Source organism: Larimichthys crocea, chromosome III, assembly GCF_000972845.2.
Source record: "Larimichthys crocea isolate SSNF chromosome III, L_crocea_2.0, whole genome shotgun sequence".
NCBI lineage: Eukaryota > Metazoa > Chordata > Actinopteri > Sciaenidae > Larimichthys > Larimichthys crocea.
Window position 1 is genome coordinate 32878006 of NC_040013.1, and position 72089 is coordinate 32950094.

The following is a 72089-nucleotide window of genomic DNA, read 5'->3' on the forward strand; positions in this document are numbered from 1 at the left end:
GTGACTCATTGGCTTTTTAATAGAAAATAACGCAGAGCTTCAGGTCAAACACTGATGTCACAGCACCGATAAAACAAAACAGCTAAGAAATCAACTTTGTAAAGTCTGTGTGTGTGTGTGTGTGTGTGTGTGTGTGTGTGTGTGTGTGTGTGTGTGTGTGTGTGTTTACATCAGAACATAAATCAAGACTGCAGAGGCGTTTTTATTCATAACATGATTTTTATATAGCTTATTCTAAACACGCAGTGAAAGGGAAAGTTGATTTCATGGGGTTATGCCAGGGACGATTCAGTTTCCAGTTGACATTACAATGTGCAGTTCACACTGATAAAATGTGACAGTATGAAAAACATATGCTCATTCAGGTGGAAAACAGGGAGAGTGTGCATAATTTAACACTGAAACACAGGATCACTATTGCTATATGATCTTGTTATTGGGGATTTTTAAAAACAACAAAAGACATCTAGAGTCCATTGATAGATGCCTGACTGGCTTCTTATCCTCTTCCACTAGTCAATGCGTTATTATCCATACCATACATGTTAACATCCAACAAGGCCCAAATCACATTCTGTAAATCAAATAATTACCTTTTGTATAATTTATACAATGCAGATACATATTTACACCACAGTAATTACATATTCAAAATGGTTTTGCACAAGAACTTTACACTATGTAAACTTTACATTATGAGATGGGGACCATTGGTCGCCCGGGTGCCCATCTATAAAGTTTATCAACATGACTGCACAAATATTCCACTGGCACCTAGTCAGTGCTGGTTGACATAAGTCATTATCAGTTTAGGGTTTATGAATGACTTTTGTGCCAAGTTCCTTCATCTTCCAGCATCATATTTCCCTCATTCGTCCAATTTAGTTGACATTCAGGGAAATAGGCTGAGAGTATTGAGTGCATAGAAAGCAGTCTGTCAGGCCTGGAGCAGTTACACAGACAGGATGAGGGATTTGAAATTATCAACTGTCTTAATTATAGGGAGTTTCAAACTTTTGTTGCAGATATAACAGAATTCTAAGTAGCCTTGAAAATAATTACAATGGAATAGTTTGACATTTTGGAAAAATATGCTTCCAAGAGTCAGACATGAAGATTGACGCCATTCTCATGTCTGTATGATAAATATGAGATTATAATCAGCAGGGAGGTGGCTTATCTTAACATAACGGCTGGAAACAAGAGGAAACAGCTAGCTTGGTTCTGTTAAAAGGTAAAAAAAAAAATCCAGTTACCAGTCCAAAACTCACATATAAACATGTTAAATCATATTAATCTGTGCAAAAACCAAAATGTAGGAACAAAAAGTTCCCCATAACACCTACTGGATTCTGTTTCTTGACTGAATGCAGTGAGGTTTCCAGCCAAACATTGGAGATTTTAAGATTTTCTATCACATGGTTGAGTGTGGCAAATATATGGCTACTTGTAATTTTTACACTAAAGGTTTTGTCCAGATTTACACATAAGACATATTTTTAAAAGTAAACTTTAAAGGTGGACATACTTAACAGACAGATACAAGAGTTACAGTATAACAATCTTCTCAGCACTTTAAAACAAGGTCACAAAAACAAAAGGTCAGGCAGGAAGGGTTTTTTTTTGCCATTCCAGGTCCGATTCCTTTAAACATCTGCTTCTACTTTGAGGTTTTTGTTGAGCAAAACCCAAGAATAATTTACAACAAACCAAAAAATAAATTACAGCAGTGTCATATTAGCTCGAAACTGACAGTGTTGCATAGAAAGACAGACCACTACTGAGAGGGACAACAAACCAATAAATATTAAATAAGCAATAAATATGTATAATGCTGCACAGTTTAAAACTTGACCTTGCTCTGTAATATAAGAACAAAAACATGGTTGACAAACTGTATTATGTTTGGTTCCAGTGTTGTAGCAAGAAAACATCATTCAAGTAAATTGAGAATCAATGCTGTTCATATGTTCAGACTTATTTTCAACATGTGCAACCTAATGAGGTACAGCGTTTACTTTTTGTGCCATCTTTTGAAAAAGAAAATCACGTATGTAAGTAGAGGCAGTTTAAACACTAAAAGTCCATCATATTTCCATTAAAGTATTCTTCTCCCAAAACAAATTGATTACATTTTATTCGCTGTGAGTTATCAAGGAAAATGCCTCCTCTGACACCATGAGGATTTTGTCAAAAGAAATCCTCCTCCCTGTCCCAGTGTAATATTTCAATTGCTCTCTGTTGTATTACATGGACTGACATTTCAATTGTTTTCCACCTGATCAGAGGATAAATTAATTTGACATTTGAGCTGACAGGCAGTTTGCTCGCCGTCAGACCACCCTCACCGATTCATTTTTCAGAGGAAACACGCTTGTTCTCCATCTTGTGAAGTGCTGAGATCAGAACAATAAACCTTTTCCTTATTCCTGACAGCGATCCCTCTGAAGCCATTCATAAACACTCAGCTTAAACGGCTTGAATGTCATATCAATATTTCACTGTACAAGATCTACAACATAACAGCCTGACATGGGGCAGTAAACCTCTAATGTCCTAAGAAACTTTAGTGTTTATCTTTTAGATTAGCCAAGATGTACTGTATATTATGAAAACAAAATACAAGAATGAAATTAATCATTTCAACCCTTCTTGGTACTCTCAGATTTTATTATGCACCATTTAACCATCAAGTTTTAAAATAAATATTAGACAGTTAAACCATTTCAAAACATTCATTTAAAAGAATAATTTAAAGATAAACGTTGCGTAACTTTTCTACCATAAGATAACAGATTTTAAATCCATTTGAAGTGTAAGCGAGTGAAAGGTCAATCCCATTCTAGCCCCATACGTTTGTTCTTGCACTGTAACTTTGTGCTCTGGGTACTATCACCCGCAAGAAGCATGTAACGCTTACTGCTGTGAACTATAGCTGCTGTTAGTTCATGTCTGCTCAGTCAGGCTGCCCTGACTGTGAGCTCAGAGCACTGGGGGAGTGGTAGTGTTTGTACTACAGGTGGGAAGAGGTGGTTTTCAGCCGCTGGGTGTCAGCAAATGCAGACTGGGAGCAGAGCTGGTGTCTTGCCAGAATCGGAGCTAGGCAACCCGGCTTAGCAGGTGCAGCAGGACATAACGGCAAAGGGACAGAAGGGGATGCTGACGGAGGAAGCTAAGAAGATAAAAGAGCAAGAGGCTGCTAAACAAGTGTAAAGCTGGGCTGACTGGTGAAAGCTTCGTGAAATAAAAGGCTGAAAGACAGACGCTGAGCTGTTGGGTTAAGCTGGCTGTTATGTCTTGTGTTATTGCACAACTGATGTTTGGCCGTGTTAGCAAAATTAACTAGACTCGCTTGTTTTTGTTCATAAGTAATCCTAACAAATGCACGTGAATAAATGTGTACGTATGACAGTGGTATTGCAGTGCTGCTGAAACTAGGGCGTTGATGTTAGTTGACCAAATACAGGAATACTGTTTCTGTCATATGTGCAGTTTCTATTGTAAATATGTAAGAGATGAACAGCCTCAGGCCGTTGTGGGTGCTGATGCAAGACAATGCTGTACAAGAACAAAACAAACAAACAAAAAGACATTCAGTTTCCAGTCTCTGTGGGCAGACTCAACAAGACTACATCAATGAAAGATGTAGTCAGATCCCTGCTGGGACATTTCTACTCAAGCATCAAAGTGGAGCACGGAGACGTACACAGCTGATAGCTCCAACATGGCACTGTCCAACTCTCAACTGGAAACACGGCCAGCGCTTCAGTCCTTTAATGTTCTCTGAGAAACCTAATGCCTTGTTTTGTTGCGCTTGTTCAACGAACCGCGACTCCTGCTGCGACTCCGAGTCCCAAAAATTGAGTTCCAGGATGAACTGCGGCTGTAGCTTCTGTAGGAGGAGTAACTGTGGCTCCGGCTCCGGCTTCTGCTCCGGCTTATGCTGTGGATTGGGCTGCGACTACGGCTGCGGGTGAAGAGGCTGCTCCAGGACGACACACTGGTGGACCGACTGCTGGAAGAAGGACTGGGTCGGAAGTAAGGGATGGGTCGCTTCCTGGCACTGTGAATAACAAAAAAGGGAAGTGTTGTGAAACTGACAAATATGAGGAGAATTGGAGCTACAATGTGTACATTTTACTAAACATTAAAGCTGCACTAATAAATATTTTTATATGATAATGTGTCAAATGACCATGTGTAATGGGAAAGGGGTTGCTTGTAGTGACGATAGATGTTAAAACGCTCTGTAGAGCTGAGGGGAACAATAGAGTCAGGTGACGAGCAAGACATTTTACATTACACATTATCATTTGGCCTATGGTTAAAATACAAATATTATTATATAAAAATTATTGGATCAATAACTACATAAAATATATTATTTGTAATTTCTGGGTGTTCTTTTCTGCACATTTTTTCTGTCATTTGCAGTTGTTAAAGAGCAGTATGGAATGAAAGAAAAGTAACACTAACAGCTTGATTCCACTCTGCCGGCTGTGGCAGGGATGCAGCAAATTTAAAGCACAAAAAAATCAAAACAAAAATGACCAAAGCAACAAAATCTGAGCAAGTCAACATAATTAAGCAGGGCAAAAGACCCTCGTTACTGAAGCGCTCCTGATGGGGTATAAGGTTGTGCGGAGGACAGAACAAAACCACAATGGAGAAAACATCATCAAAGAGCCATGCCTGCTGAAATCGAGGTGTTGTTTGGGCAGAAAAAAGTGAAGATCAGACTTGCTTGTTCTGTTTTTTGTTTTTTTTAATATTTCAGATTGCCTGTGCTTGCCATCTGCTTCTTTAGCACCTGTGGTGGCTTTAGAGCTGACAGTTATCTCATCCTCTGGCTAAATGCCATTTTCATGGTACACAGCTCATCAACACGAGGGGAAAGACTTCAGGTTGGGGACTCGTCCAACTGAGGGGGTGGAGGGTGGGACCAGCAGTAAATTTTAGCTGCCTTTAGGCATAAAAATGTATATCATGTCTATAAATAACCAGGCTGGGAAAGATGTACCTTGTAATTCGGCGTGCTTCCAGGTGGCTTGGTGAGTCTCTCCTTCTTTTCTTCATAGGAGAGTAGGATTTGCGTCTTCGTCTCTTCCCACTAACCTTATGTGCATGCTTCACATCTGTCTCTCTGGAGCTTGGTGTTCTCTTTCTGTCTCGCAGTCTGGGAAACAAAAGGGCAATTTAATCACCAACAATAAATTAATAACATAAATAAACATAAATAAATATTCATTATAAGCTTCAGTCTCAGAAAAATGGCATTAATTATTGATACATTTATGATAGATATCCGATTAATCGCGATTAATTACAGAAATTTTGCGATTAATTCGTTAATTTTTTTTAATCGATTGACAATAATATAAATATATATAATATATATATAATATATATATTATATATATATAATATATATATATATATATGTGTTCTTTTACACAACTAATGAGGCGTCATTAGCACCTGAAAGACTTCATAAAGTTCACCTGTCAGCGCTGTATCTGGAGTAGCTTCCTCTGGAACTCAAGCTGGCCACGCTGCCTCGCCGCCTCAGATCAGCTGGATAACTCGGTGAGCGCGAGTACGAGCTGGCAACAGAAAAAATTGACAATTATCTTATTTTTCTAACAAAATAAAACATGAATTAACGTTTGTTTTAACTTCCTTTGGCAATTATATTATAAATATACAGTGCATTCGAACACAATGAAAATTGTTCTGTTGTTGGTGTAGCTTAGTTAACCCACCTGCAAGATGACAGTGACAGGCTTCGAGAGTATCGTCCGGAATATCTGGAACTCCCTGAGGACCTGCTCCTGCTCCTGCTGCTGGATGGCCGAGTTTTTGGTCGCCTTCGAGACGACCTGCTCATCCTCTTTGAACAGCTAGAGGTCTTTGGAGGTCTCACAACCTCAAACCGACACCCCAAGGTTATCTGCCCTCTGCAAAGAAAATACATTAAGATGTTTCATTGCTTTGAGTGATGAAGCCAAAACTGTATCCTCTGTTGTTTTTAAGAAATACTTTACTTTATCCTCACTCATACAAAAGAGCAAACAGCGTGGAAGCAGAAGATAAACAGCTTACAATTTTCTTGGGAAGCATTCACGCAGATGGATTATTTAGTATAACACAACATTACCTCTTGCCGTTTCCACTGAAAATGGCTGCAGACAAGCCGTCCTCCCCGTAAGGTTTGCACAAGGAAGCATAGCTAGTCACAGAGTTTCCTGAGTCAGAGACGTTGTCTCTGTCAGTGAACTTCAGCTTCTCTGGCGAGGCCAGACGTTTAGAGTGGTCCCTCTTGTTGTCAGTGACACTCGCCCGAGAAACGCCAGTTTTGCTTGATGGAGGTGAAGATGTGTCATTCCCAGAATCGTAATCATGTGGACCTTCGGTCTGGCTCGAAAAATGCTGAGATCCTTTTCTGTGCAAAAGCTCGCTTCCAGGTTTTGACGACAAAATCTGCAAACAGACAAATAGGCTGCAGGTTAAAATCAAGCGTGAGCTGATAAATGGAACCTGCTATCTGCTTTGATGCACTGTGAATACTCTAGTACAAAGGCACATATTCCCTCGAAAACACAGAGAAGAGATTTCTTTTCTTTTCTTTTTTTCAGAAAACTTTGAAAGATAAAGACATCATGCAAATTTGAAGCATGCGATTAACCTCAAAAGAAAGTCTGAACTCAACTAAAGTCAAAGAAATCAACAAGAAACAAATTTAGATAAAGTAAGTCTAAACTAAAACAATTATATGAAAGGAACAACAAAAGAGCAGAGAAGAAAGAAAAACTATGTGTGGATAAAATCTACCGACTCTAACTTGAGTGAAGAGAAAAAGAGTAAACAATAGCCCCATTGAAAAGCCTCATTTAAAGAACATTGAACAAACATCACAAAATGGGTATTATGTAGAAATGAAAAGGATTGCAGACAAAGAGAGATCCCATCAGTCTAACTAAGAAAGCCCTCAGAATAGGACAGATGACTGTGCTCTTTCTCCTGTAAGAAGTAAATAATTAGCCTGCACCGACCTACAAGTAAATCCCTAAATCTGCGGATAGCATCGACTTACCAATCAAGATTTCCTCCTTAAGTAGGTAAGGTGTAAGAAAAAGGGAAGAGCGGGCAACATAAGTGCATCATTAGAGTCGTAAATTGCAAGAAAAAGACAATAACCCTCTCTTCAAACCCAGAGCCAGTTAGACTTATATTGGCATGTTCCTTTTTCTTTCCTTAATGGTGCATTGTTTTGGAGTTTTTCGGGAGCGAATAGTCCCAGAATACTTTAAAAGTGTGCTTTCATATGAGTACAACTACTGCACACGCAAAAAAAGTATTTCTTTCTTATTAATTTCTTTTGTACTGCAGACATCCAGAGATGGATCATAAGATTCTGACTATCCAAGGATCATAGTCGACTAATCTCTTAAAATTATGATCTCTCTTATTGATTGCGAGACACTCAGAGCTTTATCCGGTCTGTCCTCCCAAAAGGTTTGCCATTATCTAGTCTAAAGTTGACACAACACACCAACCCTGAGGGAAATTTACCACTCGCATCTACTCACAATCTGTGCGTACCCAAGAGTCAAAGATTTCACTTACACAAAGACACATTTTAAACAGAGACATTCTTCAATGTCACCTGAAGAAATTTGGACAGGACTAACATTTCATCTCTGCTAAGGGTTTGTTTGCTTTCTATTTCCTATGTTTCTTTTGCTTCCAGCCCAAAAGAAATTCACTATTTATATTTACAATCAACCACATTCATGTTGATTATTCAGATTTTTGAGGGTTTGTCTGTCCCGTTATACCTACCTTTCCCTTTATGGCTTGCTTTTTTGGGAAAGAAATATCAAGCAAAGTTCATTCTGCATCACTTTTAACCACCAAATTAAAACCCATGATTAAATGCAAACACCACTGAATAATTTTGACACAGTAAGGCTACCCCTCAGTGACTAACTGTGAAGTCCTGAATGTCTTTGGGATATTGAATGCCAGGCAAGATTCAATATATGGATTAATTTATTGAATTTCAATTAAAACCCTGTGGTGTGTAATTAAAAACATTCGTCTCTGCAATTAGCATAATTTAATGATTGCTGCAGAGAAATTAAATATATTTCATGCTCCAATAAGCATGAGACAATGAGTTTAAGGACATAGCTGTATTTATGAGGCTCTTTGGGAAACATCATTAACAAAAAAAATTTAAATAATAAAAAAAAAAAATCAGTCACCTAGAAGTCATCAATCAAAGTTTAAAGATGTTTGTTTTGTTTTTTTTAAATTTAATTTTAGCTCCAAGTCAGATCTGCAGTCTGAACAAGTGTAACTGTGTGCCTGAAGTAAATACACACAACATAAACAGATGCAAACCAGAGGGGACTCAGAAGGGCTGAGAAGTGAAAAGGCAAAATTTTGTACTTTTCCACGCTTCTGTATCTGTATTATGTGAGTCCTGAAAGAAGCTCTTGAAAGAATGCTAAATGCAAAACAGGGCAGCAAGACAAGAGTCTCTGAGTCCTTTTTACTCTTATAACCACAAGGGTTTCAGTAGGTCAGTCCATGAAATTAAATAAAACATATTCTTTGATTTTCTGAGCTGCGTATCTGTTTTTCTTTGGTCCAAAGTGGCAAGAAAATGCTAATAATTCCAAAATTCATGACTATTCCTTATGTTAGTCTCCGGCTTCAGCCTGGTCTCCCTAATGTTTATGTTGACGTTAAATGAGCACGATGAACATTGGGTGCCAGTACAGTAAGCAGTGTGACATTTATGTAGTGTAGCAGAAACTAATGGTTCATGTCTTCTGTCAAACCATCCCTAACCTTAAAGCTGCTCACTAAGCTCAGTCTGCCACACTTTTGGTGGCAATAAACTTCCTGCCTGCTGCTTGCAGATCATGGTTTGACAGAACAAATGCAGAACGGTAACAACTGTTTTTTTATTTTTTATGTGTCTGTTCATTATAAGGAAAACATGCTCAACTTTCTGTGCAGCGCAGGTGTTTTGAACTCGGGAACTAGGCAGTGCAGCAAAGATAAAAACATGTAGTCAACAACAGACCTAGTAAACATTAAATGTTAAAGTTTTAAAGTGTTTTATTCCCCCAAATCTTGATTGGTTTTGTTTAAATATGTCATTTAAAACAATGGTCCTAAATATGCATTAACATCATCTCTGAACAAAATGTTCAGAACTTTTCAAACATACCTTAAATAAAGGAATACAAATGTGTACTGGCATTTGAATTTGACGCTCAACGGGAAGGACAATAAACTTGTGTAATGTGCTATAGCAATATCATCATGGAAAGTCTTGATGCTGTTTGTCTTGTTTGAAAAACAAGAGCTGATAAAATTACTGCAAAATAATAAATTCACAAAAAGAGCTCAGAATAAGGCCATGTACAGGATAAAAGATAAATTAAACAAGTTTTATACTGAAAAATATTGTATTTTGGTTAAATATTATTGGCAAGAACGCTTTTAAAAACACCATGATGTGAAATTCAAAATGATTTTCCAAACCAAACTGCCTCACTTTAGGCACTGACCATATGCTGTTTTACATGGCCATAACTGAGAAATCAAACTGAACAAGCGGCAGCACCGTTAAGAGTCCCAAAGTGTACTTACGGTAGCAGTTGAGAGGATGGCACGATATTTTGGAGCCGATTTACACACTGATTTGGTTGCAGGTCTCCACTTCAAGTCCGTGTGGTCAAGCACTCCATTGGTTTCCTCTACTACAGCTGCCAGGCCTCCTAATGCCTGATGCACCACCGATTTTTGCAGATGGTGTCTGCGGGAAAATGTTGGATTTAAGTTTTCATGACACAGCAGCACGACATAAATGCTTTCTTTCAGTCACGGCCAATTCTGCACTTTAGAAAATGCGCACTTGAGCACATTTGATGTCTGTGAAATATCACCAACATTATTTTTCTGGTGTTTTGTTCTGTCCATCTTGAAAAATGTATTGTATTCAGACGTGTAGTCAATGAAAAACTGTTAAGAAATGGTTTTTTGAATGTTATTCTATCTCTGAAGATTAGCTGATGAGGGATTGAGTTTCATCTGTATAAAAATGTTGGAAAATGTAGTTTAATCTCAATATTTCTTGATAATAATTGTGATTTCCTCTGATTAATATCCCAAAGAAACTCCTGAGAATGTCATTCTGACTGCATTATTCTGTATTCAGTGGTGATCAATGATTAGTCAATGATTAATTGTCACCAGTGGCTACAAAGAGATCATCATGCCATCAATGCTGCTCAGTATAATCCATAAATCGTGTGAAAAACAACATCTTTCACATTATTACACAGCCATGGTTTTGCAACATGTCATTTTAATGCATTGAGTGCATTGATCTGTGGACTGAATATGGGGCCATTTCCCGTGAAACTGTGATAAGGACTGGTCGTGTCTGAGATCAGGAAGTCACCTCTGCCTTATCAGTCATCGCAGCGGTGTGGCCAGGAACTCGGCAGACACCTCGGGCTTATAAGATAAAGTGAGGAAGTGAGAGCGGTGAGGAAGGGGAGGGATGGGTTCCTACCTGTCCTCTGCAGAAGATTGGCAGGAAGAAGTGTCTGACTCTGACCTCCGATAGCGTCGTCTCCGCCGTGAGTGAGTCCGTGAACTGAAGGAGGTGACGAGGGGAGCAGAGGAGAGAAGACACAAGTGGATAAGGTGCAAAGAGCACTGATCCCTCACTGCACAGGAAAACTGTGCAACTGCAGAAAATACAGTAGGTCAAAGCTGAACCAAGAAGTTCGTCTGTAAAAAGTTTACATCGTATAATTTTTGTTTTTGTGTTACAATTTAAAAAAACAAACATTTCCAATAGGTTTGCAGGTGTACATCAACAAGTAACCTCTGTCAATAAAAACATACAGACATTATACCAGGGCATTGATAGACAGGACAATAAATAAAGCAGATAATAAACTAAATACTTTGTCCCCATTCACCAGTCACGACACCATTATGACTTTAAACAGTAGACATCAGGAATGAGACAGTAGATCCAGAAGAGGTGGCAGAAAAGATACAGAAATGTAACAGAAAGCATAAACACTTTGTTTACTCCTTAACCCTGATCTACCCCTTCCCTGTGGGTCTTTCTCTAAAATGCACAATATTCCTTACCAGTGTGTTGCAAAGTAAGTGAGGAAGGAAAAATAAATAAATAATTAAAGAAGTTCACATTTTGGTTCTAGCTGCGTTGAATGCCTCCTTACTAGCCTCAATCATAACTTGGCCTATCCATCATCACTTTATGGTAGAGACAGAAAGTTTCACTGATAACATATAGTATAATCATATTCATGTATTCATAACATATTAGAGGGGCTCCACCAGTAGAAACGGTGTGTGGTCGTTGCTCGCCAGTGCAAGAATGCATGCTGATCTTTGAGTATGTTTACAATAAAAACATTCTGGAGTTGGACACATTTTATCTTGTTATCTTTATTTTATCACATTTTGTCTCCCTGCTGTTTCTGTTACCCATTGTACTGAAAAACTTTCAAATCAGTTAAAATAGGTGTGGGATTGTAGTTTAGTCCCTTGTTTTGAGAAACAATTGACCCTATTAAAGCTTAGTAGAAGGGATCAGTGATGCACTCCTCCTGCATAGATAGCTACCTGGGCAAGTGTGGATGAGATCTGCACAGCTGTACCAGTTGTTGTCAGTCAACTTAGAGAAATAACAACTTTTGAAATTGACACATGTCATTGACCAACGTGACAACTGCATCAGCAAGAGCTACAGAAGATTCTATGTCAAATTAAATTATGTTTTCGTGATTGGATGCTACTGAACATAAAGTCAGGCTGAATGAATGAAGTGAAACAAATGGAAGTTCAGTCATGCAAGGAAATAAGATCTAAAACTAAAATAAGATTTACAAAGAGTTACTAAACTGAAATGACCCTATATTATTCTGGATAGTGGATTTATTTATTTATTTATTTATTAGTCTTGGATAGATTGATTAATCAAACATTTAAATAATAATTATTAACCACATTAATTAATTTGTTGGCATTGTTAAATGCTTAGATCTTGTTTCCTGAGCTGCAATGTTCAAGTGTGCTTAAGGTACAAATCAAGGCTATAACTTCAAGAATGTATAATACAAATAGTGTCCACTTATCATGTGTTTGAACGGTGTAAAGATAGGAGTATAAAGGAATAGAAAAAGATTGAAGAGAACAAAACAGGCAAGAAGACAGAGTTGTAGTGAGCTGGGAAGCTGTCCTAGTAAACAGCAGCTGAACTTGGCTCTGTGCTTACAAACAACGGGCCGCTCATCCAAAGTCGAATTATAAAATGTTCAAAGATCACAGCATGAAATTGGTTTCTCTTAGCCTCTTTCACCCGCTTTTCCCCTCTCTTTGTGGCTCAAGCTTTCAATCAGTTTTCTTCTTTACAAGGCTTTTTTCACGCTTTGCTCAGAAAAATAGAAGCTGCACGTTCCTGTATTCACCCATCGTGCCCCTACATGAGAGCATTTTAGGGGATCCTCTCTCTTTCTACCTCAGCAAAGGGTGGATGGGCTTACCATGGTGGAGGAAGAGTACATGATTCTGATACAGCAATCACAGACTGACCTTTTCTTGTGCTTGCGCTCATCCTTTCTCTTATGTTTTAAACTTGAAGAGCTGGTGGGATAAAAGAGAATAGAGGCGTGAGCGGGGAGTATTAAGACTGTCAAAGCCTCCACAGACAGCCTGCTTTAATACTTCTACACATTGTAAAAAGAATTGGAAATCTTATAGAAAGCCGACACAAAATGCTACACTACATTTATGAAAGAAATGTATCCAGGTTCTGTTTTATTAATATACTTTAACCTTTAGAAATTACAGACACACACAGCCACAAGCTGTGTGCTAAAATTATACACACAACTCTTGCAATAACCATATACGTACCTGTGTTTTGACTTTTTGGAGGTATACCTGAAATAGGAAAAAAAATAAATTACTTAGGTCACCTAAAAATAAATGTCATACCATTTTGCCAATATTGTCATAGTAAGCCAGAAGATCTACCTATGCCGCTTGCTTTTCTTGGAGCTCTTCTTCTTCTTCTTTTTCTTTTTCCTCAGTGGCGACAAGCTGTGGGAAGGAGACCTAAAGCACAAGAACAAATAAACCTGAACTCTAGAGACACAAAAAAAGGTGTCCAACAATATACTTCCACTGCAGAGTCATCTCATTTTGGGGGACTGACCTTTTCCTTTTCCTCTTCCGTTCAGACTTTCTTTTCTTCTTCTTCCCCTTGGGCCGGGGGGAGAGCTCTTCATCAAAGGAGGGGCTGCAAACAGAGACAGAGCAGAGGGGGACACCTCTGTGTTCATTCAAGTGATGGGAAGTGAAATGTGAAGTCTCAGCTGGAAGAATTCAGCGGGGTAAAGAGCACATTGCTGGGATGTAAGTTACAGCTTGGACTCTGCTGAGTGCTGAAGAGCCTTAAAAAAGTTATTGTCTCATTTATTTTCAGCACCATGTTAACTATGCAGATAGTTCTAGTTTTATTTGCATAGTTTTGATGTCTGTCCCTGAGATTTCTACTTCCACTGAAATAGGTGAACAAAACCCAGGCAAATAAAACCCATATATGTACATTAAATAAAGTCTATACATAATGTATTTTTAGGGATTATTATCTCTGCCCATTGCACATTTGTATTTCATAACATTTTTCAATTCTTTATCTTTTGTATTCCTTCAGTCAATATTTTAAACCCACTGTACAGCTCTTTTCATTTATTTATTAATTTTTTCATTCAAACAGATGAAAAAAAAATGTTTTGAATATATTTTTTTACATTTTATTGTAATTGTTTCTATTTTATTTCTTTGTTTCTTTTGCAGGACTTTCTTTTCTTTTCATATTTTCTTACTATGTTTATTGGTATGAAACAAAATACCAAGCCATGTTCCTTGTATGTTCACTACTTGACAATAAACCCACCTCAGCTTCTAATAACTACATGCCACTAAAAGAAAATAAGAAAATATGTTGGTCAACCCATGCTTACAGTTTCAAAGTACTGATGTGAGGTAAAACAGAGTGGAGCAGCAATATTAATATATTATTCTAATGTGTGAGAATTTACAGTATTTTTTGTCGCCTAGTTTTATTTATCTGCTCTCACAGAAGTGTTTATTACACTTCTCTCTGTGCAAAAGTGTGAAATTCCCTCTTTTTTCTCTCTCCATAAAATCTTTGCAAACAAATAATCCTAACAGAAGGGGTGGGGTGAAATAATCCACATGACTCATCATTGGCATTACATAACCGCACATGCATTGCATCCCGATTGATCCTGACACACATAAACAAGATTATCTGTGAGCCAAATGTCCTGTATGAGATGATCCCATCACAACAGGATGATGAAATCCTATCCAGACTGGTACAAAGCACAACACAGATCGCATGCCAGTGAGCTTCACTGAAGTCAAGACTGACGACGACATGAAATAGATCTGGGAAAAATCCCATTCACTGCCAATGCACATGGCTCACTTCACAGTACTTGTATCAGGGCATCCCATATACTTAGTTTCCTATTTAAACTACACACTGTACAGTGGGATACACACTATTATACAACTATATATACAGTAGGATTTCATAACCTCTGGGAAAAACCTCTGGGAATGTGGCTTGAAATGTGGCTTGAAATTGTAAAACTGCATATATGATATCAAAGATGAGTATGTCCTTAATCATCTACAAAAATCCCAGTGAAAATAAACATTCATAAATATTAAAAAACCCAGTTTAAAAACAGCTAGTTTTGCTGTTTAGACGATTTCTCAGAACTCTGTAGGCGTGGCAGATCACATTTGCTGGACAGCTCCCTGCCAGCATATCACCAAAACTAGTTTAACCACTTTTGAAAAAAAAATCAATAACATTTCAAATATTTTCACCGCTTTGTTTTGCCATCACAGTCATTTCAGACGGAGAACTGGAGCCATTATCTACGCTCTCTTCAAAAGCCACCAGACCAGACTGCTTTTTCAAGAACAGTAATTTTACCAGAATTATTTCACATCTCACTTGAACTGAGGATTTATATCAACCGAACCAGACAACCAAGACATTTTGGCAAGTTTTATTTTGTTTCTGTCACATTTGAATGAAGTGTGTTTTATGATTATAAGCTAATCTTAGTTTGGTAAAAGAGATAAACGTGAATTCAGAAGGTGTATGGTTGTATTTTTCTGTTTAGTAAGGAAGTGTACTTGGGAAATACTGACATCTTTCAAACTGTATGTAAAGCAGGAATTCTGTTAAAACTCTGTAGCCCAACGTCAGATGTGATTTCATTTGAGTAATTTTCTCACTTTCAAAGCTCTGCCACAACCGCAGAAGACATCAGACAATTGTTTTTATAAGCTGAGATTGAACACACTGATTTATATTCCACTTCATACAGACAGCACTGCCACTGAACCTATATGGACCAAAACACCAGCCAACTCAAAGAAAAAAAAAATACTAATTGCACCAACTCAGGTGTAGATTATGGGGGAAAAAAGACAAAGCTTTTTCAGGAGGAGGACCAAGAACCTCCATTATTTTCTGTCTTTACGCTGTAGTAGAAGGACATCTGATGCTTTACTGACAGTTGCTTTTTGTTGATTCAGACTCTCTTTGTTTTAAAATTGACCTCAGTGAACGTGTCACTTCATTAAGGTGGATTTGAGATATTTATGGTGCATTTGAAACCCCTCAAGCCTGTGATATTTTTGTCCTCTATCCATTCTCCAAGTCAAGTGTGAATTCATCGTTATAAAGAAGTAACTTGTCAGATTCCATCTGTTGACCAGCTTGATTACTGTCCAGAGGTCCACATAATTTGCTCTCTGAAAATGACAGATGTGTAAAGGGAGATGAAAGCCTTTGAAGCGCCATAGGCTCACCGAATGAGCCTTTCATGTCCACACAGATTGAAATTCATAAGAAGCAAAGGAGGAGTGGAACGCGAGCGTGTAGGCTGATACACAGTAAAAGAGAGATGCTTTTGACTGCTGCTCACTTGGCTTTATTTGGAAAACTAGAAAAGAGTATCTATCTGCAGGTTAAATCAGAACTGATGTGATATTTCATGCATGAGTGATGGAGTGTTTACATCTTTAATGATGGCTGGTAGAATGAAACATAAGTGTACATAAACATGCTATTGATGTGAACAACATCTGTCCACTCTTCGGATTCATCACAACAATCGAAGCGACATGTCATTTTGTAAAATGTCAAGCAATGTTTCTTTAACTATTTACGATTTCATTGTTATTGGTCACTCCAAACTGTCCTCAAGGAAACAACTATGGTAAGCTTTGAATCTTCCCAAACCATTTCCCCAAGTACAGACATATCAAATCTTTTCAAAACTCTTTGGGAAAAACAGCAAAAACATTCTGGTAGAAATTACTTCAATGCTGAGAGCTGACCTGAAGCCACTTGTCCAAAGAAGTAATGAATGAAAATAAAAGAAATGGACTGTTTATGTTGCTTTGGGTCTGTGCCTTGAGATTCTGGAGAATGTGGGTATTTTACGAACAGTGTCTATTATGACCTTCTCCATTTGTTGTCTCTCTGGACATTGAGTATTAAACCTAAAAATACATCTGGTGCTGTTTGCTGTGACAACCATTCATGTCTGTCGTTTACTTCTTCACTAAATAATGAAAAAATAAAAAATAAAAATAAAATAACCTTCAACCTAAACTAAATCGAGGAAAACCTGACAGTTGAGACCGATGGCTTCCTAATTCAATTTCCTACCATATAACTTTTTCTTATTCAAGTTTTTCAACTTGAATAAGAAAAATGATGCATGGAGACTAAATTATCTGCTCAATGCAATCATGCTGGCAAGCTTCAGGCTCATGAGAGCTACTTTGAATTTAGATGTGTGAATGAAGGGTGAAGCTACAAAAATGTGCTTTGAAATTTAACTATTAAAAAATGAATTTTCTCCTTGTTAGTGACAAAACTCTGTGACTCAGCAGTCCCATTTGTGATTAGATATTAAGTGTGTATATACCATATACAATAAAAGATAACAGGTTTTGTTCTTTTATTGGTTTTACTCCGAATGAAAGCATTAAAGATAAAGTACATTTCTGAATAAGATTATCAGTATAAAGATAATATTTTTATATTTTCGCCTCGCTTAGCTCTAGGCAGAATATATTCAAATGACACAGTCAGGGTAATTTTTGGACATACATGTCAGAATTCAAGGAAACATACCTTTGCGTTACACAAACAGCAGGTCACACTAACAGGTGAGAGTTATCCAGACAGTGACAAACTGCACTCCGTCTTGTTATATGCGACCACAGAGATCTGAGACTATGTGCCGGGTTCATTGGATGCAGAAGACTGTCTTGCTATAATAAATGGCCCTGCTTGGTGTAGTCGGCAGTTTGGGAGCATTAGGAACTGAAATACATTAGGGTTGATTAGACAGACCAAACCCAAGTACCCTCTCCTGGTAATGAGAACGCTTTGTCACTCATTAACACCTCTACCATTCTGGCCTTGTAGAAAGAGCACACAAGGCAAGCATTTGCATTTTTTCTTGCCAGCAGAAACTGTTTCTTTTGATGAGGTGGAGAAAATGAAAGGCAGAATGAGAGAGCAGTCAATTGGCAGCTACACTGCGAATGGTGATTGCGAGAAACAATGGTGTATGAAAAAGGGATTTGGGGGACATCTGATGAGAATATGCTCAAAGCTGAATGCGGCCTATTTTCCTGAAGAGCATGATGTTTTTTTTCTGCTGTTGCAATCATGCATGAATCCATAAATGTATACATGTAACTACATCCCAAATATGCCATTATATAAAACATTCATCACGCGCTGGGTATCTGCCACTAGATTGTGTGCAGTGCACTTGTGAGCAGTTGGATTTTGTCTTCTTGGGTTTCCATTCGAGTTCAGGCTAATTAAATGTTTTCACTGATTCAACAAAACTTAAAGAGGACAAGAGTAAATCTCGGTCTGGCTTTTAGTCACTGGCGAGACAGTGACTTGCACTTTGAAACGGTCAAGTTGGAAAAGGTTTCTGTGGGTCCTTTTCTAGTGAACCAGGTAGCCCTAACCCTAACCTTTAAACTACTTTTTATTTACTAACTAACATACTATTTCTAGAACAAAGCCGGAGAATTTTCTCAGGCAGCAACTTACATTGGTTTATTATTGAGACAAAAAATTGGGAAATGAATAAGCCTCATTAGTCACTTTATAATAAGTAGAAATGATTAACACAAGCACTATATTTTCATGCATTTCTCCTTCTTGGTCTCCTCTGATCTGTTAATTATTTGCTTATAGCCAGTGAACCTTGGTGGCTGTGATACATCTGTGCTGCAGCAGAAGCTAAATCACGGACTGGATGTAGCTGCTGTCTCTCCTCCTACTGGCTGACCTTGTGGTCAAAGTTAATTAACAGTTATTTTGTGGTTTTGATCTGTGTTTTAGAGAAGCTCTCTTTGTGATTATGAGAAAAGAATTTGTCATGCTGTAGTTTAAGTCAAAGTCTTTTAGAATTCATTGTAAAGTACTAACAATGATATACAGCTTTGCATGGTCGGGTGCCAGAGCATATCCCCAAACATATTGTCCTAACAGGCGTTTGGGGTCCATCAATTTTGTTCCTTTAAATATTCCCGAGTTGAAAACTACAGTTGGTTTTGGTTCTGGAAATAACTTGGTTCTGGAGCAGCCTTCCAGCCTCCAGCTTTCTTAACAGCAGGTCTGCTAATGCTGTCTCTGCTTTTAAAGCTCATCTTAAAACCATTTTTTTATTGAACGGCTCTTTGTGCGTTTCCATTTATACTTTCTTTCTTTCTTTCTTTCTTTCTTTCTTTCTTTCTTTCTTTCTTTCTTTCTTGTAAAATTAACCATTTTCTACCTCATGCTGCTGTTATGAATTTTGCTTATGTCTTTCAAGTGCTGTATAAATCAGCAATTATTATTGCTATAATGCTTATGATGATATTCAAGTAGTATCCACCTGGAGTTCAGCATTTTTAGGATACATTCAAACTAACAACATTCGTGCATCAAAAATAAATCTCTCTCAGTGATTTGGATAAGACCATTGCTGTGGCACAGACTCATGATCATCTGGCAACAAGTTGAAACTGGTTCAGCTGCTGCGGAAACACACAGCAACACCATCAGGACACATTTCCTGGTACATTACTTCGTAGCATGAAGCATGTAGTTCTACTGTTTAACTGTTTGTTTAACTCTTTTTAATGGACCTTTCGGAATTGTAAAATCATGTTTCGTGGGAGTGCAGTAAAGTGGAGTGTTGTCTTTAAACTTATGCATACAAATAATGAAGCAAATGTGAAGCCGTATGCCCACACCAACGCAGCTCCTCGCACTTTTTGTTTTCGATGCACTCACTGTGAACCAAACCACAAAAAAGGGCTCTGACAAAGTGAAGACAGGGTTTCCCACAGGGTACTACAGGGGGCCACACTGTCTCAGTTAACATCAGAATAAATGAATACACTTTCATGAAGCACAATATTAATTTAAAGAAAATGAGTAGAGACAAGACAAGACAGCAGAGACAGCGTATTTAATTTGTGTAACGAATATTAACGCACATTAACCCATCTTGTAACTCAATTGATAAGACGGCAAAACGTGATTACAGTCTCGTCTTGATATCCTTCCTTAATAAAACTTCGCCGACAGCAATGTGTCTACTTGACTTGTGATTTATCAGAATTTAAGTTTCAAGCAATTTTGTATGTCCTGCTGCCACATGGAGTTACTGAACAAAGCCCTTTAGTGTGAGGTCACCTCTCAGAAAAGAGTTCAGTTTCAGGGATAAAAAACACCATACAGTTTTTTTTTTTCTTTTACCAGATGTATTTTCTTTCACACACAAACCAAAAAAATGATTATCAGAAGCCTGCATGCCTGTGCGTTGGGGTAAACTGGGTAAAATTCATCTAAAGAGAAGTGATTCATGTTTATGATCCCCTGTAACACACCCCAGTTGTATTTTACATACTGTATCACTGTCTGCTTCCTGGCTTTCTTTGTGACTGTAAAGACTTTAAAGGTGTCATTAATTTAAAAAATGTAAAAAAAATCTGCTGTATTAATTTTTCATGCCTCAGAATCAGAAGCCTGAAAATTACCCTCAAGTGTGAAGGAGACTTTTGGTTAAAGGTGCTGGTGAAAAGAAAGGATCTGAATCACATAGCGTTGAATTCCCCACAACATGTTTGTATTTCTCCACTGGGCCCGACCCGATAAGACTGTTTACATTCTCGGCACCGGAATATAGAGATTAGCTCTGTTTTCTATCTAAGAGTCGATCCCTGAGGGAGTTTTGTTATACTGTTAAAAGGCTTTATCACCAGCATTCAAATATCTACCAAAGCAAACCCCAAAACAAATAAAAACATAAAGCATTCATCGTCAGAAATGCTTTACTGTGATCCTACAGCTTTAAAGGACATTGATTTCTTGACTTCACAAGCACTCTAACTTTGAGACCTTCTTGATGATTTTCAAGCGCCCCTGCTTGGCATTTGTGAAGTGCATGAAGGCTATCTCACCTCCTAGCCCTGCGATGACTGTGGTGTTTGCGTCCTTTTCCTTTGATGCAGCCATTTCTGTTCGGGGCATCCACCCTAGTGTCCTCCGCTTTCCTCTCATCAGTCTTGAGTGGCAGGCAGGCTGTTGTCTCGAAGCTGTGAGGGAGGCAAAAAACAAAAAAACAAACAGAAGAGAAGAATGATTTAGTTTTCTTTCTTGTCCCATCTAATGAGAACTTTTGATGTTTTTTCTAGTTGTCTACACACTTAACGCTTCCATCACACAATAGTGAGGAGGACTTAGCATGCTTGGTTAACCTTATTCCCTCTGGTCTGCTGGATATGTGTTTTATTCCCCTCCATTTCTCCCTGCCAGCCATTCTCCAGGAAAATTGGAGGTCAGCCATTTAAGATTCAAATCGAGGTGTCAATTGAAATGTAGTTATTTACATGCTTCAGTTGTCCTGACATTTTAGGAAATGGTGTTTTCTATCTCGTGCTGGGCAGATGCAGCTACGAGAGATGCATGGTCATAAAAATAGTTGAAGTTGTCCTTGAATTTTTCCCCTGTTTCTGATAAAGCAGAGCTTATTAATTTTTAGTTATTAACATATATTAATGCAGGAATGAAAGCAAAAGCGAGAAAAAACTACAGGCCATATAGTCGGGCTGATGTTTGAACATATTTTGTGTAGTTTTAAAATCGAGGAAAATAATTTTTAGCTTCCAAATTATGCTGCTTTAAGTTTACACCTGAACCACCTGAAAATCCCCATCCATAGTCAAATGCGTCTGTAGAATGAACGACTAAATAAACTGAATGATTAGATGTGAGCACACAGTTCTAGCCCTGCTTATTATCCTCTGTTTTAGTCATGGGAGATTTGAGCGTAATTACACATTCTCCTCTTCTTCGAGTAGCTCCCGTCTGATTGTAATGAGAAGATAATCAGAGCCACAGATTAGGCCGTCAACGCCGCCACCTCCTCCTCTTCCCCCAACGACGAGCAGGCAGGAGCCGTCGCTTTCTATCTTCCTCACCTTCGTTTCCTCTGCTTCTCTGCATAAGAGGGAGTGCCCCCGGCAGGGAACTAATAATGTAAAACGGCAGACTGGGTGCTCCAACATGATCGAGTATTTCAAAGGTGATAGGGGAGACAAAGACAGCCACCGGAAGGATAATTAGTCTGATCAAGGAGGCTGATGGGAGAGGGACCTTCAAATATCCAGGTGATTTGTCTAATGTTCTATGAGTGTGTTTGGACATGCAAACAAATGTCGTCTTATATTGTTTTCTGGATCGTTTTATAAAATGTATAGTGTCTGAAGTGACTGACAAATGATTCCCAATTTTTCTTACACTGGTTGACAAATCATCTTGACAGAGATCATGAATCTTTCTTCATCATTGGGTTTCATTTATGTACCAGACTGACCAACCAGTACAAGTGGGAGTGAGATAAAATCATTGAACATGGCATATAAAATTTGATATCACAATATTGTAACATACTGATATATTTAATACAGTTTCAGAGCAATTGTTGATAGATAAAATAACTATCTAGGAGGATTATGCTTTAAGGCTATTGAGTTGTTATGCCTTTATTTAAATTATTTTCTGAATTTATACACACATATTTTTAGATTTTCTTTTAGTCAGTCTTTTAGAGTTAGTCATTTTTAGGTTTATATGTTTGTAACATAATAAGACTGCTCTGTGTACTACGCTGTACAAATGAAATGGCCTTCAGTAATCTACTGATTTTCAACTTTATCCCAAGAATTTAATAGATACTATACACATTCGGCATGCCTAGCTAATGCTGTTTAATACATTCCTTCACTAAGTCCTCCGTGATCATAAAATTGAATCAGCACCTCTCTGAAAGAGAGAGAGCAACTGAGTGTATAGGCCCCAACTCTACAAAGGAGGTAATTGTTTCATGCAGGTGATATAAAAACGTACAAACAATCAATACACATACATGATATAACAGAGGGTTGTGACAGACAGGTGCACAAATCATTTACTAGTCACACGATTCATTCTGCATATCATCCGATCATATGTGACAACGACCTGTCTCTCATGCTGAGATCAGACAATATGATTGGGGCGACAGGAACAAAATGTTTTATCCTATGCAATGTGTCATAGAGGAAGACGGCTGACGCAACATTTGAGACGCCTCACGACCTCGCAGCATAATTCTTTTTCTTTTTTTTTTACATCTCTTGTTGATAACCTGTACGACATGTTTCATGATGTTAAATCAAAGGAGCACAGAGCTCTCGTCCCTGCACAAATGTAAACACAGTGAAGCGAAAAAGGAGTGAAAAAGGAATGATGGCGGTGCGGCCAAGTGGAACGATGAAGACGGTTTGTGGCACCTGTTTTTTCTTTCTTTTTCATTGAATACATGTCTTTTAAAAAAAAGAAAAAAGACAAACAGGTAACTTGATTGTGACCTTTCCAAAAGAGCAGAATATAGAAACCATGCAGATTTGTCATTTCCTCAGTTTAGGCTAGACTTGATTTGATTTGAATCAATGTTTTTCACTCTGTAGGTGGCCAGACAGTTCAGTCCAATAAAACAAACTCCAGTTGTTTACTGAACTCTGATGTATCCTAAAAAAATCCAACGTAACACAAGGATTTAGCAAATTCCCCGGTCAATTCAATTGTGCGTAAAGGTCTTGGGCTGCTGAACACGTTAAAGGGACAAAAGATATTGATGTGGCAGCCAGTAGTAATGCATCCTGCAAAGATCTGAACAATATAAGCAATTTATTTGACACAGGAGAACAAAAGGCTGAAACATTTGCTGTGTTGAACACAGGAGGCCAGAGTGGAAAGTGGCCCAAAGCTCCTTTAACTGGACCCCTCGCTGCCTCTGTTACTTTCTGTTAGTCTACGAGCTGCAGTTGACAAGTTCTAAATGAAATCGATTTCGCCATCACAGATGCATGTTCCCCTGATCCGGTCCTGCGATTTATGGCCAAAACTTTCTAAGCTATAAAGACCTGGATTTATGGCGGAACTGTTTGTCAAACAACACTGCTCGCTCCTTCTCTCACACACATACATACAGCGTCTCGTCTCTCAAGCTTGGACAATCCTTTTGTTGTCATAATTCATACTGGCGGTGCCGGTATTCAAAGGAACAATTCAAAACACCAGACTGGCAAAAAGCTTTAAAAAATGCAAATACAGAGCGGATTAGACGAGAATACTTCATGGCGAAGAATTATGTGGACACTAATCCTCCAAAGCCCTGACTTGATTTGTTTACCATAAAACAGGTACAGTAAAATAGAGTTATAGGCTGGGATCACCTTCATTGCAATCCATTCTGAAAAATGGCATGATGGGAATGCCGACCCCATTGAGACCATTATCTGTGTACAACAACACTGCAGATACAGGTAGCATCCCACTTCTTGACTGTTTCTCTCATCATTTGTGAACATACAGTATATGCTCAGTGATTGAATCTGTCATTAGAGGCTGAGAGGAGTGACCACGCTGCGACTAGCTCTTGTTTCGGTCTGTCACAGAGGGAGCGTCTCACTCCTCTTGACGTGGGGCTCCTCTGTTCCATCACACACCTCTGCTGTTCACTGTCACGTGGATGGGTAACAAATACTGACAGATGGTGCACAAAGACACACTGTGAACAGGAAGCACTGTTTAAGAGAGGGTGATGATGTGATTTTCACCTCTCTGCGTTTCCAAAATTGGATCGAGAGATGGATGCTGTGCAGGGGGTGTGTGTGTTTGCCAATGTCTTCTCCTACAAAATATGACTATATTTTGCTTCATGGATTCATTTAACTGACAATGTTTTTTCCAACCCAGAAAGTCTGACGCAGGGTTGATGATGAGAGGAACAAAACACAACGTGACTCTGACCACATTTTGTTAGTATTAGGCTAACAAATTAAATGAAAATACCCAAACTAACCACGCTTAATATAGTCAATCTATTTTCTGTGCCACAGAGCTCCATTGTTGTCAAAAATACATCAGTGAGCCACCGGTGACATCTTCCTGTATTATACTTAAAGGACACTGTTATTTTGAGTCTATCCCAAATTTACCTTCCAGGTGTCCAAATTTAAAGCTAAAAATACGAATTTCTAAACGCTACAGTGCCCAGCTGTTTGAGGAAAATATTTAGTAATTTAAAAAATAAAATTATATATTCAAGATCTGTTGTTAATTACTAGCATGGTCAGTAATGAATGGGCCTGAGGTGCCATGAAGGCTGGAGAAGTGGGAAAGTACTGATCAATTAACGCTAAAACATTTATTTATATTTTTCATATACTGTTGACAAACAGTAGAATATATTTTTGTTTCCATTGTACAAACTTAACCAGAAAATGTTATTTATACTTTTGATTTCACAAGGGAGCATAGCATGGAAACAAATATGACAATAAACAATGATTGTTCGATATGAGCATATTGTGTTGTCTTGCAGATATGTTCAATTTAAAAATGATTTGTCATGTTGATTGAAAAAGTGTAAAGAGGTCTTTTCAGAGGAGCGACTCTCCGCCTCTGTACCTGACCAGACCCTCGGGCACTCACTGAGCGCAGACAAGTGCACTCTAGTTTCAGCTCCTCGGTTGTGATGATTTTAGCTTTTCATTCATATACGTCATAGTAAAATGGATGTCATTGGATGTTGGACATAACTAACAATTTGAAGATCTGTTTTTCAGATCTTTTGGTTTCTTTTACCCAAACAATTAATCAGGAAAATAATAAGTGGTAATAACCTTAGATGCAGGCATAAATTAGTTATATTTGAACATAATATTTAGGTGACACAGCTGGTTTATACATGTGTGCATGAAAGTCTTTTCTTTTTTTCCTAACCATCTGCGTGTCTGTTGATGTTCATAAAACATCATTGACTGCCAAAGCCACAAGAGGATCATCATAGTTTGTGTACAGTTTCATTGTCCACACCCCATTTACGATGTAAAATTGGTATAAACTGCTACAGTAGCTGCCAGTAGCTGCTCTGTAATCTGCCAGCTGCTTTACACAACACCGGCTCGCTGTCGGAGGGCTCAAACTCACATCAGCTGACATCGTACAGGTGTGCAAGAAGCATGCAGGCAGCCATTAAACTAACCAGCAAACAGTGCTTCACAGCTCTGGTGTTTGCTTTAAAAATGTGTCAAAATCACACCAGCGATTAACGCAGATTGCATTCTCAGCTGCCTCAATTACATTCCGCAAGATATGTTTTCATCTGCTCTCTGATATTTCAGATTACAGTAAGTGTTTACTCAGAATGTGTGAAGAAAACTGCCTGACAATTGACTTCTTCAGGCCTTCTGGGGCATTCATGTGTGTGCTGGATGACAGAAGAGCACCTATATGAACATAACAAAACACACAGCACTCAAATGCAACCTTTTCCTTCTAACCCTTGTTTCTGTGAATATTCTGCTGTGACAGAATGAGATCTTACAAGATAGAGTTAAGAGACACTCGAGGGGCATTTGTACATTTTCTAGTCTGTGATCTCATCTATTCCTGAAAGCACAAACAGACAAATGCACTCCTTCTCCACTGTATTTTGCTCTCAGTGTACCAGCATAACCTTCGGGGTGGATTAAGTTTAATTAATTTTGTTATATTATACACGTATACATCACAAATATATACACTGAATTACCCTATTATTCTTTAAGGTGGTATTGTTGTGAGGTTGTCTGAGGTTCCCGCTTCTTTTTGAGTGACCTCTTACACTTACGTGCTTTCTTGACAGGATTGATACATGATCTCATAACTGTATGTTAAATAGCAAATAGAAATTTCTTGAAGTCTTGCTGTCACCATGAAGTCACCAGTCAACCAGTGTGAACTCCAGGAAATGACAATTACATTGCCTTGTGACATGCGCAATGTACTATTTTTACACTTTGAGCAAACAAGCTACAACTTGGTAATTAGTGAGCTTTAGAGGTGATGGTTGGTGGGTTTTATTCCCTTTTGATAGAGCCAGGTTACTGTCTTTTTCCTGTACCAAGCTAAGCTAACCTGCTGCTGGAGGTTGAGTGGTACAGTATTGAGTTCATCTAACTCTCAGCATAACTAGCAAATTTTCAAAAATATCACATTAACCTTTACTATTTTTACATGTACTTGTGACTGAACATCACAGTCTGTCGTAGACAAAAGTTATTTGTATCTTTAATCATCTTGTGACCCCTTAGATTTCTATTAGGACCTGATTTGGCGTCTGGAATAGATGATGTGCCAAAAATGTATTAATACTGGTTTCAGTGGATAGATTTTCTATCATCTAGTCATGATCTTTAAGGTGTAAAAGATATTTGATTTTTTGTTTTCACTGACTTCCTTTTTAAGAATGACTGATATCCGTTCCAGTGTCAAAAAAATAAATTTCGGTTACCATGTCGTCCTCACAGGTGCTCTGTCCTGCTGTGTGCTGAGAAGACTCACGCCTAATGGAGCAAGTGAATAACAAACTGTGGGAAACGAGTTAGGGGATATACACGGAAGAATCAATACAGCTACCCTAAAGCAAAAACAGGAAAACAACATCAGGTGATCGATGGATGATGCATCACTTTGAGAAGCCCTAACAAGAGAATGAAGAAATGAAGAAAATTTTCCATTAAATATTTTTTTATCAATATTCGTAAAGCAAATCAATGATGTACTCTGTACAGATTAAATGTTTAGCCTGGTACATGTTAGTAATTATTCAGCAAGTGCCGAGTAAAGGCTGGAGTAAAGTTTCTTTCAAGAGTTCTGCAGTTAAACTATATTGGAGAAAAGATTTCCTCAGAGTGTCATTAGTCTGTACAGTGGAGCGGCCCTCAGTCTAACAATCCTAACATCCTAATTATTCAGAGAGGGTTGCCAAATTGTCCAAATTAGCACTTAAAGAGTTTGAAGTTACAAGCTTGTAAACACGTCAAGGCTAACAGAGCTAATAACACAGACTGTGGCAGGATTTACATGACCTTCATCCTCTGAGGAGAAATATGTATAAGTGACAGTATGCAGATCTGGGATACTTTTTATTTTTTCTCCCCATTTCCACAGATGATTTAAGAGTTCCCCAGACACTCGTGAGGTTCAGGAAGGCTAATAAAGTTTTCATTATCCCTGTCAGAACCACCAGGAACAATTGATTATCGTTATTATAGGAGTGATGATAGTTGAGATAATTACCAGGGAAAGATGATCTACTACCACAATTAAAACCCAAACAGGGTGGTCCCAAGGCACTTTGCTTTAATTTACGCTCAGAGTGTTTATCCAAGTTTCAGACTCGAGTCAAGCACAACTTCATCACTACCCAAAGGACACAAGCGAGCAATTAAACCCACACGAAGTGAATCAAAGCACCCCTCACAAGGCGAACTCTTAAGTCGCTCAAAACCTGTTCAAACTTTTCAATGCAAAGTAGATACTTCTGGGAGAGATGCTATTGATTAAATGTTAAGAGATTTTGAGGCAATCATTCAGCTGAGGACCCACATGGATACAGGCATGCAATCAAGCGTTCCCAATCAATTAGGCACATATGCAAAAAGATCCAAGCACTTAATCACTAATCCCATCAAAACTTGAGGAAAATGTCATTAGGGTTTCTGCACTAAAAGATTCATGGAGTGACATTCAAAAACTCAAGTAGGTACTTAGGTCAAAATGAGCTTCTGAATGTTTAGTAAAGTATAATCTAAGATATCTGATAAATGAACACTGAACTCATGTTGCCAAGAAATGAATCCAGTTTGATTTGCTGCTCTTGTGGAAAATGTTCTGGGGGTTGTCATGTCCCCTGGAACAAGTCTGTTCATGTGCTGTTTCTTTTCTTACAGGTAAGAAAATCACCTCATGTATTCTCTCCCCTAGAGAGGTGTTTTTTTTTTCTTTCTCCCAAACGTGTGCAGATGGATAATAGATTTTTGGTGACATTTATGCTGCCAGAATAAATTGCAAAGATGGATGCAAATCCTTTTGGGCGGCCCTAAATTGGCCCCCTCTTTTTCCTTACAATGCATGATGGGAAGGCAGAATGATAGAAGTGAACATCAAAGATTTAATGGTTGTTCAGCCCCAGTTAGGAAGTATCAGTGGCTTCAGGCAATTTCCCGTCTGCGCTAGTTTGCTCCAAATCTAACATCCTACTTCAGCATTAAGCTTTGACAGTACATTAGCCTGCAATAATGTAACGGTGGGGGGAGTTTTCTGCTTTCTATTTTAATTTCAAGGTTCATAATTTATCCGTAAATGAATTCTCTCAACAATTTGTATTGGAGATCTTCATCTTCATGTATTAACAAACAATGGTGGAAAGTAACACAGTACATTTACTTAATAATGTATTTTTTTAGGAACCTTGTCTGATGAAACTGCATTGTATGCTACTTTATACTTTTAATTGACTTAATTTCAGAGGAAAACAATTCACAATTAGCAATTGTCGTACACACTGGTCATTTAAAATGAACTCCACAAACAGTACGTTTCTGCGTATACATTGATACACCATTGTGAACTTGATGGTATTTGTAGAAAACAAAGTAGATTACTTGATTGTGCATCCTAGGTATATTGTGGGTTTGTGATTAAATTTGGAGAACAAACGGCCCTGATTATTTAAATCAGAATAACTACATTGTCTAAACTCAGCATCTTCGCCGTACTATCAACCAATCAGCAATAGCGAGCCCTTTCCCCTCTCAGCGGGTGAGTATGGTGCGAGCCAGATTGACTTTGAAGACAAGTGAGGTTGGTTTATTCAATTATTGTGTCCTGATGATAAAATGGGAGCAACATAATGGCTTGATTAATTACCTTATCACGGTGAGCACAAAGAGTAATTACAACCAAATCCACCGCTTGGTGAACCACACATCAATCAAATTAAAGCAGTCTCCACTCGGCAGCAATCACTTTCAAACAGAACAAATGAGTCGATTGGCTCAGACCTCCGCCTCTGGCCAGGAAAGTGTTTACCTAAGAACTGTAACTCCAAGCAAAGGTTACTCAGAGTGATTAGAAAGCTCTGAACATGTCAGAAATCTTAATAGAAACTGTGTATGCACAATTATAATGCCAGTGTGAGCGAGGCAGTGCAGGAGCCAAGTTAATTCATTTGCCTAAAGCTGCCATTAAAGCCCACGACAATCTTGACGACTGGCTCCTCCAAACCAGCAGGAAAACTGTGTAAATGTGAAATTGCATCAAATCAAATGTCAACTCGTAATAATAATGCATGAGCAACTCCATGACCTCCAGTCACATCCATAACCACTAACCCCACAAAGGGACATTCACATTGATGTGAAAGTTACAGGAGTGTTTATTTTAATATTTTGCTTTGACAGTGTCAGGGTTTACTGATCCTGTTACCTTCAGTGTTAGGTACATTTCATGAGTAGAGAATGAGTAAAGCTCTCCAGCCGGTAAGTTTGGAGTGGGGATCCTTGACCTCTAACCTCAGCACTCAGTAACATGGCTGCTTATTAGCGCACTGGCAGGGCCTGTGGATTTTGTTATGAGACCTATTGATTTGAAATAAATGTTCTGTGTTGAATGTTTGTGTTTCTCACACTGCACTGGCTGCAAAGGCCTGGTCTCCTTTGGGTTTTAGGGCTTATACGAGAAATACAGTAAAGACCTATCAGAGCCAAAACTCGTACATGCCTTATGGTGATCAATAAAATCTTTAAGTGTACAGGAAACCAATGTAGAGATGCTAAAATTGGGGTTTTATGGAGTCTCTCAGTCTTGCTGCAGCATTCTGAACATTCCTATGCCCATGAAATAAACTGTACTCTATTAAAAATATTGCTAAAAGTTGCAATGTTTGGTAGAGTGCTTCCAAAGTTAGGTGTACTGAGGTATATTTTTGCTCTTTAAACAGAAAGCCTGGTCTGAAGGTCTGTTTTCAGCTAATTATCTGTTATATTAACGAATCCATAATTCAAGGAGGAACATTCATTAAAAGTTAAAATGCAGTATGAACTTGCATACACTATATTGAAATAAATAAATCTTTACCTCAAAAATACTTTAGTAAGATCAGATCATTCTACCAGCAACACTGGTCTCCGAGCTTTAGCACTACAGGCAGAACATTAAAATATATATTAAAATATTTCTAGATGTTCCTCTCCAGAGTTATGTAAATGGGAACTGAAGGATGAACCCTTGTGGAAAATAAATTCATTTTTTGTAGCCAGTGAATCATAGCCTAAAGGCTTCATTTGACTTGGGTAAACCTGCTGGATTTCGTTGGCAGCTCTTTCTATTTGCTTACCCTCTGTAGAGCTAAAATCAAATCACAGCGGTAGTGCTCAGATTCACAGGAGTTGTTAGTGTTGTGGTTCATTATGGGAGCTACTACAGGCTGAGAGGAGGGCAGAACTTGTAGGAATGTCAACATTTGAATAACGTCTTCAACTGACATGCTGCTGCACGGCGTGTGTGATTTGAGTAAAAAATGTCTCATTGGATGGTGACATGTCAGATATGGTCACATGTAACCATGTTACTGCTGTTTCGCCTGGTAATATTTTGCCAGAGTGAGCTTGTGTCAGAGTTAGGGCAGCACCAGCCTAAGGCTGTGAAAAAAAAAATGGCACCATTCCCTGTATCTGCTGCTTTACATTTCATTCCCGTTACAAGCCGCTTTGGACTAAGAGGCAAAGACGTTAGGCAAAGTTTATTCCAGTGTACAGCACGCAGCCAAAGCCAGCGGGGTAATCAGCAGCAGTTCAGCTCCAACAGCAGACAAAAGAAATTTTCACATGGGCGCAACGACTTCACCAACAGCAAACAATAACATGCACAACAGAGATCACCTGACTCTCAATTATCCCCAAAACCTCATCTGAAAGCCAAGACTGTGGTGATGCCGTCATCATCATTATCATCATTATCATCATCAACATTATTGTCATCATTGCACTAATGCTTTTGTGGTAAAAATCAACAACCTCTTTCTGAAGCATTTAAAGAAGGAGTAACTCTGGCGTCACATGGTCCTCTGAGCCCATATTGTTAACATCTAAACTGGTAGTGTTTCTCCTCTTCTACGCACCATAAACCTTATATGTGCATCAATTACTCGCTTCCAAATCGAGTTAGGAGTGATTAGAGAGTTCTTTGTGCGAAGGCGGAGAGAGGGAAGTGGGCATAGTTGGGTTTAATTAGCTGCTTGTGAGGCACACTTCCTCGCTGCACTTCTTCCTGTTAGAAGGAGATTACTGAAGAGCCTTCTGCAGATGCTAATGTATGTGGAGTGCAATAATCATTGCGCACCCTGGGTTTAATTAGCACAACTATGACACCAGAGATGAACAACGCTCCAGGAGGAAGCTACTCAGGAAAAATCCTGTGGATGATTGGCAGAGGGTGATCCTACAAGAGTTTGACCAAAGAGTCAAGCCTTTCAAAAAGAAGTTGGATCAGGAAATGGGCCTGCAAGTCTTTGCTGTGAAAGGGGTCTTCTCTTTCCCCAATGAAGTCTAATTTGCTCACTCAAACAGCAGCTGACAGATGGGTTCAGGATTGGACATTTCAGCTGCTTCATTTTAAATGGGAGTTTTTGGGCCTGTGTGAAGAAGCAGTATCTTTCTGAGAACAAACATTCTCAACTTCTGCAGCACACCTTTCTCAATTAATTGAAAGATCAGATCAAAAATAAAACTGCCATCTGGCTGAAACTTAATCAGCCAATTAAGCAAGTAATATTTACCAGCAACTGCATAAAAAAACAAACAAAACAAACAAAAAAACTAACTTTTTCCATGACACTGAAGCTAATTTAGAATCTGCGTTGACAGACCAGCAGCCATAGTTGTGTGCAATAAAGACCTTCTGAGCTGCCTTTTGCAGCTTCTGCCTCCAATTATCCACCATCACATTTCCTTGTATAGCTCTATGGGAATAATTCCTAGTATTAACTCAAGCATTTCTCCACACACCTGTCTAGATGCACAGATCTCGATGGGCAAACAGATTGGGACCCCACATTTCGCTATTAGCCCCTTCCCCCCTCCCTCTCTGCCTTAATGAGCTGCTAGAGTTTCACACTAATTTGTGTCAGTAAACATATCGTTGCAGCTGGCCATGACAGGTAGAATGAAACTCAATGGGCCAATCGACACCTCTGTGTTGGAGAAAGAGTCAGGGAACTCCTGACAAGATCTGGATATATGCTGGTAATTAGAGAACGTGTTCAGAATGGACCAACATGTTCCATTACCTTCGACTTTCCTTCTCTCTTTCCTTTTTTTTTCTCTTTTATCTCATCCTCAGCTGTGACACCCTTTCCTATGCAAAATATCCATGTGAATAATTCATGAAGGCCCACTTATGACCATGTTTCACAGTATCTGTTCCCTTATTAGATAATCAGTGTCAGTATAAAAGAAAGTAGACCTGAATTTAGAATAAAGAGAATTTTCCCCTGCTTTTATCCTGCCTGTTGATTGATGTGCGCTCATAGAAGCAGTGTGAACCCCGGCAGGGAGGGGTGAGGTTTAAAATCATGTCACAAGCAACACCTGGATTCCTGAAAAACAGTATATTTTCACTCTTCTCTCTCATGTCAGTCTACATCAGTGATTTTCAAGCTGGGAACTTTTTTTCTGAGCTTCTGAGGGGGAGCATGCCAGAAAAAAGTTTGAGAGCCACCAGTCTATCCACTATAAATTACAAATGTTCATGATAAATAACACAGCTGCCAGAAAATGGCTAACAGCGAGGTTGATGATTGGATTCATGGAATTCAATTTATTCTAAATTATACCTAAAATTGAGCTGCGTGCCTACAGGAGTGAAATAGATGCAAAGACAACTTTTTTTCAAAACAAGAAACTTGCTCGGGAAACGTGAAATGTGCAGCACTATCATTGAGATTAGCATTAAGCTGTACAACATTAGACATAAATAGCATTACAACTTGAATTACCTGACACATGTCCTTTTCCCCCCTCACCAGTTTTCACTCTACGCACTTTGTTTTATCATGCTGGTTTTGGCTCAGAGACAGGAACAGGTAAATTATCCCCCATGCTCCTTCCTCATGTTTTCATCACTGCTCTGTCTTTGCCACCTACCAGGTGTGGTGTGCGGGGCAGATGGAAGCACAGCATCCAACAGATCCAGCAGATCTACCACCATTTTTGATGCTAAAAATGTACCTTAGTGGATGTCGTCATATGCAATCTCCTGCCAGCTAACTCCCCACTCCCCTCATATGCTTGTACCAGGCTTGTTTCGTCTTCCTTCCTGTGCTGCTTTAACCCTCTATCTCTGTGTATTTGAGTCGTGTCCAAGAAGCTGAGTCTTTGTTTTTGTGAGTAGAGCGCCACAGTCTCCATACAACCCGCTGCCTGTGGTGTATTAAGTCAAGACCTTCTTCCACATCTGCTGCAACACCCTGTGGGCTGTTTCATTGGCCACGGGTGTCATATCCTCAGTGTAATCTCCCTTTTTCCATCTTTCTGCTTTTTGCCTTTATCTCTGTGGTACATCTCTGCTCATACCTCACTCCAGTGTCTTCAGAGAAACAATTTTAAATGTCTGTTGTCGTAATCTCACAGCATGCTTTGCATCATCTCTGCTACTTCCAAACACCCCACCTTGTTTAACGCCATTTGAAGGGTGTGATTGAAAAACCCACGCTGCCCACTCTAGATGACTGTGCATGTACATATATATAGGTAGGAGTATGTGCAGGTGCCAGTTACAAATGTCACATATCACTGTTGGCTCTTGAGGAGACTTGCATTAGCTATGCAACCTGGCTTTCACATCTAAAATAATCATCTTAAAAATGGAGCAGGGCATGCAAAATGTGACGACTACAGAGAGCAATCAAGACACCCGCTGACTTCCCCTTCCTCCACCAACCTCTCCCCCCTTGCTGCTAATCAGTGTGGGTGCTGCTGGCTGTCTGGTAAGCTTGTTCTGATTTTGAGTAAGAATGCTATTAGCCTGTAAAAGACGAGCAGAGCAGCCTACACGATATACTGTAATCAGAGGTGGAATAGTGGTCCAGTGATCTTAATTTTGGAAGAAAAAGTAATTTTCTCAAACATGTTTGCAGCTTCTCAGTTGTGAAGGTTTTTCTTCATTTAATGTGATAGTAAGTTGAACATCTTTGGGTTTGGACTGTTAGTCAGACAAAACAAGACTTAGGATGTGAAAATGCAATGGGAAACATTAACTATTTTATGAAATAAATCACAGATTAATTGATGATGATAATAATCCTTATTTGTGGCTCTATGGGATCATCCACCATCATCCTCATATTGAATCACATTTTTAGGTGTTTCTTTTTCCTTAAAGCTTTACCAGCAGAGGTAAATGCCAGATGGATGATTGGATGATTGGATGATTTTTTTTACTACTTTTTCAATTAATTGTGAGATTTGTGTTGCAGCCCAACATCAGGATGAGACCAAGTTTGCATAACAAGCATGTTTTTATTGCAGGTTTTTCATGATGGGTTGGACATTTTCCCTGTTGGCTCTAAACTGTGGCCCGCAGATCAAGAAACAGAAAATTGCTTATTGCATCATTAATTGAGCAAATGTGGAGCCAATCACTCTTAAAAATGAAAGACACATTTCAATTGAAGGACTTTTTAATTAAAGTTCACATTCTAGTTTTGTCCTTCTCGCACTACATGGAAAAGATCATGCAGAATGAGTCAAAGAGCATAATTAACTTTTCTTTTTTTTTTAATTAGATACCATGCATTTCTTTGAGCAGAATATTTAGGCTAGCACATCATTTTAAATTAAAAAAGTCTTTAAAAAATATGTTGTGATAGTAAAGCAAAGACTTTCACATCACCATAAAATCAAACAAGTTGGTGACACACAGCAGTTTTAATGCATGCTAAAAACAATAATGTTCCACAACACAGCTCTACTTCTCCCTAGAGGGTTTCTAACCCTTCCTGCCGATGGCTGGAGGTGACCTCAGTCCATGTTGGTACACATAATTACCATTTCCCTACAGGGAAAGCGGTGATCAATGAGAGTGTGACCTTCCCCTTCGTACGCACCTCTTTCAAAGTCAGATAATAAATTGGTTCATCTCACCTCCCCTACCGTCCATGTTATTTAGAGGGCTATCTAGTGGAGTCCATTACTTTTTTATGGAAAGGAGGTTCATTCAATTTGCTGGCGACCCAATAAGAAGTTCTGTGTGGATGCACTGCAAGGGGCTCAAGGGCAAGTGAATTATTCCATTATCTTTAATGTGTGGGAAGGCAAAAGCCGTCAAGGTCCTGAGGGGATTTATTATGTAATGTCTGTTCCCCAAGAGGAAACAATGAGAGTAAACACAGTCACAAAAAGGCTCCCTCATGCTTAAAGAATGTGTTCCTTCCTTAAATATGTTTAATCATGCTCCAGATAAGAGTTTTACAATATTATTAGTATTATTGTGCTGTCAGCCAAATTATAATCAATGATTTTATAGCTATTTTTAATGCAACTTTGATTTTAAAATTAGCTTTGAGTTTTCTTTCTTTTTTTTTTTTCTGTGCTTCTACCTGTTAGCTGTGGCGCAAATAAAGACATGCCACATCATGTAAATGTCTACTAAACTACTTCAGAACACTGTCTTTATTTTGTATTTCTTCCAGGCTTGATGTGACAAACATAAGAAAACTGCAATGACATTTAATTGAAAAGCATCACAGCCACATGGCTTGAAATGATTGGCTTAATTAAAGAGTCTTCTTATATTTGGCTTAAACCCTTATTAAAGGATTATCCCCCTCAAAGTCAGAGGTGGTGTTTAAATGATTCACCGTGCAGTGTAGTCAGGCTGCATGTTCTGTAATGAATTAATTTGGATATAATGAGAGGCATAAACTGTAAAGTAACATGCACACATGGTGTTGTAATGTCACTTAGTTTGTATAGAACCAAAATAAATTTCTAGTCATTACAGCTAGTGATATTAGAACTAACTTCACCCACTGTGGGAAGGATTTATTATTTTAAAAAATATATAAATTAGAACTAAATCAAATTTAACAGCTACTTCTGGCCACCCAGGTCTTGGTGTTGTTGCTTGTTTTATCTCATTTGGTTAATCCCTACAAAAACTACAGATTTACTTGACTGTCCTCCCAAGAAGCTCTCTAATAGCTGTTGTAGGAAATACAATTTTTGTCTGTCAGGAAAAAGGAAGGTGATGTTATTATAAAGCAAAACTGATCAGACAATGAAACTTTAGACTTTAACATAGCTGTTCACTTCCTGTTTTCTACCACCAGTCAACATTGCTTTCTTTCAACCATGACCACATTCTTTCCCTACTAAATCTTACTAAACCATAACACTGTCATATCATAAGACATTTTTATTGTGATTTCTGTTTTGGAAGGCAAAGACAAATTCTGCCCTCGGAAAACACTTCTGGAGCAATGACCTCTTTCACCACTGTTCCTGACCGAGGAATAGTCCCATTAGACTCTCACCTACAGCATTCTTATGCTTAGCTCAGGTTTTTCTGAAGGTCAGTACAAATATATTTAAGTAAGTATTTTCCTCTATAATGACTAAGTAGGCATACGTCCCGTCATACAATATTTCTCAAGGTGAAACTGATTCCATCAGAGCAACAAGACGTGCAGGCATACTGAGCATATTGAATTCAGATCTATTTTGAGAGCTCTATATGAAAAGCATCACTGCTTCATAACATAGACAAACATAGATAGTAAACAGGCATAATATTATAAATTGCATATTTTATAGCTGTATCCACTGTGCAGGACATACTGGGAAATAAGATATGTTAAAAAATAATCCCTTAAGGCATGTACAAGGCATCTGGCATAAAGCCTGTCAGCTGCTTTAAACGTCTTCAGCGTGTTGACAGCATGTTTTTTGTCATTTAGCTGGCAAACGCAGCCGCTCTCTGAGTGAACAGAAGAGCATCTGTGCCTGCGAAGAGTGCGTATTGGTGTAAACTTGAATCTCTCCCTTTTGTCAGAGAAATCCTATAAGCCTGTTTTCTGAAGAGGAAATAATAGCGAGGGAAGGACGAGGTAAAAGTGACTCAGGAGATGGGAGTCCACTCCCCGTTCTCAGGGGAACTGGAGGAGACAGAGTTTAAAGGAAGGTGAGTCTGATCCTGCAGTGTTTTGAGTGGAAGCAGATTATGTAAAAACAGAAGCGGCCTGATGGAAAGTGACTTAAACCTTATTCACATGGGGCCACTATAGTACGGTACGGTACATTGGGAACATGCAATTAATTAAAGACCCTGTCAACCTCTGCATCCCTGACTACAAAAAATTAAATATGTGTGATGTAGTAGTAATTGTAATACATTTAAAATCTTACATGTATGTTCAGGAGCCAGATTTAAAAACATGGTTACTGTACAAATAACTCTACACAGACAATCTTCTGAATCAAGACTAACATGTTTTACTTCATTAGCGATATACGATGCTGTTTCCTGACTATGATCTAATAGCACAGCTTTTCCTTGAATGTAAATGTGTGAATTTGACAAATAGTCCATAGTTTGGCTGACTTGTGTAAGACAAACTTTTTTTTTTAAATTTTAGTGTTAGTTTCAATTTGAATGAGAATTTGGATTTAATTATTTTGTATAGAGGGATGTGCTGCTCTGATGAGGTTTCATATTATCCCACCATATTACTGCCACATTAATGGATTGCCTCTTACATCATGCTCTCTCTCACTCTTGTAAAAACCCTGTTACAAACCCAGTTTGTATGCATACAATGTGAATAAATCAGGTTTATTCAGCATATACTTTGCTGTTAACAGGGCTTTTTTTAATGCCATACCCCAGTTACAGAAAATGGTTTCAGCTTATTACTCAAGTTGCTCTGCACAATAAATAGCTGTTTTCATATCTGCCTCCATTTTTCACGGCAGCAAATTGCATATATACCGCTGTATTCCATGTGTTCCATAAACATAATATGTATATATAATGTCAAGGTGTTATATTACTGATAAGGACTTTGGGAGTTGGGAGTTCAATAAAAATCATCCATTTTAAAAGGAGAAAAACACTGCAGATTCACAATTGATTAATATTATATCTTGAGAACATCTGCCTTTCTTCTAAACACCCCCAAACTCTAACTATACAAATTATTAACATGGAAGATTTGCACAGAATTAAAATTACCATAAATCTTTGAAACTATTTCAAAACCATCTCACAATCCTGAGCAATTTTGGTCCTTTGGGAATGGGAGAACAGGGCTTTAGGCCAGGATTAGAGCTGATAGCACAGGCGGTCATCCACAATGATGACCTGAGGGCTAAGACGGTACGTTGCTAACTGGCTTTTAGACTTGACTCCTTCAATCTGACGTACCCTAACCTTGGTGACTGTCAGTCAGGCTGGAGGACTCTACTCTCGCTTCAGAGTTTATGAGAAAAGATAGGGTGTCTGTGAGATTATTTCTCCTTTCCAATACCATATTAGCCCCTAATCTCTTGCCTCTCTCAGCCTATTCTCAACAGGATGAGGTGTCATTAAGGGCAGCGACAGATGGAGAGAGGGATGGTGGAGGACTTTGCTGGAGAAGGAGTAAATATGTCAATCACTCGAAGTGCTGAGAGGTTTTCTTGAAGAGTAGGAGAGGAAAGTCAACAAGCCAACTCTCTTCCTCTCCAATGCCTCTACATCCAAAGTATTTAGACTTATTACAAAACCAGAATACATGTCTGTCAGAAAGTATTATGCAGAATGAGTAATGTTTTCTTATCGACACACACACATAAACAAAAAAACACATTGTGAGTAATGTGTACCACCTGAATTTCAGTGGCACAGCATTTCAAAAGCAGCTTTCATCAGGTTGAATAACGAGGCAAATGTGCAGAAAATCAAGGACTCAGATGAGTGGATTAAAAATAGACCCTATTATGCTCTATGACTTTGACAGTGATATGTCAGTGCATTAAGTTTTCCCTTTGCCCATCATAAGAGGGATTATGCCACCAGTCAAGATCTATTTGTTTATGCAAATCATCACTTGATAGGCCAACCCCCCAACCTTAACTGAATACATCAAACAAGATGAGGGCAGTCAAATTGTAGCCATCAGCTTCATGTCCGTCACATGATATAATGTACTGTGCTTTAATCTGCTGTAGTAAATTCTGATATAATATTTAAACATTGATAATGTAGGTTAATGTGGAAGTTGATTAGACCAGGCATGTTCTGTAACTCTATTCTAGGAGATGTCAGGATTATTGCTAACACGGTTCAGTTTCTTTCTATTTTAAACCTCTGAATTCTTTCCCCAAGGTCCCCTTGGTGCAATGGAAGAAAGGCAAAATCCAAAAGTAAAATTTCTAGCACAGCCTTAATAATTTAGCAGTCATCCACAGAACTAGGAACTCATTTAGATGAGGACAAAAGGCACTCGTGCCTCGCCCTGGCCGGATCAAAAGCAAATCATTAATTCTAAGCCTGCTGTTGTAGTCAGATCTGGTGTTTTATTGCGACTAGATTTCCTTAAACTGTCTTCAGAGTCAAAGAGAGTGCTGAGACAAAGCAATTCTATTTCTCCTGCAAGGGCACTGCTGAGCACAGGTTTAAATTGAATGCCCCAAAATCACAGTTTAATTATGTGGCTATCGGAGGGGCTTTCATGTTTTCCAAATGAATCACGGCTAGTGCGATAACCAATTCTCTCATCGATGAAAAACTGAAAAAAAAAAAAAAAAACTGTCTTCCTCTCTTCTATGAAAAGTGATAGGAAGCCTCTGAAATGAGCTCATATGGTAGAGACATTAATTATATTTCTTATAATTAGGCAGAATATCCCCAGATCACCCCGATCCCTACCAGATAAATTTAATTAATGGACAAATTCAACAGCACATGCAGCGTCCATATCTTTGTAAATCAGTCATTCTGAAGCTGGTAGATGTCTTAGTTTTAATGTTTTACTGTCAAGGTATAGTCAGCTGTATTACCTGCTGTAATACAGCTGCATGTTAGACTAATTCTTTTTTAAGTTCTGAATTAAAATATGAAACAACAGCAGTGATCATAACACGATAACATCTTCAAATGTTTTAATTTAGAAATATTCACAGCTATAGTTACTTTTACTGTGCTTGTCAGAGCAAATCTGTCACTGTGAGTGAATGAGTTTGTGATTCATTTCATGAAGGCTGCCTATAGCTAATGAATAGCTGGCAGCAAATATATAACAGATCACCTCCATGATGAGGAATAAGGCTGACTTTGAAGGCTGAAAAGTTAATTAAACCTTGGATTGTGGAGGATTGGCCTTGCTGATGGCAAAATCCTTAATCGATTCATTGATTATTTATGGATTAACATGACAAAGAAGATGATAACAACATGCAACATGAGGCTGATAGGAATGCAGCTAGTTTTGAAGGTATTTGGCCATAAACCTTAGAATTGGACAAATTAAAAATTGACCTGATGATGCATGCTGGAGGAATAGATAAGATGCCAAACAAATTCATCCCGAGGGTGACATGAATACATTAAATTCAAAATAATTGTCAAGATATTTCACTCTCAACCACAAATGAGAAGAAAAGTAAGACAATCACAAAAAGTCACTAAGAACCATCGCCTGGGGATCAGTAATGTCTGTACAAAAGCAGGTAATTCAATAGTTGTTGAGACATTTCAGTCTAGAACAAAGTAATGGGCAAACATTGCCATCAATAGAACCATGTTGCTTGTACCAGCTCTGACTGCTTTTTATACTATTTCTATTTTATTTTGGCTTTTAATTTACCCTGGCAAAGATTGTTATCGTTGTTGTATGACCTGGCTCAGGATATCATGAATAAATACACGCAGAGTTCTTCATTGCTCTAAAACAGTAGTTGCCAATGCCCAGTGGCAGCACGCAGCACAACACATGGCCCGCCCTAATCTGATTGGAAAGGTTTTTGGACTAATAAAGCACATGATATCGCTGTGCCCAATCCAGCATTTTAGATGGTAGGCCTATCAGAGGTATTTCCGATACTGGTATCAGAACGACATGAATTAATAATACTTCTGTCTAGTTCATCAAACCTTCAAACTACTTGAGGAAGTCTGGTCACTGAGTGAATGAATTAGCATTGCTATTCCTAAACCGCAGTCTGGAAAGTCGTTTCTGCATCAGTAGCTACTGAATCGCTTACACTGACAGCATTTAACATATGTCTAATGACTGAGCCATTCACAAGGCTGTTGCTCAACTTAATTAAAGAAAGAAATGATCCCTTTCCAGAAGCCAAAGCAACAGAAACACCAATCATGTGGCGTTTGGGAAGTATGCTGATGTCATGTAAAAATGATAACTTTTTTTAATGATTTTCTGTAGTCTGCAAATATAAAATTGCATGGTAGACCTACACTTTGCTGAAGTCATTATAATTTTAGAGATCATCCACTTCGATGACAGAGAGAAACAAATGTTTTGTTAGTCATTTGGGGCTGTGTCAAGAAATATGTCTTTGACTATTAAAAAAAAACAAAAAACAGTTCTATCAAAGAGTCTAATAGAGGATCACATCTCCTGTCTCCTGTCAGTGTGATTTGGCCTGACAGAACAGGACATTTCTACGCTACTGCCCAGCGTGTCTCTCTTACTCTGGGAACAGCGACAAACCTGTCAGCTCCATTTGTCCTAATCAGTTCTCAGTGGGATGTGCCGGCTACTGGAACGTCAGCAGGAATAACATTCACACATGGAAGTAGCACACTGGGAAGATGAGCCTTTGAACAACAGTCTGTACCGTCTGCCTGCCACACTGTCACTCTGACCTTGGTATTGACCTTGACATGGCAGCTCAGAATCAGCTTATTGCTTACCTGATCCACGTTCATCTGATGTGCCTGTGAAATTTGACTGACGGCATGTTGGAAAAGACGGCAACAAGGGCTAAAAGCTTGAATTTGAGATTAAATATCAAGAAATCGTGTCATGTGTCTCAAACAAAGTTTTGTTTTATAACTTTAACATTCAGCTGAACTAATCCAGCACCAATTTCTGAAAACGAGTCAATGTCTAACACATTTTGTGGACTAACACAACACAACAACTAACACTAAACTGTGAGGGGTGCTTCAATGTCTGTGACACTGTGTGTCCATGCTACATTAAGATTTTCCCTAGAGCAGCTATAACTGCACTAATGACTAGCTGTTATATGCTGGAAGTGTCTTAAAATTGGGAGACGCTGGTATTGATCAACAACCCTGTCAGCGCCTCAGATATAATACAGTAATTTTACGGCAAAGAGACAATAAAATTTCCTTTATCGCTTTAAAAAGCATGCAGCAAAAATGAATCCTTGTCGGTGGATACATTTTTATGCACATTGTAAGGGCGGTAAAGCACAAGGCAAAATGGATTCATTATGACTCAATATTTAAAACAGGAATAATAACATAATGAGGCTAAAGTGTTAGGACTACTTAACAGGAATCATAAGAGCGGCATAAATTCTTAATGTAGACATTTTCTGTCTGTTTGTAATGTTCTTCCCTTTCATCGACTGAAAAGGACCAACACGATTTGAAAAACAAACATTTCAGACTCTCAAGAAAGCAACCGTTCTCTGATGCAACTTCACACGAAAGTTTCTACAGTGCAACCCGGTCTTTCACCTCAAAGGCGTCATAGTTTGCAATCGCTTGTCATTGTGTGACATTTCGTGTCAAGAAGCGACGGCAGAGGTGAGATCGGGGCGGAGGGAAGGAGGTAACGCAGTGGGCTAATTAATTCCATCGCTCCCATCTCCAATTGCATTGGTGACATCAAAACCGCCACAGTTTGCACCCTTACCCCTGCATCGGTTATGCAAATGGTGGCAATTTCGCATGAATGGCAGATCGTCTTCCTGAAATGAGGATGGGCATGGAGCGAAAATGAAATATGGAGGAGGAGGCTGAGATGTGGGAGCCAGCCAGCCTTGAAATGATTTAATTTAAGTGATGAGGAGTTGACTTTGATAAGTTTGCATTTTAATAATGAACACTATGACCGCTTCAGGGGTCCAGTTACAAGGATGCAGCATACTTGGCCAAAAAGAAAAAAAGAGACCAAAATGGTTGATAGTGAATCATTGTAAGACAAAACTGAGGCTGAACCTCAATGTCTGAATGTCCTCTGTGGGCTAGTGTGTGCGTGTATCTAAAGTAAATAAGATGCTCCTGGGAGTTTTTTTGACTGCAGAGTTAAATTTGCTGCTGGGGGGGAAAGGCTTCAGCCTATTATGGAGGATTTTTCGGCTTTTCCAATATACCAACTCTGGGGTGTGTATACATATTTAATCAGGCCTTTGCCTTAGTGTGATTTTAGACTGAGAAGGATTTCTAGCCTTCTGTCATTATGAGTGATTGTACTTCCTCGTGGCACATTCCAGTTGGATGTGGCAATAACTATCTGTCTAACCCCCAAAGCACCACTGATCGTATTATGATTATGACTTTTTCAGCTGCTGTATATTCAAAAATCTGTCGGATATCATTTATATCATATAATTTTTTACAATCTTGGGAGTTCATCACACAGGAGTGTACATGTATTATGCATGTATGTGTGCATAGAGGTGTAAGTGAGAGTTAATACTGTATGTTAAAGGCGCAAAGACAATAAAAACGGCAGCATATGAATTCAGTTTATTGGAAATGCTGTATTCAGTAGAACACTTGCAGGGGCGAAGTATGTACATAACTTGCACTATTTTATGTCTTAGGTTTTCCTTTTCTATTTCCTCATTTACTTGCAGTATTTTCTTTTGTATATAAATATTATATGAGCGCTGATGAAGGGAGAACGGGGCTGCTTCACTGCAATTGTTGTCCATAAATAATTTGAAACTAAAATGTACAAATCTGTTCAAGTCAAGTTCATGTTTGCACTCAAAGGTCAAATTATTTTAAACTTTGACCTTGGGTACAGCTGACCTTTCAAAGCACAACCAATGAGATAACAGCTGTATGTGACATAGCATAAAAGCAACACACGCATGCACGGTGGAGACAGTGGTGGAGGAATTATAACTGTTCTCCAAACACAGCTTTAAAAGCATGCCACAATCTCACCAGGAAAATCTGGCAGTTAAATGGGCTAACTACAAGCGACAAACTCTGTGGCCGTGAAGTGAAGCCTATGTGAAAGTGACAAAAAAAAAACATCCACTTGAGGCTGACTCCAGAACCAGTCAATCTCCGTAATGAAATGTCCAACTTCACAGCAGAAATAAACATGTTTATAGCCTGGTACAAAAACAGTTTTGGTCTCTATAGCTACTGTAATATCCAACTCTACTGAGTTTCTCTAATCCACCCATTCAAGTTATATTAAGGCTTAAAGTTATGCATAATTAACAGTTGTTTGGCTTGTTTGAGCACCCAGGCGTCATTCGGCCTGCTTCAGGTCCGCCACAGATTTTGAGCTTCAGAAACCTACAGGTGACATCACACATACGGCGTCCATTCTTTACACTGTCAGTGGGTAACTTGTGAATGAGCACACAGTGTAAGCTTGCTAAATCCATTGCTAAAGTAAGCTTAGCTGTTTGTTTACATCAATAATTACAATGAAATGACAAAATCTAAACATGCAGATCTGTTCAGGCAAACTTGACAGTGATAGTATATATATATATCCCATTAGGAAGCAAAATCTATCTTCTTTGTTTGTATTTCTGCTTCAGCGTGATGTCGCTTTGCTTCAGGCCAGATGATTAGCAGTTAAAAGTTGAAACTTGGCTCATATCTTTTTCATGGTGAGGGACATCCCTGGTTTGTGAAGATCTAATAGGTTGTAATGAGCGAGCCGTCCCTCTCTCTCAGCCACCACACTCATTGGTAATGAATCGCTCAAAGGAATAGGTCATCTCTGACTGTCTGTAAGATTTACTACCGTCCATTTCAACTTGAGCCAGCGGAGGACAAAGGAGTGTTTCACCTTCTTTCTCATCTATTATGAGTTTATTCAGTGTTGTACATTATGTGCCTACATATAATTCAATTCCCTTTGGCCCAGACTCAAGAAAGGATTTCTATTCATAGGATGGAATATGATATTCAGTAAAATGTAATAACCTTGGCTGCCCCAGTGTCCTGAAATGGACAATCTCAAAATGCCACTCACAAATTCTCTCATGTCTTTATTTCTTTCTTCCTTCTTCCTTCTGCCATTCTGTCCTTTCTTTCTTTCTTTCTTTCTTTCTTTCTTTCTTTCTTTCTTTATCACTCTCTTCTCTTTCAGATTATTACAGACATCCTTTGCACGGCTGTTTTATTGATTTCCATCCCACCTCTTTATTGAAAATAATAGCTTTCTCCTTTCTATTTCTCATTTTCCTTTCCCTCTTTCTTTCTCTCTTTCACAAAATATAGAAGCGAATTACATGATGCTGCTTGTTCTTGGACACGCCACTATGTGTTTTGCACACAGCCTTGTACACATTTCTGTATAAGAGAAAAAGTCAGAACCAAAAGTTTGTGTTCTTTGTCTTTTTTAGCCGATTCAGTTGAGTCAGCTTTAACCTTGTTTTGTACTGGTTCTTCAATGTCGAACAAGGTTAAGCTATGCAGCAGCCAGAAGAAACTAAGCTGAAAGTCCGTTGAAGTGCTTGAGGCAACATCTGTCTGTATGTGTTACTCACATGCCAAATAGAGTAGCCAGAACATTACAGGAGATAAGGAGCCCCTAATGAGGTTTGAAAGACTAAAGCTAGTTATTCTTGACAATTTCTGTAAAAAACAACAACAAGGAAACAAACAAAACAAAAAAAAAACATAACCTCAGAGTCTAGGTCAACCAAATACTGAGAAAAAAATCACCTTTTCTGGGGGAAATCATTGTTTTTACATTTTATGTATTTTTGATGTTTCACACATTAATAATGATTCGCCACTTTTGTGTCTCCATTTATTCTTTGCACTTGGCAAACTGACAAACTGACAAGCACACATACACACACACTAACACAATTTACTATGCTAATTGACTTAAATGCCATGAGTCTTCCTAAATGTCAGTGCACTCGATTTTAACATAAAGTAAGTGCAACCAGGTGCAGAACAAATCCATGCGGCTCTGCGTCATTCTAGATTTGTTTACATGAACAGTTCAACTGTTCAACTAATGAACAAGACAAGAAAACTTTCAAAAAGGCCTAACTTTTTTTTCTTGTTATGATGGGAAATAAATTAATTCAGGCATAACAACTTGAGCTCAAACAAAATGGGTTCACCCTTCTCTGCCATTGAAGCAGAACATTTCTCTTTACAGCAGACAGATTAAATTCCTGCCTTATGTTTTACTGATGCTGATTGAACATCTACATCTTTGCACATAGCTGTAAATATGTATATGTTTATATAATATTTATATATATTTATAAATATGTTTTGTCTTAGTGTCAGTGTCAGGGTTTAGATTTTGAACAACTCAGGAGCATTGATGCTAAATTATTAATTATTATTATTAATTAAATTGATGACAATCACAAATGTGTTGACATATTTTTAATTTACAGTCTGTTAGATCTGCTAGTTTTAATCACTTTATTAGTTTTATACCTTGAAACACATTACATGACAATACCCTGCAAGGAAATGCTCTGTGGCATAGATATACAATATTTCCTTTCAGTACATTATACAGATTATATTATATAAAATACCTCAGGATACAATTATATTCTACAGTGAGAAACACTTAAAAGAAGCTGTAATGCAGTTTGTTGTATGCAGGAGTCAGACATATAGTATGCCAGTACAGGTAATAACATACCTGGATAACAGGTACATACAAATATCCAGGCTGCTATGTTCCATGTAAATTGTATTCTGCATATGAACCAGTCACAAAACATGAATACTAGTGTGAGTCCAATCAAAACTAAAATATCATTCACTTATTTGGCTATGAAAAGGTCAGGAGTGCCAGTTGATGCCTGGCCTGAGGCACTAAAAAAAGGCCAGAAACAGTCCGACCCCTGTCAGATTGTTATTATACTTGACCTCCAGAAAAGTTTTCAACCCTTCAAAACTCGAAAATTATTTCTTGCACAAAAAATGTTAATGTGCTACTCAGGGTATGAGACTTCACAGTAGCCAGCAGCTGCAGGAGGAAGGCAGTGTGTGGCATTTTCCTCTCAGAGGTGAACCACACGCTGGGGACTGTGATCCCTGAGGAGAAATTTCACAGCCACTTTGAGCTGATGCTTGACGGAAAGGGTTAACTCTCAGCTCTTTGCTTTCATCTTCAAAAATGCTGCTGCTGCTGTTCAGCTCTGGAGGAATTATCATGCTGAACCCCCCCTCCAACCCCTATAGGACTATGTGTGTCAGTCTCCATATATACTCCACGTTCATGCCCATATACCGTATGTCCATGTATTTGCCTTCATGTACGTAATAAATTACAGGTTGTCCAAGCTGCTGCGACTGTACCAAGACTCATACATACTGAATTGTCAGTTGTCAATATTTATCTCATTCCATGTTTATTTAAATTGTTCTTTTTTCTGTCTTCTTGCTGCTAAGATTACCTGATTTTCTCATCCATTACATTTCCTAGTACCACTGACCCTTCCTTAACCCACATATGACTAATAAAACTCAACTGAAGCTGTCTTTGTCACTTTTTCACAGCAGCTGTTCTGAGCTCATCTCATTTCTATTTTTTTACTAGGTTACAGCCTCGTCTTCATGCACCCTCTCTGAACAATGAACAACACGAAACTGCAACGACTGCACACAGATCTGTCCAAGGGTTGATTCTATTTTCTATTTTTGTTCCTTTTCATTGCACGTTGATGTCTTCAGGGGTTTTAAAGCAATAAACCACTGAATAAAGTAATAATAATAATCCATATGAAGTACATGTGCGTATGCATGTGCACACAAAAGGATTCTAACTCTATCCTCTGATTCATAACCCTAAACACGCACACTCTTACATCCTTTCATGAAGCATGTATAGGCAACACCAGTCCAGTTCGGTCGTTCGTCTACGTTTCTTTGACCCGTCCATCTACCCTAGCCTCCTCCACATGCAGACTTTCCCATTCTTTGTACTTTGTGACCTAACTTAAATGGCACATCAAAACATTATACTGGGCGGGAACATCCAGAAATGACACTACAGGAGTAAGTACAGTATCTTAGATTGAAGATCAGGCCCACTGACCAGCTAGTAGTGAGACCGGGCTGGTATAAGAGAACAAAAAAGAAGGTGATGAACTGGATTCAGATATCAAAGACCTTATATTACCCCATTATGCTGAAGCTACATTAAACATCTATCACAAGTTAATACTCCAGTGCAGCATATTGTTTCCTAGAATCGATAGGACTGTCGTTAAAGCTAAAGCTGTCTAACAGGTTGAGCCTTTGTGACGCAGAGATGTCAAAGAGTGAAATCTGGAAATGCCATAGTGAGATTTAAAAGCCATAAATATCACTTTTTGAGTTAACTGTTGAGTAAACCTGCAGTCATATTGTGCTGTCGACCAGTGAATGTCATTTTGTATTTTTTCCTTTAATGTTTTGACGTTCTGGCTTTCAGTTTTTTTTTTTTTTTTTTTAACAAATCCTTACAACTAAAAAAAATACACATTTGTTATAGATTAGGACAAAATAAGATGTCAACAAAGTGAACTTTACATTTGTAACTCCAGCAGTACTTGGAAGGGATTAGACTTGGTACAATTGTGCGCTGCAGGTAAAAATAAATATACATGGTTGCAGTGTTGCTAATTGAAACAGCAGAAACAACCTGAGTGGCTGGTCTCTGCCCTCACTGTTTTTACAGACTACATGACAGCATCAGATCATTTTCCTAGCGATTCAGTGTGTTTGGAAATATTCTGCACATCTTAGTTTTTATATAACCCTTTCAAATCACTGTATTGGACAAACTAAAAAATGCTTGATCTTCAAGCTTTAAAAACTCTCTTTTTGTAACTGAAATGTTTTCATGAGGTCTTCACCCAGGCAACAAATATGCGGTCTTAAAAGTCTTGTCTTCAACTAGTCCTCTGTCGGAAACCTGGGTATGTACATCAAAATGATGTTTCATTTTGAAATGCACGTTATCAATTCCATCCAATCTTGTTTTAAGCCTTTGAGGAATGTTGACAAAATCAGTTAATTAAAGAACTTCAGATTAGTTAGATTACTGTATTGTTAGTATTATTCTGCAGTTTCCGAATTGCTTTTGAAGTATGCCTGTTAGGCGACCACTAAACGAGAAGAGAAAACATATGAGTACCTTTTTAATGTCTCTACATTGGCGTAGTTTCTATCACGTATAGTACAGTGTTAAAAGGTGTTAATCATGAGACACTGGTTTGATTCAAATGGCTCAGCCATGCAAAAAATCAATGCAAAATTTAAATTAACACCAGTTAGTATCTCTGTTATAGCTCTTATTCCCATGACATATAAAATGCATCCTGCTGTAAAAGACACTGTAACAGGGTTTGAAGTGTTAAGTCACTGGTTTGATTCAAATGGATTGGCTGTACGGGAATCAATATCAAATGTAAATCCATTTTGGATTTGATAAATCTGATTCCTGCCTGGGTCGGCATCATCTCTTACTCTCTTGTCAGCATGCCTTAGCAGCCGCATTGAGTAATATGACACAGACACAGAGAGGCCGAGTTAACACACACTGAAAAGATACTGCGAGGAGGAGGGAGAGAGATACTGATGTGAGGACAGGGAGGGAAGTCGAGTAAAGATACTCAGTACCAAAGAGAGCAGAAGCACAGACAGAGAGATATATAACGGCAGACAAACCCCTCGTCCGTCACTAAATCGTGTTTGTCATTCTCGCAGAAAGAATAAGAGGGATAGAGGTGCTTCGTCCCAGGGGGGAGCTCTGCCTGCTACTGCTTGATGTTTTTGAGACTCTATATCCTGTATTCATTTATTCCCATGCTCAGAACCATTTTATGCCTGCATTTGTGTGCATTTGTCGACATTTTCCAGCATGCTTTATGACAAGCCATAGTAACTCAAACGCAAGGCAAATCATTTCCACTACAATCGCAACATTAGGTAACTTTGCTGAAATGAATTCAGATCAATAAAGGAAGACAAGTGGTCTGACAATCATCATGTTACCAAATCAGACCACCACATTAGCTAAACTCATTTCAACATTGCTGGATATTCATTCAGTTATTACAGAATGACATACAAGTTCAACTATATTGTTGCACATAGATTTTCTGTGCATTGATTTGCAAAGTGTGGAATACTACAACCCCTATAAGACTTACAGGTAGCAAATTTAAAATATGTTATATATGTGAGAACTCATTCAAAATTGATCCAAATGTGAATTAATTAATATTTAGCTGTTAGCAGTGCAAGTAACAGATTCTTGAGCTTGATGACTGAATGCTTGTTAAAGAGATGCACCTTGGGAATCATAGTGCGTTTATTTTCTTAATTTCTTTGACTTTTTCTAAAAGAAAGAGACATTTTCTAATGCAATTGTTCATATACAATACAAATAATATCATACAAATATTTCAGTTGGGGAGATAGAGCTCCAATTGTCAATTGTCACCCAACATTGACTTTTACTTTGAAATCCATCCAGTCTATTCCATTACTATATTTCTGGATATACTCACTTTCATAAAAAATCCAAATAAAGTGGTTAGGTTGATCTGGCATCGAATTATTGCAGCTGTTATTGTAGTGTTATTATAACTGATAGAATATCTAGTTGTGAAAATATTTTACACCCAAACTATAATAAACATGAATTATCCTTCAGTATAATGCAATGGTTTTACTATAACATGTTGCAGCATTTAAGATAAAATTGCAGCATTTAACGACAAGACATTACAATCATCTCTAGCGAAATGATCACATTAGCAAAATTAAAGGAAAGTAGGGAGATAAACAAAATAACTCTGAAAATCTTTCAATTAAAAACAAAACAGGAGAGGAATTCATATTTTTCCCACCCGATTGCTTCTCAAAGTCACAATTTTATCAATAAAAAAACAAAGGGCAAAAGACTGCAAATTTATCCCACATCACGTGAAATCTACATCTCTCCTGATCCAGCTCTGTTGGTCACTCATTTTGAAATGAGCTCTCAGTCGACCCACATGAAATCCCCTCTCTCTGTTCTCTCGATCATCTTACCCACTTCAAATCGTTTTTTCACACCATAGGACCCAATATTCTGTCCGCTATTAACTTTTATCTTTACACTGGCACTTTCCCATCTAGTTTTAGGCATGCAATTGTCCAGCCATTGCTGAAATAGTCCACCTTTGATTGTTTGATTCGACTTTATGGACATTTTTTCAGGCTGTGGTTAGATTGCACTGCATTCTGAGGTGTTTCTGTTATTTTGTCCACTGCGCTGTATATTCCCACTGGTGCTGTCAGTGTACAAGCCCCTCCAAACCCTTTTCCTCTCTTCCTCGTTAAACCAGCATCTGCTGAGGTAAGAGGCCTGAAACCCTCTACCAAACACACACACACGCACACACACACACACACACACACACACACACACACACACACACACACACACACACACACAAAGCTTATACCCTCATTTCAAACCCTTGCAATTGCTAGAAAACATTTCCAGTACAGATGCACATGAATGCACACAAGCACACACACACACACAAAACACAACCCAAAGTTAGCCAGGCCGAATATTTAATGAGGAGCCCCCCGTGAACAAAACAGCTTGCGGGGTCATAATGGTTTCAAGCAGAGCCCCACCCTGCTGCACAGAGCCAGTGAACTCCTCCCCTCCACAGTGTGACTGGCCTGAAGAGGAGGAGACAGGGAGGACGGAGAGCGGAGGACAGAGGGAGAACAACAAACTCTAATTACTCCTCTGTGGCTCTCGGGCCCCTCCAGCATTTTTAATTCAGGAGTTAGGAGAGAGAGGGGGGAGGAGAAGGAGGAGAAGAGAAAGGAGAGACGAACATGGTCGTGAACGCAAAAAAAAAAAAAAAAACTCGCGCTGATTGAACATGAAATGTCTCCCTGTGGCCCCCCTCCCCATCTCCTCTCTTCTTTCCCCTCTCTGCTTGTTGTACATAATGCCCCCTCACTTTCACTGCAATTGTTCATCAACCCTCAGTTATCCACAGTGAATAATGATGTTTCCTTTTGGAGAGAAAGAGGCTGAGGAGCGAGCCTAAGGCCATGCATTCTGATAGTGTAAGCATTCCCCAGTCACATTCTGCTCGGGCAGAATCAACAGTGCAGCATGGAGGAAGCCTCTCGCTGCATCCATATTCTCTGGGCGTTGTTTGTTGTTTGTTTTATTTTACTCATTATTTACAATCTGTATCACCCAGAAGTCCCTCTGCATTACACCCTTCTGCAAATGTACACAGAGTCAGGGTTAGGGGGGAGAGAGGGGCGGGCTTCAAACAGACCCGTGCATATTAGCAACATTATGGCTACTCTCCGGGGACTTTCGCTCTCGCCTGCTCCTGCCATGCTGCCATCATCGTCACTGTCACCCGGACAGAGCCCGTGGAGGGCCAAAGCCACTTGAAGAGCGGCTCCTTCCCAGAGAAGCTGAAGCCAAAGAGACAGCTGGGCCCCGCTCCAGAGTCTCCGGCTATTTGGAAAAAAGGTTGCTCAGTTCACGGCAGCCAAGCCGGCCACATTACATTTTTTGTGGGTTTATTTGCTTTGTTTCCCCAAATAGATATGAGTCTACTGTCTATACCAGGCTATTGTTGATTGACAAAAAAATTGAGGCTGCAGTTTATTTGGTTAGATCGCTCAGCTGAGGGACAAAGCAGAAAAAAAAGGCATGTTTGGTCATATTCTAGCAATAAAGTGTGTGTTTTTTTTGTCATTTCCTACAAGCTAATAAAATCCTTTATAACAGGGCCATGTGCAGCATTATGGTCCTGCTGTAATAGAACCCATTAAAGACACATTATCTGGTTCAGTGTGTCTTTCCGCTGCCTGTGCCGATGTAGGATGAAATGGGCCATTCTAATCCTCATTAACATAGCTAATTTCACATAAGAGAAAGTTGATAGTGGGTGTCAAAACCATTCAAAGGTCATCCAAGCAGGCTACACCATTTGAAATAGAAGTACACATGCATGTGAATATGTTTCTGGAACTGTGTTTTTGTAAATCTTCTAACCTGTTGGACCGTTTGTTAGGTTTTCTTTTATACTGTACACCTTACACAAAGGAAGCAGTGTCATTGCAACTGATGTGTTTGACAAACAAGCAGAGCAACGCAAGGATTAAAAAAATGGTTGGTGGTTCATCGTGCACGCAGGAGCAAAGATGGAATACAATGAAGGGATAAGGAGGAGAAAGGGCAACATATTCAGCCTTCCCTCTCCTCCCTCCTCTGAGGCTGTGAGGGCTGCAGCTAACCTTTGGTCAGTGGGATGAAAGTAGGGGAACAAACATGTGACATGTTGCTCCTTCAACAGACACTGGCACAGAGCCATGTCACAGGGGGGAAGAATGGGGCAAGTCTGACATTAGAGGCATGACGATGCCGCCATGTGACCTTTACAGGGGACAATTAGCTGAATGTATCACTGTCCATGCCAGCTGTATGTCGCACGTGTCCTACTGCTTGCAAAAGCAAAGAGAGCATTACATGAATGAGTGTTTGGTGATAAATTGAGACCGGAGACATATTTTGAGTTCTTAACCTCTTACATGCCCTATAGTAAACACTGATTTGTGGATCTCTCTGTGGGAAAACTGGGCTGAATTTGGATGGAGACTGGAGCAGCAGGTACAGTAGCACCATATTTAGTGAATGCGGTTGAAACAATGGTTATAGGCAAAGATATCTAAAATAAAATAATCATTTTGTCTTTTGACCTGTAAATTACTGAAAGTGCATTTAGGACCTGACAGATTTGGGGAGATATGATCAACATTTTCATTCCCTCAAATGAAAATAATCCAACACAAAATGTTGATTTCTCAAAGAAATATCTTACAGTAAGTGTTAGTACCTGGGAACTGAATGTCTTGTATGCTCGTGTCTTGTGGCATGTGCACAAAACAAGGATAATGTATGTAACACAAAACGCAGGTTTGGTACATTTAGAAAAACATCAACAAATAATCAGTGTCCTTCTTAGCAATTACTTCCACACACACCATTCTCAAATGTTTTAAACAAGTAACAGAGAGTTACTTGCTCAAAAAAACAAACACTTTATATAACTCTCACTAAAGCATCTGGACAGCGAACATTTCAAAATGTGTATATTCCCTGACAGTGATTAGAAAGTAGAGAACTCACTTGGTCACCCTCCTGCGGGCGGTGATGCTGGCCACGATGACGCTCTCTGGTCTCGGGGTGGCCACAGCCTTGAAAGTCCCCTTCCAAAACTTCTCAAAGAGCTGCTTCTCTTCAAGCTGATGGATCCCTGTACTGCTGCCCTGTGATGCCAGTGATGGCGAGGGGCCACAGGGGCCGAGCTGGAGTGAACACGGTGGCTGCATCTGCGGCTCTTGGTCTCCAAACCAAAGCAGAACAGTCTACACACTCATAGACACACACGTTCACAGGGTGGTTGTCGCTCAGGAGCTGTCCAAGTACTGAATCAAAACTGCGTAAAAAGCGCAGCAACTGTTGTTGCGCTGTCTTCTCCTCTCACGGCAGCAGGTCAGTGTGTCAGCGCGTCTGTCTGCTCTTGGCTCTTGAGCGGGAGCGTGGGGAGAGGGACAAAAGCTGACCCTCTCCAACTGGAGGCTGGGTATTGTTCTCCCAGATGAAGGAAGGAGGGGTGGGGGAGATTTTGTTTCTTTCTCCGCCTCTCTCCTCTTCTGTCACATCTGCTCTTTCTTTGGGACGTGGGGTCCGGCTCTGGAGGGGGGCTGCCGAGCACTCCTTTCTCCCGTGTGCGCTCCTCTCGGCAGCTTCACACAGATCCAGGCATCACTCACAAGTGACGGAGCATGTTTCAGTCCTGAGGAGTGAGAGACCAAGTGGTTTTCTTAATGCTGGAGCGTAAACGTTGCGCTGGAGAGAGTGATGATTGCATGCAAGCCTGGCACAAGGCTGAGCGGGTGTCAAAGCAAGTGTCTGAGGGCATGCGTGAATGTGCGTTGGAGAGTGCATTGAGTGAAGAATCGAGTGAGGAGCTCAGCTGAGTGCAGCTTGTTTTGTGTCTCTCAGCCTGTGACGTCAAAGTTGGGGGCTGGACGCTGGGGAGGGGACACCTTCTGTCAACCTCTCTCTCTCTTTCTCTTCTCATCCAGCCAGTGCCAACATCAGCTCCTCTCTTTCTGTCTTTATCTGTCCGTTTGAATTCTTTGTTTCCGTCTTCTGCCCTCCCCCATCCCTCTTACTTAACGCTAGTGCTACAACAGTCAGTCAATTAATCAATGTGTTAGGCAACAGAAGAATGTTCAGCAACTATTTTGGCAACTGATTCATCTCTTGAATCATTTTTTTACTCTCCTCTAATGCTTTCCTTTGTTATCACTGTAAATTGAATATCTTTGGATTTTAGACTGTTGGCCAGACAAAACAAGACATTTTGTAGATGTCACCTTCGGCTCTAGGAAACTGTGATGTGTTTTTCCTGACATTTAAAGGCCAAACTATTAATCAATAAAAATAAAAAAAAATGCTCGCCTGAATGAAGTTTCAAGGTTTTTAGGTGTTCTCAGGAAAATAAATGAAATCTTGCTTTTATCTTTTACATTTTATTTTATCTGCACATGTGAGTATACAGTGGAGGGAGTTGTCTCTCATTTCTTTTGTCAGTGACAGAAGACAAACCTATTATTTCCCAACAGCCTCTTCTTTCATTTCTGTTTTGTGATGTGCTTTTTTTTTTAATGTCTGTTGTTGATGTTGAACAAGTTCAGTTTTCTGCAAGGACTATTAACTGTCATCATGCGGCTTTATGTGATGTCAACACATCTCGGTACACCTGTAGCTGAAAATGAGCCTCTGTTTGGAAATGGTGTAATCAAGCATAAGAAAACTAAACAAGATTATCCTGAAAGATTACTAAACACTTGGATTAATAACTTTTTAACATTGACAGTTATGTCAGGTATGATTGTCTCTATCCCCTGAATATGTGATTATGAATTTGTTTACTCTCCATATAGACTGCAATACGTTGTAAACTCTGTCAGTCTTTTTCTCTTTCTTGTCCTTGTGCCTCACAGACACACACACGCACACACACACACTCCATCAGTGTCTTGGACAAAGGGCCAGGGTAAATCAGCATAACAAAAGGCTTGGCTCAGTGAGGACCAGCCCGAGGATGTGCCTGACATAACCCCCCCTCGGGGGTTTCAGTTTTTCCCTGCTGTCGGATACCCCCTCCTCTCTTCTCCTCTCCTCTCCTCTCCTCTCCAGTCTGCTTCTGCACGACACATAGCACAGATCAACCCTCCCTCCCTCTTTTCCTCTCTGTCTCTCTTCTTTGCTTTGTCTCTAATGCTGCATTTCATCGGCTCTTTGCCACCGCTGTAACACGTGGGACTCTGGGATTCTACGGGGATAACGCCACTGTTTAAGCTACAACAGACAGCCTGTGTAATACTTTAAAGTTTAAGTACAATCTATATACTTGTGTTTTGCTTGCAATGTGTGACACGAGGCGGCAAATCTAGCAAATATATTGACAGTGTTAACGTAGAACAAGTAACAACTTTTGTTGGGGTAACATGCCAGAATGTAAATAATAATTTAAATAATATCTTTTTTGGACTGACTTACGTTAATTTTAGGATATAAAAAAAATGATAGATTGTATTTTAGCTCTGGACTGGTTCCTGTTCACACTGACTTTTTACGCAGTCAGTGTGTTATACAAATTGAAAATATGTTACGGAAAGTTTTGGTGATCGTCATCATTAGCTGTATCATCTGAACTGAGTTAAGAAAATCAAATTCGGTTCATGCAGCACTTTAATGTTTCTGATATTTATATTCTTTGGTGTCACAGTGAGCTTATGAAGAAATATCTGATTATAAGTATGATTAGTGTTATTAGACTGCAAATCAACTGCATGATATAAATAAAGATGTCTAGACAGGACCAAAGGGAGGCATCTTGTACAGCAATTATTTGGGGCTTAATACTGTGGGATCACTGTCAAGCACTTTTTAATGGACGTAATGGACTGACAAAGTACATGGAGTAGGATCCAAGCACAGCAGTTTTAACAACTTCTGACCTATTAATCAGGGAAAATATACATGCTGACGTGCATGCGTTACCAAATGATTTTTAAATATGCACACTGCCGCCACAAAATCAATTATAAGATCGCTGAACTGATTTCACAACCAGTGGACAGATTAATTAGTAGTTTAGTATCACGCTAAAATCAAATATCTACTATAATAAAATACGCTGGTTGGTTTGTTTGCTTTCATACCACAAATGAATCACACTTTTCAAGTGGTCTTGGTCCAGTGGTTTGGTCCTCACGAAGGTTTGATTGGCATCTTTCACAGCGACCAAACAAACCACACTAATCACTGAAAGAAACAGGTTAGGTGTGAAAACATGGTTTTGGTACCAGATACTTTGCAATTTTTTTTAGCTGGCATGACCTCAATGTAGGTAGGAATCTCTGGTTACATTGCTGTGACATCTTCAAGGTGATGCACACAGACACAATGGAGGATATTCTTTCCTTTTGAGATTCGTTCATCTGTAACTGCGATGACTTTGTTAATTGAAGATTCCATAGCTTTGCAGGCTGACATTTTTTACAATAAAGGTGGAGTGAATTGAATTGTGGTCACAATTGTCTATCGGTGTGTAGGATGTCCTTGCTGTGTAAATGACAATTTTCGTAATGACTCTCTGATCAGTCAATAGTATGCAGTGTCTTCACTCCGCTTCACAGTATTGGCACAGCTCGCATCGACCAAGGTCAAAAAGGCTACCAGGCACTATCCATGACTTTTGCCATTTGAAAACATAAAGAGCCAAGCCAAGCTGAGCCTTACCATTCAGTGTAAATACAGCGGTCATTTGACATATTTTGTGATCTACACATACTTCTATATAACCTCTCTATATAACCCCTTTACTCTCAATCGATAGACACTTTCTATTGCAGTAAATAAAAGAATGTTCATTACATTTGGTATTCATGATTCAACGAACAAGCCTCCCCATTGTTGTTCTAGATTAATGTAGAAACAATTTGTTATAATTTCATCAATTGACAAAAAACTTTACTCAATCATATATCATAAATATTGGTCAGACAAAACAAGCATTTTTGAAGACATTGCTGTCAGCAGATCGTGGCATTCTTTATTGACATTTTATAAACTAAACAATTAAATGGTTTGATAAAAATAATCCACAGAAGAATCAAGAATGAAAATATTCTTTCATTACTTAATATTCTTTCATAACTTAAGAAATATTTATCATTAAAGTATAACACAGCCTTACAATGCAGGACACATTCATCAAGTGATACTCCAACAATCAATGAGTAAAATCTGATGAAGAGCTATGAATACATTACATATAGCATGACAAATCTAGCTCTCATCGCAAAATGTATGCTATCCTGTGGGAATGGGTTTTAGCATAATACATTATTTTTTAGATGAAATCGTGCAAAATATTATTATGGTCCTCTTTAATTTGTTTTTCCTCACACATGCTGAATGCTGATGGTAAATACATCTGTTCTGGATGACTCTCATTGGGCATTTCTATATATGCAGATAAATGCACAACCCTTGTTTCTATATAGGATGAAGCAGGATCATCATACCACAATATTTCCTAGCTGACAACATTATCATGTGAACTTCTCTATCCCCTGATGAGAAGTTGTAGGCGTGGGTAGGAATTAATATCTCTCCCTGCTAATAGGTATGCATAAAGACATAGCGCAGCACCTTGTCTGGATTAATAATGCATATATTAGTTGATAACATGAAACCGTGATGTATAACAACGGCATTCACCTAATGATAAGTGGCTGCTTCATCAGTGTGCTTTGCATAAAGATGGAGCACAGGCACTCTTGAATCAAACCAGAGGGCAGAGACGAGCCAGTCCGGCAAAACACAGAATATGTTTCATTTATGGTGAGGAATATCAAACAGCTGTTTCTGCCGTGAGCTGAAGTTGAGGTTATATTGGAGGGCTGTGCCGAGGGCAATGGAGTGGACTTCCTCCTGCTGAGTGTTTTTATGAAGTGCTTCTGCTAGCAGTGGTTTTATATGGAAAGTTGAGCTGAAGGACACAGAGCTGTTGTGGAAAAAGTCATTAAACTGTGGAGAGACAATCATTTCATGTTTTAGCCTTGGTGTTTTCATGGGGAGAATTTCACCTACTGACAGTAATTGGCTTTGAAGTGTTACACGGCATCACATGCATAAGAGAATTAATAGCACCAATTATGATGACTAGTCTTAATGCTTCTATGATAAAGACATCATGAAAAGACATTTCTAATTGAGCAACTTTGCATATGTAACTCTACAGGGGTGAAACAGTATGTGTATTCACCCTGAACCATCCCTGAGCAGGATGTTCGATTCACCCTGTGACCCAAACAATTACTTTCAAAATAGTTAATTTATCTCTACTGCCCACACAGAACAGCTAACGGCCATTCCATGACATTTAGAGCTACTGTATGTTAGCACTGTTTCATGGCCAGTCACAGCTAAAATGGACCAAGATGAGTGTCAAACTGTATGCTGACATTGCTCAACTGAAGATGAGTATGTCTGGAAACACATGTCAAATATGTCCTTTACGTCCACATCACCCAAATGTGTCGATTAGCAGAATGAGACAGAAACTGACTGAAAGTTAAGTCCTTCTCCCCGCAATGTCATCAGGCATCATTAAGACCAATGTAATAAATATATAGGAGTGTTTATCACTGTGGATCAGTCACAGGATCAACCCACATGGTCAAAGTGCTTGGGTCACCCTGAATTGTGCCTTCATGTGTACATTTTAGTCAATCTATCATGCTGCTCTGTATAAACAGGCTACAGCTGCAGTTGTTCAGGGTCTTACTGACAGGGACTATGTTATTTTGGTTATTTTTTATTGACAATATGTCAAAATAAGTATTTTAGTGTCACACCTGTTACAGTAAGACTTATTTCCACAGGTGAATGCTCAAATCATTCAAAAATAAATAAAATGAAAATACATTTTTTTTGTCTTCCCAGCTATACTGAAAATGTACTGAACCATAGCCCCAAAACTAAAGTACATCCCAAACCCTTCATTTTGTTTACAAGTACACCCCTTAAAGTCTCTGTAAATGTGTCTTTAAAAAACTAAAAATGCATATATGATATAAAAGTTGAGCATCTCATTCAGCATCTACTAAAAAACAGATTGAAAGTGAATGTGACTGTGGTGACTACACTTTTATTGTTGATAATTTAATATGATGAAGATGATAAAAAATAAAGAAGAAACATTGCATGGACAATGACAAATTGACTAGTACTTTATGAAAAGTTATTGACCGGGCTCAACTGCTTTGTACTAGCAGATCTAAAAGCTGACGATAATTGTTAGTTGTTGGAGCAGACCCTCACTATGGATTTTTTAAAATCACAAATCTATTCTACAAGAAATGTTTCTCTTTACCAACGAGAGTTAAAGTCAATATGTTTCTTTTGGGGCTTTGTATTTCTGCCACTGATGCATAATTTGAAAGTTTTTGTTCTGGTGGAAAAAAAAAGATTCACAGTTGCTTCAAATTCCTGAGCAGTCTTTTCTGTTCATAGTGTTGTTCATTCATTGCTCAGTTTATGGCATTAAAGTGCAGGCCCTTCGATCCTCTGCATAAGTTTTTACAGCTGTGTTTATTCCACCAGGCACTAAACCACTGACAACAAATGAGGTCTAATTCCTCTTGAAGGACCACAAAACAGCATTCAGATATGGGACAGAGAAAAAGACAGAAACTGCAAGACACAACCTAGGAATCAAATGTTCTAAGGCATACAAAAGAGAGAGAGAGTAAGGTCAGCGTATCAACAACTACAGGAGCAACAAAGACCCGTCTGTTGTCATCTATTTAACCTGTGAGGACCACTCTCCTCTAACCATCACAGGAGGTGAAGTGGAGTGGGTCTCCAGCTTCAAGTTCAAGAATCCACATCACAGAGGACCTCACATGGACAATCAACTTCACCGTGCTGGCAAAGAAGGCTCAACAGTGGTTGACAAATCAGAAAACCAACCTGTCCGCAAAGCTGCTCATGACCTTCCATCACCGCTCTGTAGTGTACTGACACACTGTATTACAGTATGGTAGGGCAGCTGTTCAGCAGCTGATAGGAAATTGGACTTCCCCCGCACCTAACTGGAGTACACGTTAAGATCACGCTGCCTCCGCAGAGCCAGCAGCATTCTGATCCAACTCACCCCTATCATCACCTAAATATACTACTTGTTTTTGTTTTTATTACTGACTTTTTTAATCCCATTTTGTGTCTTTTAATTCTCATTTTATTTATCTGTGAGCTAGCTGAATGTATGTGTATGTGGATCATTTGCACACATTTAGTTATAAGTTTAGCATGTAGCCGAAAACTTTATAGTTGAGCTACAGTAACAAGCTCTGAAATCCTCCATATTTGACCAACATTGTAATTCACGTTATTGTCAGGTTGATTAATTGAATGCTCCTGTGCCTTTCCTCACTTATTTTCACTGGCTTGATCGCAGCAGCTGTGCATCTGTCCAAGACAGGCTTCTGCCTTAGGAAGTCTGACACAAACACATCTCAACTCAAGCTTTGCATTATTTCTTGTCTCATCCTTCTCTGAGGAGAAAAAGGTATAACAAGTGTCAAAATGGAGAATATTGGATGAAGCTGAAGTATACTGCAGTAATTTGAAAAGGCCTTTGCTTGCACAAAATAGATAGATGACGCCATAAAGATACTGCCAGGGAGAAATGGCAGTGCCTGGAGGAGTAAAGCAGTCTTCAGATCAGGGGGGGAGCAATAGAAAGAAGTATTAGATTTATAATATAGAAAAGGTTTGTTCTGCATATTTAGTCAGTTTTGACATGTATCAATGTTTCTGATGATCAATGTCCAACAACAGATACTTATAGTATTCACTAATAATCTCAGGTCTAGTGGTCAAATATAACTGACTAAAATACTGTACTTAAAAGACCCGCATGTAGAATTTATTGGCATCTAGCGGTGTAGTTGTGGATTGTAACCCCCTTGTGTTACCCTCTCCATCCAGTGAACATGAAATGCGTGAAAGGCTGTATAAAGCCAGCATTTAGTTTGTCCATTCTGGGATACTGTAAATAAATTTCAAGATTCCATCTTGAGAAAAGTACAATATATGCCACTAAATTATCTATTATAATTATAGCGGCATGGAGGTATAAAGTAGCAGAAAATGGAATGGGTAGTAAGTACTGTTGAGTACTTAGTTACTTTCCTCAACTGTTTGTTCTTACTTTAAAGTAGGATCGACAGTTTACAGAAGAAAGCCAGGCATACAGTGTTATTGTTTTATAGGACACAGCCTCTTTGATTGGTTTTACAGTTTACTCAGAAACCCTCATTAACATGTAAACCCCAAATTGTAGGTGCTTTGGCTCAGGCTGCTTAAACCTGATAAGATATTCCATTTTCAGGCAGGTGCAATTTTAGGAAAGTAAATAGACCTGGCCTGATTCTATTGTGTGGCATATGGCACGTGTGTGTGTGTGTGTGTGTGTGTGTGTGTGTGTGTGTGGTGGATGGTGGTTTGTGAGGTGCGGGGAGGATGTCTGATAAAAGCAGAATTAACAAAAATGAGAAATAAATAACAGCATTACAATCACCATTACTTGATTTGGCTGTATGATAAAACCAGTCCAGACTGATTTTTATTAGCATATCCTCCAAATAAATGGAGCCCATCCCAGTTCTTCTTCCCTGTCTGCACTGTCACACAGAGAGGGGTGGATACATGGATACATGTAGAAAAGTGTCTCAGCTTTAGAACCATTGGATAAAACCAGCAAAGCAGTCAGTTTGACTGTGTAATTACCCATCATGCCATAGCTCATAGCTCCTCTTCTTCCCTCTAGGTATAAAGAGATAAAATGAAGATAATCCCTCATACCCAACCTTACTCTACCTCAGAGTGCTGGCTGTCACCATAGAAACTTGGAGCTTAATGCAAAAGGATAATAAAAGTGTGAAAATTGCCCAATTTGATCTGTACTTTAACCAAAAAGCAAATAGGTGAAAATTACCCTGATAGATTGAAAAGTTGATGGCACCACACATAACGTCTCACATGCATCCTCCTCCCACGACTGACGTCTATCAGAAATCAATACATCTTATTGCCCTGATAAGCAAAGACTGCTGTCCAGGTAAACAGATTGACTCTGTTATGACAGCAAGCACACGACTTTGGACTAACCTTCACATATCAGTGTTTAATAATCATGAGCTGTAAGACATGAAATCATCACTGAAAACCAAAGGAGGTAACGTTTTCCATTTTTTTGCCCTGACCAAGCACATATGCAGCAGAATTCATTTAGAAAGTCATTTAAATGGTATATTTAATTTAGTTGAAGCTTGCATATTAGTTCTGGATAGTACTACAGAGAAATGAACCTTATTTCATTTCACTCACAAGTGTATGAAATCTGAAGTGTTTTTTACACAGCATGTGACGTGTAGATATATGTACTCTACTGTGTTTTTAGGTGTAATGATGACATAAGACTCCAAACTTTCTTGGTAAACACGTCTATAAATAGTTTGTGGAACATGCATACAATTACCGAAGTCTGCTGATATTCTTGGTTACCAGTGTACATTACAAATATTACATCGAAATGTAGCACAAATGTTTGGGAAAAGTAAACCTTGCCTAAAGGTGTGTTCAGCTCAAGTTACACACTGGTGATTGTGAGTCAGTCTTGTAAAAATAGATGTTTTTATTAAACTATCCAGATGTTTTTTCCACAGCATGCTGCAAAAAATAACAATGTCTGTCCTGTGCTTGCCAAATTAATGACTTCGCCCTTATTTTTGTACACAGGTGCACTGGTTATCACTGTTACTGTTAGTGCTGAAATAATTCTGCTACCATGAGCGTTTTGCGTTTTTCACTTTACTCATGACACATGACAAAGATGTTTTCTGATGATTTCTGAGCTCAAATTCAAGCATTTTAACCAGTTCACGCTCCCTGACATTCAAAGCAAACTTTCATGTGATACAATTACAGTAAGTTGCCACATTTTAATTCTCCTTTACACATTTTAAAGGCGATAGTGTCGTTAAGAAACTGCATATTCCAACAATACCTACACCAAGAAATGCCTCCATAAGCAACAAAAAAGTAAAAGCATCAGTCAGACTTTACTTGCGGTCAAAAAAAAGAAAAGAAAACAAGGGTAACAAACATCTGCAAGTCCCTCCCTGGCTCATCAAAACTGATCTGCAGACTCGTAAATATTTTATTTGGTGATTCAGCACAGTGTAAGTAAGCCAGCCAGGTGAGGAAGTGGTCAGGGACGGCCATGTGAAGGTAAGACCCAGCTGCACAGGTCAAGGTTAAGAGGACATTACCATCTTGCCAAATTAAATTACAAGTCTTTATCACGGTAAATAATTTGCTTGGCTGGGGGACAACGCTGTGTACCAGATCTGCTTTTTTCTTGAGTCCCGGGGACACAGAATAATACTCATCCGTGGTGAGTGTCACAGCGGGCCATGGAAATGTTGTCAAGCCGAGGGCCACTTCATGAGCTGTCATCAGAGAGGACAGTGGCCATGTTGTGAGGCTCACCCAAAATTTACAGAGATTTTAGTAGAAAACAGTCTACAGTCTTATTGTTCTTGCTGATTACATGCATTTATACTTCACTACAGAATAACTCCTGGTTGAAACTGAGAATATTTAGCAGCCAAATGAATGAGGTATGATTGAGAAACATTTTCTAGTGGTTTCTTTATATTTACACACAGTCCTCTATCTATAAATATAATAGGCAATTAAGACAAGTTGGAAGGTGTTGCCACATGTCTGATGTTCATTTGCAGAGTGAGACTTTCCGCTGTCCCGAGGGGACCTGCTGTGAATCAGGCCAATGCTCTGTTGATATACTGCCCACTAGTGTGATAAGAACAACTGTCTTGTGCTTTTATATGGTCTTTATGTATATATATATATATATAGTTGTGCTATATGTTTTGACTATTTGTTTGTGTGTCATTTCAAATGTATTCAAACTAGCACAAGCCAAAAATTTGCTTGTCAGACCTAACTCAACAAAAATTGTGTTCCCCAGTGTTATCAACTTGTCAGAAAAATCCATAGCTGCACAGCGTTTCTCACAAATAACACGTGTTGTTTATCTGATCATCATGACTCTTGTTTATATTATTTGAAATGACTCATCCATGTAAAATAGATTATGTGGATGAGAGATAAAGAGAGAGAGAGACACAGACAGACAGTGCTGGGGAGAGCACAGAGAATAAAATGCATTCAAGGTAAACAGGGATGCAAGCAGAGACAGGGAAAGGAGAAATACCTCCAGGCTATGCCTTTTTCAAGTCACCCCTGTTGGCATTCACAGTCTGTCCTGTTTGCTACTGTCTTTATAAACAGCAAAATCAATATGGCCGCTGCTCTGACCCTGCGGCTGGTGGAGCCCATCAGTGGAGTTACTTACAAAACAGGTTGCTCAGGAAGGGCATTGCTCTGTACAGGGCAAAGTACGTTTTCAGAGAAGCTCTTAAAATAAAATGCCGTATGTTGTATTGACTTATGCAATGTGAATGCCATGCAGCTGAATACAATTGTTCAGCAAATTTAAAATAGTTCATCGTTTTGTAGCTAAGCTTATTTGCTTCTATTTATACAAATCACATGCCTGAATTGTGTTTCTCCTCCACTTAAATCACAAATTGTTGTTGCTACATTTCTGGCAATGTACAGATTACTCAGACAAGACATAATGTGTAAATTAGTGAGCAGCTTCAGATATGTTTGTACTTTTTTTGTTTATTTTATTTTTATTTTGGACAAAGCCAGGCAAGTTGTTTCCACCTGCTTCCAGTCTGTATGGCACGTTATTCTAACCATGTCCTGGTTTTAGCTCTATACTAATCACACAGACAAGAAAGTGGTATTGATCTTTTAGTGTCAATCTCTGAAAGAAATTAAATAAGCATTTAATACCCTCAAAAAATGATCTATCCCTTTAATGGCTTGTGTGCTAATCTAATGTGTTAATTGTTGTGCCAAGTGGTGCCAAATGGTAATGGATTGAGTAAGACTTTGGCTTGAGGTCCCTCCTCATGTATAGCATATAAATTGAAGCAAACACCTTTGAAATTGTCAACAAAAAATTAATTAAAGGAGCGTTTTATTGCAGGGCTACTGTTGTGAATTGCTTTCAATTGTGCAGGCATGAATTGTGATGCATCAGCTCCCAAAACTGTCTAACCTGAAAGAAAAAAAAACACCTGTATATGACTGAGGGTAAAAAGAGTGAAATTAGATGTTGAATGTGCACTCTATTATTTAGACTATGCACGTTTATATTTAAAATAGACATCTAAATAAAGTCTACAGCCATAGCGGCTCTGTGACAGAATGAACTAAACATCAGCATGCTAACCGTCTTAGTCTAATGCTCAAAATGTCTAATGCAGCTATAATTTTTGCCTTTGCAACAGCCCGAGTAATGACAAGAGGTTGTGTTAGAATCTCGTCTATAATTTTGACAGATAAGGTCATAAAAAATGTGCTCATCTTTAATAATTTACCATCATTTTTAATATATAAGGGCATGGAGAAAAAGATGAACAATGAGACTGTGCGACCACTTTCATGTTCACATCACATGAATCAGATGAATGATTTGGCTTACTTGCTGCCACTTGCATCCCATGTAACATTAGCTAAAGTGTCCTCTTCGAGTCCACCATGTTTCTACAGTAGCCCAGAACAAACCAAACGCTGGCTCTAGACAGGGTGTTTCTTGTTTTCTTGTTATTCTTTCTCATTATTCACACATTCAGCAGCAGCCACAGCAGTATCTCTTTCACAGGAATGTAAGTGAAGTGGATTGTAATCCACAACTACACTGCCACATGCCACTAAATCCTGTACACCAGTCCTTCAGTCAAGTTGTTGACAGAAAATATTCAGTTAACACAACCGCTGGTAATACGCTCTACATGCACAGCGGCGCATAAGCTTGTGAACAGTGAATAGGACTTGAAATCGAAGACAGGTGTGGGACAGAGCACAGTGTGTGTGTATGCGTGTGTGTGTGTACCCAACATCTTCCTGAGGTGACATCTGACAGCACAAGGTAAATGTAGCTTCCTGATGAGCACACCAGTCTTTGTCCCTAGGACAGGAAACGGCAGAGGAACAAAGCAAAACAGACACCAGCAGACAAACACAATCCGATGGCCTCAGCTTCATTCTGCCAATCCGTGCTCCCCAAAATACCCTTCTGACTTTCACACCTTCGCCTGCTTGGCATAAAACAAGATCCACTCCCAATACAATGACAAAATCTGGGATTTATTTTTGTTTACATGCTTATAAAATAAACTCTTACGCAAGTGCTCCAGATTTAAAGCGCTCAGAGGGGTTGAGAGTCCATATAGTACCACATCGGTGCACTGAGGGAGTAAAAAAAGAAAAAGAAAAGAGGAAGATGATGATGACTTGACTGAACCCACTCTAATTGATGGGTCCCTTGGCCTGAGGCACAAGTGTGTGCGTGCTTCTATATGTGTGTGTGTGTGCACACTTGTTCAAGTGCACGCTTGTTCTGCGGAGGCTAAATCATTGTAATGGAGCTCTTATGCCAGAAGAACTCAGTGGGAGAGGACACTCAAAGAAGATGGCCCCGTAAGAAAAATCATTTGAAGGCAAATCGCTTTTATGTGTGGTTTCTCATTGAAATGCATCATGTGCAATGAGGGGTTTTGTTCCCTGCGCTCAAATGGCTTTTACCCGCCAGATATCACTAATCACTGGACTGCTTGACAAAAAGTACTAACAGTGAGTTCATCACTATATCTTGGGGAAAATCTGATTTGGGGACGCACTGGTGTTCTCCAGCAGAGATGAGTTTCTGCTTAACAATATTAGATTTTAGAAATGTTGACGGTGGAAAATGTGTTTTATCTCCCTTTGAGCACCGCTTAAAAGGAAAGATGTATTACTTTGTGTATTGATGTGCATTTTACTTCACATAAGTAACACAGGGGGATCCGAGCATTAAGCTATGCTTTGGCAAATCAAATTCTCCACCAGCCTGGACTCTAAGGCCTCAAAGGCAAATCACGTTTCTTTAAACTGGATCAGAGGTTGACTACTGTTATAGAATTTTATAATAAAATGTCATCCCACAGCAATCAAGTGTCTATGACAGTGATCTCTCTTCTTAATTTATCTCATAACTATTCACAGGAATAAGTTTGACATTCCAGTATTGTCCCAACATGTTTACTGACATTTGAAAGACAACAGTGTAACAAACCTGCCTCTGTGCCAAACATATAACAGGATACACCGGGGTAACTTACTTAACGGAGTAACTTTTGAAGCCTTGCTACAGTCAATCATTCTAAATTTAATTTAATAATTTAAAATGTAATAATAATTTATGTGCCACCAGTCAGTTGGGGACAAACTAAAATAAGAGTCACTAGATTGCAGTATTGTCGATCCTGCTTTTGATTTTCGATAATCGTACACTCATGAGACATCCCTAATATAATCTGATATAATTACATGCAGAACCATTCCTAGAGCCTTCAGCTTGGCACCTAAACACTCTCCACAAACAACTTCAAGTTATTTAAAAGAGTATAGGAATTGCATTCATTATTTGCAGAGACCAGTAACACAATTGTATAGTATCATACAATTATAAAATTGTTGCTTTTGTGCCACGTGGTTGCCCAGTGTAAACAAAAAATGACTTTGGATAGGCTGCTATTAACTTACCGTTAACTAAGACCTGGGGCCAGATGTGTAGGTGATGTGTATGTGCACAAACAAAAGTCACATCAGAGAAATAAACAAAAACTGATATTTAGAAATGAAAAATATATAATACAGGAATATAAAAATAATCATAATGACATACAGTAGGGCTGAGAGATGGAGTAAAATAAAACATTGTTTTTTTAGGTTTCACTGATTGTGTTTTATTATTGATTCATTATTATTTTGACAATCGACACAGTAAAGGTGAATTTACTGACTTAAATTCTTAAGTATATGTCATGAATTTTAGTCCTTGTTATTTACTTTCAAGCCATCTTTTCCCTCTTTTAATGGTCTTTTCATTTTATCCTCATCGTGAAGCACATTGTAAAGTCTGTTTCAATATGAGTGCTATAAATTAATCATTGATCATCTGTCTGATGTTCAACGATGGTGACTGAGATATCACCGTCAATGATAATTAACAGCATATGTTGAAATAACGGTAAACAAATAATCATGTGGTCATCAATGTGGCGCTTAAATTGCACTTCTTTTTGTCCTTTTTATTGACAGGTCTAATGAGCCGTAGTGCAGACGCAAGTACCAATACACGCAAACAATGTATCTACATCCACTTATGGCTAACTGTGGGAGAGGAAATGAGGCTGTGCTTGTGTGCCTAGTTCCACAATTACTGAGATTTATAAAAAAAGAAACTATTTAAGATTCTGAACCAATATTTAATTCATTAGTCACTGTTAGCATGCCAGCAAACTATTGCTACACTCTGTCTCATTCCACTTGTGCATGGTTGCAAACGATTGGCACAGCCAGTTTGAGAAAACAGACATTTCCTAATAAGTAACTTTGAGAACAGCTAATCCTAAACCTGTCCTGTTCAACTTGAAATTTAATACAGGTTTGTTAGACCTTAAGGGTACACACAGTGTGTTTTAGTGAATAACAATTTAAACAGAAACTTTGTTTACAAGTAAATGCCACAGGGCAACTTTAAGGTAATGAAATGCAAGTTCAGCCTGCCTCTTCCTGTGATTAATGAGCTCACCAAAAATGGCTGATGACATGAAATCAGAATATTTCATAAATCTAGGTGCATTTTTTCTCTGACTGCTTACAAACTTTCATTCAACCAATGAAATGATGATGATGAAATGTTCCCTGGCAGGTTGATAAACAGGAGGTAGAGTGTACTAAGTAAGTATTGATAATCCTTTTTCAGATGCAGATCATTTTCTGAATACATTAATGAACAAATTCCCATAAATATCTTGGCAATGCTTTACAGTGGGGACAACACGTTCCAGTGTAGTGTTACAGATTGTTGTGGAGATCGCTCTTTTTTCTATACACACTGAGAGATGAGGGATTAGAAAAGTCAGTACTAGAAGTAGGCATTTATGATAAACACTGTGAGATGAAGAAAACAAACGTTCGATTGTAAAGCTGCATTAGCTTTGTGTAGATTTCTTATACATTTGTTATACACGTATTAGCCGTGAAATCTATTCATCATACAAGTAGAGTTACTGCTTGTGTAATTGATATGAACAGCCTCAACACAGATGACAAAAAAAATATCTGAGGTTTATTAGCAGCAGCTGTTTTAGGTCTTGTCTGTTTTGGTGGATACTATATGTCAATCCTGGTTTTTTTGGGGGTTTTTTTAATGTGGCTAATACATTTCAGTCAGCAACATCTGTTTGTAAGGTGACCATGTGACTCAAAAAATGAGACCTGTTTTTTTCTGGTGAAGTTATTTGACACAGTTTATTTAATAAAATTAATTCTGTGAATTCATCAATGCTCATCTTTTTCATTGTTATTGTTTTCCCACATGAAACATCATACTAAAATGGGAAGTAATTTTCTGCACTCACATGCACTTTGTGGCCATTTTGGGATGAATAGTTTGTACATGTATCAGTTCCAACACATCATGTTAATATTTTCCCACAGACCTCACACAATACAATTTTACTTTAACTCTACCGAGGAGGTAATTAGATCACAAGCAGATTAAAACCTGTAAATAGTTTTTTAAAATAACAAATGTGAGTGCTTTCTAATTAATACAATACACTGAAACTAATGCAGTGTATCTGAAACTTCCTGAAACTGCACGTTTTGCAACTGCAGTGTATCTGAAACTTCCTGAAACTGCACGTTTTGCAACTGTCAAAGTGAGAACATGTGATGTGCGTGATTGTGTGCAAAGGTTTTGTCCTATTATTTTTCACGTATATTAACACAAGATTGACACAATAACAGAAAAACCTTAAATACAATACATTTAACAGCAGCTGCCAAAATGCCCATGTAGTGGAATGAGCACTTCTCTGATATCATTAAGCTTCATTC

General features: G+C 38.7%; 1 protein-coding gene across 1 annotated transcript; it reads right to left on the reverse strand.

Annotated features, from left to right (window-relative positions):
* Positions 1-2743: 2743 nt before the first annotated feature.
* Positions 2744-55968, reverse strand: srrm4 (serine/arginine repetitive matrix 4). The gene is made up of 13 exons (XM_019264458.2): positions 55017-55968; positions 20671-20805; positions 13283-13366; positions 13102-13182; positions 12982-13008; positions 12658-12708; positions 10598-10681; positions 9670-9835; positions 6158-6480; positions 5763-5957; positions 5502-5603; positions 5021-5176; positions 2744-4063 (listed from the first exon to the last, which is right to left on the reverse strand). Exons 1-13 carry the CDS (start codon positions 55217-55219, stop codon positions 3793-3795), a joined length of 1878 nt encoding a protein of 625 aa, XP_019120003.1. The 5' UTR covers positions 55220-55968; the 3' UTR covers positions 2744-3792.
* Between the last annotated feature and the right edge of the window lie 16121 nt (positions 55969-72089).

Excerpts from the sequence above, each read along its gene's own strand:
- srrm4 (XM_019264458.2), bottom strand. The coding sequence starts at position 55,219 with ATGCAGCCACCGTGTTCACTCCAGCTCGGCCCCTGTGGCCCCTCGCCA. Across the intron at positions 13,183-13,282 it reads CGGAAGAGGAAAAGGAAAAG|GTCTCCTTCCCACAGCTTGT; the intron begins GTCAGTCCCCCA and ends CTTGTGCTTTAG. Across the intron at positions 12,709-12,981 it reads TCCAAAAAGTCAAAACACAG|CTCTTCAAGTTTAAAACATA; the intron begins GTACGTATATGG and ends TTATCCCACCAG.